Here is a 60,948-nt window from a genome sequence, read left to right on the forward strand (position 1 = left end):
TTAGTAACGTGTCAGTATTGACACGTTACTAAAGTATAAAAAATTATTAAAAAAAAAATTTCTAATTTATCTCTGGAATTTTTTTTCTTCAAATAATATCATGATTCCATGATCATGGAATCTGATTTTCAAAAATCCAAACCCATGCAGTAGCAAATCAAAATTTAATTGAAAAAAAAAAAATTAATTGAACTTAGAATACGGTAAGAGCAAAAAATTATTAAATCCAAACCCAGATGGTGGAGTTCTGCAACTTTCTGCTTCAACCTAGCTTGCCACATCTACTTTAGCAAGAGCAAATAGAACACCCCAATCTGCAATATAAAACAAAGACCCACCATAAATCAACCAAAAATTATTCAATATCTATCAATTTAACCAATGGGTATCCCAAAAGGGGAGTTGTATTCTCATGAAATTTTGTAGGGATTTTGGCTAAATCATTAAGTGGGTATAATCAAAAATCATCCATACATATATACTATGTTACTAACCCATAAATTTTCCTCAACAATCAGTCAATATAACAGAGATTGATCGATTAAATCAACAACATAATCAACAGATTAACGCATATGTATACCTGAGGAGAGAGGAGATCGAAGGAGATGCAGAGGGTATGGCGGCCGGAGTACTGCCGAAGGGAGATAGAGTGACGGCCGGAGGTGATTTTGGTGGAAATAGCACAATTGAGACATTGGGCAATGGAGGAGAGAGTAAGTGAGAGAGAAAACGAAGGAGAGCTCCATGGGAGGAAGAGAAGAAGAAAGAAAAAGAAAAAAGTGCAGTTGGGAGTAAAAAAAAAGAGGGAAGAAGAAAGAAAAAGAGAAAAAGAGGGGTACTAGCCATGGGGCGTACGCGTGTTTCCAATGCCCATTTAATTTTTTTTTTTTTGGGTTTTTGATTTAGTAACGTGTGAACTTTGGCACGTTACTAATTAGTAACATGTCAAAGTTGACACGTTACTAATTAGTAACGTGTCAAAGTTGACACGTTACTAAAGTTTTCGAAATTTTTTTTTAATTTTTTTTTGGTTTCAATTTAGTAACGTGTCAAATTTAACACGTTACTAAATCGAAAACTTAAAAATAAAATTAAAAAAATTCGAAAACATTAGTAACGTGTCAAATTTGACACGTTACTAAAGTTTTCGAAATTTTTTTAATTTTTTAATTTTTTATTTTATTTTATTTTTTTTTAAGTTTTCGATTTAGTAACGTGTCAACTTTGACACGTTACTAAATAGTAACGTGTCAACTTTGACACGTTACTAAATAGTAACGTGTCAACTTTGACACGTTACTAAATAGTAACGTGTCAACTTTGACACGTTACTAAAATATTTAGTAACGTGTCACACATTGACACGTTACTAAATAGTAACGTGGCAAAAAGTAATAAACAGTAGACACGTTACAAATCGTGTAGTTTTTTGTAGTATATCGAACACATGGAAATTATTTTCAAAAAAAGAAAAAGAAAAAAAGATTTAAAAATTATTTACGTATAAAAACTCTCAATAAAATATTTAAAATACGCATGCAACGACCCCAATTTTAAGCTAGATTATTTTCTAGGCCTAGTTCAAAGTAGATGGGCTTCGAGAGTGTAGACCCATTAGTAAGATGTTCTTTACATAAGTGGATCAAAATATAAATAAACACAACCTAAATAATTTAATCTTAAATTTTTTTATTGAATGATATGGTTAGTTTAATGGAATAAGCAACAACATTAATAGTAAATGGGCACAAGATTGGATCTCCACATGCAAGAGCAAAATTTTATTTTAGAATTACTTTGCTTAATTTCCTAAAAGGAAACTTTTTAATGCACAATCAGAGACTTAACCCTAGCTAGCCGCCACACATATGCTACCCTACAAAAAATTTAAGTTAAAAAAAAGTTTGACCTAAAAGGGAAGTAGTAAATATCGGTAGATAATAATTTCATTCCAATGTTTGAACCTATCCCAAAAATTGTCCAGATTCTTAGAAGAGTTAATAAGAGACATTAATATAGACTATAAAACATAAGGGCAAGGTGACATGACAAACATTATATTTTTCAGTTTTCTCAATAAGAAACACTCACGGAGTTATTTTTCTTTAGTTTTCATCAACTCCTCGACTTTTCTTGGATTTATGGATGAGTTATGAGTTATTGTGCTTGTAAATTCAGTTTCTCAATATGTCACGCTGCATTATAGACAAAACGATCTATTCCATAACAGTAACAAACAAAAAGAGCTAAATGATAAAATTAGAAAAGGATGAACAATTTGACAACGACCTATATCATAAAGATTCATACAATGATTAAGTTGACGATTAGGATCATAAGGTGGAATTTCAGTTTTTGTGTGTATTTTACATATAATATGTTGTCTTTTACTCTCATGCATTTGCTTGTGTAATTTCTTCGATTTGTCAACCAATACGCCTTGGCGGTGGAAAACAGAATTAACTGATCAGTGTGTGATCAAATGGTGTAAGATAATTTAGAGGATTCCGTAAGCCAAGAAATCTATTATTCTTGGACGGCAGAATATTTTAATTCTCTGCCCACAAAATGTTATGAAGGTTCGACAAATATATCATTGTACAAATCTCCTGTCTTTGTTTTCTTTCTTTTATCCGACAGCAATACCCTCCTCTTCACCCAAAACCTTAATCCTACTTAAATAGTCTCCTCTCTTTTCTGTTTCAAAATCTTTGCTGAGACATCAATCACTGCCGCAGCAGAAACACCGAAGGTAAAATAATCAACGAGATTTGGTCGCTGCAGGGTTCTTTGTTTTTTTTGACAACATATTTTGATGTTTTTGTTTTTAATTCTCCTTTGTTCATGCAGGAATATTGAAGCCTTCTTCTCTCTCCCTCTCCTCCTTCGGGGCAGTTTGTGGATAAAAGCGACAGAAGAAACAAGCCAGGTTGGTTTCATTCCACCAATTCGACCCCCTCAAATTACTAAAAACTTTCAATTTATTCTCTCCTTAATTTCGTGTTTGCAAAGCATACCGAAAAGCTATCAATAAAGCCGACCATTAAAAGTATGTTTGAGATTATGTTGAGTGTTAAATATATTGGATAATATATTAGAAGCGGAAGAAAGAGAGAAAAGAGAGAGAGAGCGAAAGCACACAATGGACTACATTGTATTGACTCTAATAATAATAATGAATACAGAGGCCTCTATTTATAGAGAGGCAAGTAACCTAATAGATTAAGGAAAGGTAAACCTAGTAGAATAAGGAAAGGTAAACCTAGTAGAATAAGAAAAGGTAAACCTAGTAGACTAATAATACCTAAAGAAGTAAATAACAAGTAATATTCTTAACATCCCCCCTCAAACTCAATGTGTAAACTTGAGTTTGGATAAACGAAAAGGGAAAGAAAAAGGAATTCGCCGAAAAAGCTGCTTGTGCCGAAACAATTGCCGAAGTAACGCCATAAAAGTTGTTAGAGACCCGTGGATTCTGCCTGAATTTGAGCAATGCATTTAAGCTGGAGCTTGGTTCACTTGGTTATAATTTGACTTAAAAACTATATACTAGTAATGAAGTAGCACACCTGGTCGGCTGAGAAAAGTAGGTTCAGTTAAAAGGGGCTTGTTTGGCCCGTAACCCTTGGACTGTCTCGCCTGATCGGCTGAGCTAAAGTCTGACCCAAAAATTCTAGCTAGTAGACCATCTCGCCTGGTCGGCTGAGATAAGTAGGGCCGGTTGAAGAGGCTAATCATGTCTGAAACCCTTGGACCGTCTTGCCTAGTCGGCTGAGATAAGTAGGCCCGATTGAAGAGGCTAATCATGTCTGAAACCCTTGGACTGTCTCGCCTTGTCGGCTGAACTAAAGTCTGACTAGTAGACCGTCTCGCCTGGTCATCTGAGATAAGCAGGGCCGGTTGAAGAGGCTAATCATGCCTGAAACCCTTGGACCGTCTCGCCTTGTCGGCTGAACTAAAGTCTGGCCCATCTAACTAGGAGACCGTCTCTCCTATCCGGCTGAGCTAAGTAAGGAGAAAAATGGCCGGTTGAAGAGGCTATTCAGTGACCGGTGATGGCGGCATTTGACAAGGCATAAGTGGGCCGGTTGAAAGGGGCTTCTTTGGCCCGAAAACCCATGGACGTAAGGAAAGATTGGTCTGACCCGAGAGTGCCATCCTCAAGAAGAATGAACCGGACTGAATTGCGCCAAAGAATAGGCTATAAAACCGAATTGAACAAGCATGAACCAACTTGAACCGCATAGTACAAACGCCTAAATTTGAAGAAGAGGCTTGTTTTCTGCCATATAGAGATGCCAAAAGCAAAAATAGACCACAAATTTGAAATCAGGACGAAAAATTGAGTAGGAAACACCTGGTCAACTTTTTCAGTGGTCAAAGTCAAAGTCAACGGTCAACGATTGAAAAGTCAACGCTGACGTGGCACTAATGACGTGGTAAGGTCTGACTTGATACTGATGACGTGGCACTGATGACATGTCACGTAGGGCTGGCATGGCTATGCTGACGTGGCAATTAGGGCTGATGTGGCAAGGATGGCGTGGCACGTGGGTGCGATGGCGCGTGTGGTACACGCGCGAACAGAGGAGGCGTGTATTGGCGCGTGGATCTGACGCGCGAAACTTCTGGGGGCGCGTGGGGGCGCGTGGAGTGTCGTATGGAGGATATGGGACTTGTTCTGGAATCACCGAGATGAAAGCTATCGATCGGTGGCCTTGGAGAAGTGATCGGACCACCGTGGCGACTGGTGGGGGAAGGGCAGTGGCGGAATTGCCAAAAATTTGGGCGGCGCGTGAGGGCGCGTGGAAGCTCCCATGGGGCTGTGTGCAGCGGCTCTGGGACGGTTGTCTTCCGAGTTTTCAAGCGGTATAGTGATACACTGAAAACCTCGAGGAGAAGATAGAGAACCGTGAGGAGCAGAGAGAATGATTCGCCGGATAACACTGGCGGCACCGGAAAACGTCAAAGACGTTTATTGGAGGCCACAGAAAGGTGGCTCTGATACCATGTTAAATATATTGGATAATATATTAGAAGCGGAAGAAAGAGAGAAAAGAGAGAGAGAGCGAAAGCACACAATGGACTACATTGTATTGACTCTAATAATAATAATGAATACAGAGGCCTCTATTTATAGAGAGGCAAGTAACCTAATAGATTAAGGAAAGGTAAACCTAGTAGAATAAGGAAAGGTAAACCTAGTAGAATAAGAAAAGGTAAACCTAGTAGACTAATAATACCTAAAGAAGTAAATAACAAGTAATATTCTTAACATTGAGAAACAGAGCTCTTCTCTTAAAGTAGAAAGAACTTTGAAGAAAAAAACTTCATTTTTAAGTTTATTTTCTAAAGCGCGTTTTAACTATTTTTACTTTTTTAGAATAAAAAAGTGAAAGAAGTACTTTTAAAATTCTTTACCAAACAGGTCATTTTATTTGGTATAAATTGTTTTAAGCTCTCCAACGGTAGGAGCGGTCTCATCAAATAAGGGACTATGTTGCGATTTTCTTGAACAAAATATCAATCCGCTTTAGAATTGGTATTGGGATGTAGTGAAGAGTAAGCATATTTCTTTTTTATTCTAAGACCAGTGTGGGCGTGTGATTACAATCGACTTTGTGAACTACCCTCTTCATGACTGAAGAATTAGTTATTTTTCCATAGGTGCATGAAACCGCAGGGTTAAAAAGAGTGGTCGGCTCCTTCCTAGTTCCTATTATGAGGTTTGCACTACAACAAATTTACTCATCCGATGCAACCTCATCAGCGTCCACTTTGCAGTGAACGTTAATTATGGTCAGCCATTAGCTCATTATTAGCGTCCACCCTCCTATGGATGCTAATATACTGGCGGGAATTATATTAGAGGCAGAAAGACAATTAGGGGCGATGAAACCAGAATTAGCGTCAACACTACTAGTGCCACGTTTTGCTTCCTGAGTTCTAAAATTTGCTTATCCAATCTCAAGTTGATGGACAAGGCTTGATTGAAAAATGACCATCGTAGTGATAACCTTTGGATAATAATATACACATTTGGATTATTATTAAAGTTTTTGTTCATCTGCTTGTAGCTAGTTTCTATACATTTCCAAACACTAGCTGTGGGTATTAATGTTGTTCTATAGTGTAGTGTGGTGTAGTTTAATGTATTTTCATTAGATTTGGTTCTTTTATGTCCCTATTGTAGGAAGCTGAGCTCGCTAGAGAGAAGACAAATTTGACACAAGCTGGACAGGTCTCATATTTTTGCTGTGAACATGTGCCTTATAGAGTATGGTTTGAAGGGCAGCAGGGGAATTTTTTTGAAGACTAATTAATCTCAATAACTACCAAGTGTTACCAGGATAAGAAGCTTTTCTTCTCTGTTTCTAATGAAATTTTTATTTGTTGACACTTATTTTCTGCATATGTACTTGCATAGCTATTTTTCTTTAGGTATAGTAGGACTTGGAGAAAAATAGAAATTCAAAATACAAATCTTTCTAGACTTGTCACATAGAAACAATTGAGATTATAATGTGATCTCCTGCACAGTTTTTATTTTCAGATTTTAAATTTTCCTTTTCAATAGTTATGTGAGCATAATATATATATGTTTGTATTTATACTTTTAATTTAATGTAAATTATATTTTACTCAAATAGGGTGTGAAAATACTTGTATGATGTAAGGGTTTAATGGTAAGTTTGGCCTATTATAACTACTATATATATAATAAAATCCAAAATTAATTAATTATTATTATTATTATTATTATTATTATTTTTTATTTTTTTATTTTTTTAATTTTCTCATATCATTAGCGGCGACCTTAAAGTCGTTGCTAATGATAGTTGAATAGCGGCGACCCTTGGTCGCCGCTATTGATTATTTATTTATTTTTTGAACTTTTTTTTTTTATCATTAGCGGCGACCTCTAATGGTTTATTTTTTTTTTTTTTTTTTTTTTATATCATTAGCGGCGACTTTAAAGTCGCCGCTAATGATATACCAATAGCGGCGACCCTAGGATTATTTCGAACGTATTTTTGCGGCAACAAAAAAGTCATTAGCGGCGACTCAAAGTCGTTGCTAATGATGGGTTATTAGCGGCGACCCTAAAAGTCGCCGCTATTTGGCATCAGTGTCCAATTACTCGCTGCAACCAAAATAGCGGCTACTTGTCGCCGCTATTGATCAATAGCGGCCATTTTTGGGTCATTAGCGGCGACTTTGAGTCGCTGCTAATGACCAAATTTTTTGTAGTGCACCATCAGGTGGACGCTAATAGTCTTGTAGAAAAAAAAAAAAAAAAAAAAAAACAATAGAAGATCAATAGCATTTACTATGAGTGGACGCTAATAGTCGTGTAAAAAAATTAAAAAATAAAAAAACAATAGAAGATCAATAGTGTCCACTGGAGTGGACGCTAATAGTCTTGTAGAAAATTAAAAAATTAAAAACAATAGAAGATCAATAGCATCTACTACGAGTCGACGCTAATACTCTTGTAGAAAAATTAAAAAAATTAAAAAAAAAAAAAACAATAATCTTATAAAACATGATTATTATAAAAGATAAGTAACGTATGTATAATATCATTTTAATATATTTCTTAGAAAATATATTCTCTAACAATTAGATCATTCATTATGCTATGCAATTCAGGTGGTGGGATGCTTATAAACTAATTACGAGGCTAATAAGCCACACGAAAAACAAAAAAGAAAAGAAAACAAGTGTGTATTCTATAAGAGAAAATATCAAAAATATCAAAAGGTTGGGTTATTCTGCACTCTGCTAATTCCAAAGGGAATAACTTCAATTCAGTCAAGGCAAAAAGGGAGGGTTTTCTGCCCACCACTCATAAGCTGACACCTCATCTTACGACATAAACTCAAAATGAGAACAGAACACCATATTATTCCTCTCACATTGACCTGTTGCCCACCTCTGCCTGACGTCGTCGCCCCGAAAACGCTGCTTCCGCTTCTGCCACTTAGGGGTGGCCCGTAGCCACCCCAGCCACCACGGCGCGGCCACCCCGTGGCCTGGGGGTGGCGACACAGGCCCCCACATATGCGCCGGCCACCCCAGATCTGGCTGGGGTGGCCGGCGCGGCCACCCCATGGCCTGGGGGTGGCCGGTGGGGCTGGTGGTTCCTCGTTTCTGCCCTCATTTTTTTTTCGTTTTGGTGTTTTGTTCTCATTTTAAGTTTTTGCATTTTTCTTAAAATGTTGATGTGTCATGTGGTGATTGGTGGGCAGAAAACCCATATTTTCTGCCACAGCCGTATGGCAGCAGCTCTCAATTCCAAAAGGTTATGCAAATGCCAAGAGACATTGAATTCGTGAATATATATATATATATATATATATATATATATATATATATATATATATACACACACACACGTATCAATCTCTAAGGTGTAACATTGGTCTCCGTGTACGACAATAATTTTTGAATGAGAAATGCTATGGTTCTTCTTTCTATTCTTCGGTGTTCTCTTCATTCTATATAGATATTGTTTTTTTACCACACCGATCTCTCATAATTTTTTTTTTAGAAACCAATATTTACATAGGATAAGAAGAACATCAGATAGCATCATAGCATTTCTCTTTTTAAATTTATGAATTTTGTTTCATATTTTTTTATAAATTATCACTAAATACAAATATTAACATATGTTATCCAAATTTTGAGCAAAGAATTAAAAAAAGTTAGTTAATGGGTTATTTATTTGATAAAAACTAATTTACAAGTTACACTTATATGTTTTAAATACTAATCAAATTTTATTAAGTTGTTTATTTATTTAGTTAATTAAATTAACATTTTCAATAATTTTTTGTTTAAATTGATTTTTTTAATTTTTCCCTTTATCAACCAAAATTCTTACTCTGCCACTAGTTTAACCCTCTTGAGTGCAAATAATTTTTTTTGGGGCCATGGTTGTGCTTGAAAGCCCGAACTTCATCCGACTTGTGTGAAGGGTGAACTTTGCACAGTGCTTCCAATACCCCAACTATAAAGTATCAAAAAAAAAAAAAAAAACTAAATAAAAGGAAAGAAAAAAACTATCGTATTTGCTCAAAAGGTGGCAGAGACAGAGACACGATCGACCCTAGTCTACTACTAAAAGAGAGGCACTACATAATAAGGTAGTGTTAAGCCCTTTCCCCTCTCCCCTCTTTCTTTTATTTCTTCTAAAAAAAAGTCAATTTTTTTTTGGGTTAAATACTAAATTAGTCCCTAGGGTTTCACAACTTTATTTTTTCCCCACTGGGGTTTCATTTTTATCACAGGAGGTCCCTGTGGTTTTGATAAGTGACCAAATTAGTCCATCCGTTAGTTGACCGTTAAACTGACACGTGGACCAATCAGACGTCGACACGTGGCACATATATTAATTTTTTTAAAATTTTTTTTTTTAATTAAAAAAATGTTTTTTTTTATAAAAAAATTAAAAAAATATATATTAAAAAAAAAAAAAAAAAAAGAAAAATCTGGCCACCCCCATGGCCAAAGGGGGTGGCCGAGCCACCCCCAAATTGCCAAGGGGGTGGCTCGGCCACCCCCAGTTTCTTCCGATTTTTCTTTTTTTTTTTTTTTTTTTTTTAGTATATTTTTTTTAATTTTTTTTTTTTAAAAAAAATTAATATATGTGCCACGTGTCGACGTCTGATTGGTCCACGTGTCAGTCCGTACAGTCAACTAACGGTCAACTAACGGATGGACTAATTTGGTCACTTATCAAAACCACAGGGACCTCCTGTGATAAAAATAAAACCCCAGGGGGAAAAAAATAAAGTTATGAAACCCTAGGGACTAATTTAGTATTTAACCCTTTTTTTTTTCTTTTTTCTACATTGCCAAACAGCTTTCTTCGATCTCCTTTAACACACAAAAATAAAAATAAAAATAAAAAAAATAAAAATTTCTAAACTCCTTTTATTTTTATATCACATAAATCCATTCTTATTATTATTATTTTTAAAAAAAATTCTAAACTCCTTTTATTTTTATATCGCATAAATCCTTCTTATTATTATTATTAATATTATTTTTTTAAAAAAAAGTCTTTCCCAAGTACATTGGCGCTTTGGGCTGTAACTCTATTGAGCTTTCCACGAATACTGGCCCCTGAGCAAAGTCCTGGCCTGGTGGGCCTGATCATCTCTTTGGTGTAGTTGGCAGGCCCCATTACACTGCATCTAGGTGTAGAATATAATCAAAACTTTAATTTGATGGGTGAAAAGGGTCAATATTTGACACTATTTGTTGAAAATGATTTGATACGGAAACAGGTATAATAAATTAAGTAATGATAGGAGTCACTTTTATGTTACTCAAACAATGATGTGGCTTTTAAAATCACTATTTGCCTTATGATTAATTATTATTAAATTTTGATCAAATGATGATTTTAAAAGCCACCTCATTCTTAGAGTGACATAAGAGTGACTTCTAGAATTACTCATATCTAATTAGGGCATTTTCAGCAAATTTCTTTATTTGTTTTTTTTTTAAAAAAAAAATTAGGGAATAAAACTTTTTTTTTTCTTTTCTTTTCTATTTAAATACACTCCAAAATAGCTTTTTTTATATTTTCTCACATCAATTAAATATTTTTTTCTTTACAAAATATAAGTTCCTATTTTATTCGACTCTTTACAAAATTCCAATACAATTCCTCATAAAATGTAAGTTGATGAGAGATGAGAGAAATATATAATTTGTATTAAAATACTGCATAGGGAAGTTAGTTTGGTTCGAGAAATGCTATATAGTGTTCTTTTGATCATACGTGAATATTGCTTTCTAAAAAACCATAAAAAAAAAACTTACCCCACTAGTCTCTACGACTTTTTTGAAAAAAATAATATCCACGCAGAATCACGATAACACTAAGAAAAACCGTAGCATTTTTCATTTTGGTTCCATATACATTGGGTAAAACTGTAGCATTCTCAACGCTTATAGAATCAATATTGAAAAATCTAAAACGACTCCAAACGATACCTATTCAAATGTCTAGGTGATTCACAAATATTAAGCGGAATAAGATCTGACCTAACAATCAATAATCAACCAAATACAGATATGTAATGAAAATCAAGAATACAGATATTTGGTTACGAAGAGGAAACCATTTAGAGAACTCTCTAAATGTAAAACCTCTCCGGGGCAACCAAACCCAGGAAATCAATCCACTATAAGAAGAATAAGGAATACAAGAAGAATTACAAAACCTTTGCAATTTTACTCTTCCTTGTACACGACAAGCGACCCACTTGACTTCTACCGCAGTAGCCCTTTCCAGAACATCTGGCACAATTCTTCTATAAGATTTCCTTTCACCGGAACTCCGATTGGCTTCACGTATTTAATCCCTTCTCAAACAAGCTAGAACAATATCTCTCTCTAAGCTCTCTGATTTTGCTCTCCAAAAATACGTACGTATAAATGTAGCAAAATCGTGTTTAAATAGAAAATAAAACAAAATAAAGCAGCCATGTCCGGACAGGGCTAATCTGGGGTCCGGACATGGCTAGGGTTACATATGCGTAACCTAGTGATGTCCGGACCTCCAACACTTGTGTCCGGACATCTCATAAAGATCGAGGCTTTCTGGAAATGGGGTCCGGACCCAGCTTCTGGCGGTCCGGACCTCTTCATCAAAATGCAGTTTCTGAAAATCAGGTCCGGACCCAGCTTCTGGCGGTCCGGACCTGCCCTTCAAAATAGGCTTGCTGGTTTTTGGGTCCAGACCCGGCTTCTGGCGGTCCGGACATGCCCTTCAATAGATATTCTCTGGAAATTGGGTCCGGACTTGGCTTCTGAGGGTCCGGACCTGCCTTCTAGAATTTGTTTTCTGGACATGTTAAGATGCTTCATTTTCACCAACTTTACACGCAAACCGAATGAGCCAAAACATAACCCAACAAATATGATATCTGCTATTAGTGGTTTTCTATATATATATTTTTGACATTTTTCTCTTATATATAGGAAATAGAATGTTCTTAAACCCTTAAGGCCAAAAAAAGATGATATCACTTAAAGAAAGTGCCTTCTATCATGATGTCATGTAAAATTTCTTTTTACAATTTTCAATAGAAATTTGTCTTATCGGGTAAAAATACTAAATTTAATGGAAATGAAAACACCGTATCTTTAATTTAAATTAATCCCATGAACTTTTTCATTAATTCTAATTCAGTGTTCACCGCTCACCACCGAACCCTCACCCACCTTTAATCCTTTAACACTAAAGTCTTCAAAACCAACAAATACGGTAAATTTAATGGTTTTATCAATGAGTATTTTGTTTATGAGAAGTCTACTTCATGCTAAAAAGTTTGCTTCTATTAGAAGGTACAAAAGACCATGTTTACACCTGACCTGATTGAATTATATATAAGCAAAACTAAAAGCAAAGAATTGCGGATAAACAAAGTTTGTATTATTTAATTAACTAATTATTATTGTTTTATATCAAACCCCCACGAAAGCGTCTTCACTAAAATAATGAAGAAAAAAAAAAAAAAAAGACACCTACGTTGTCGTCTATCGGAAGTATGAAAATATCTGGATGAAGCCCTTGTTTTCTTCGAACATTTCTTGTAAATTTTAAATGTCGGCAATACGCCATCAATGCCAGCATGCGTGGCCAAAACCGGGAGAAACTTAAAAGAGTCGTAATGTTATCTTTTCCTTATATTTATATTTCTGGTCATGCCGTCGCAGTCACTCTTATAAGCATCACCGGATATATATATATTATCGGCTGTTCATCTTGTTCTTCAGAGAGGAGAGAAAATCAACGCTTTTATGTTCAATGAATCCGGACGTATAATTGGAGTTTCTCCTGCTTCTCTCTTGTCTCTTTCCAACCTGATCAAATTGTTTATTGAGTTGAATATATACATGAGAGTGACGCTCCAATTATGTGGCGCACGAAATGGTTGCGTGTGAGAATTGCTTATTTCATTATATTATACTTTAATATTCTAATTTGTTCACTATATCTACCCTTGACTCTTTGACTCACTATATAATTTCCCCTTAATTACAAGTTGGTTTTTTTTTCTTTTTTTAAGTTTTAAAAATTCCCAAGATAGAGTATATTATATTCACTTCACGTTCAGATACTTGGAGTTGCTTTTGTTAGGTTCTCGACTGGATGTTCTTGAGTATTTAATCATTTTTCTCAGAAAGGTAAATTCTGTTTCTTAGTAATTGTGTATGTAATTACATGTGGTCTTGTTTTATTTGGCTTCTTTCTCTTCGTTCCTCCCCCTTTCTTTCTTAAGCCTCGTTAATGTCATTTTGTTCGTTACTTTTTCTCTTATGTAAAAGTAAGATTGGAAGGAGTTGCCCACGTAGATTAGTGAGTGGTTTATGGAAAGATATTCATAGGTGTTAAATCCCACATTACTTATTTATTAGGTGAAACTGAGTTTTATAAGTGATTTTATAGAAGCTCTAAATTGACTACTTCTTTTAGAGTGATAGCACAAATGTTGTTAACGCTTTTCCTAGATTATTATAAATAGTATCTGAGCCACTTAGTAATGACATACATGTACTGTCAGCATCGCATGACGTTACCCAGACGAGGACGTCAAGGGTTTTAGAAGGGAGAATTTGTAATGTACACCCCCGTCTCATACTGGAAAGAGAAGTTCTTTACATAGAGTGTACGTGTAATTTAGAGAAAAATATTCACGGATGTTAAGTTCCACATTACTTACTTACTAGGTGAAATTGGGCTTCATAAGTGATTATAGGAAATGTTCAAATTGACTACTCATTTTAGGATGGTAGTAATAGTGCAGACGTAGCTAACTAGCTAGTGCTTTTCCCTATGTCCAGGCTAATTCCTATGGCCCATTCTTCAAACCCGTGACATGGTGCTTGGTTTTGATACTAAATGATGATATTCAAATATAAATCACAATGGGAGGGTGTCCAATAGCTTTTTTTTTTTTTTTTTTTTTTTTTAAAATTAAAATGGTGGGAAGGGGCGACCATTGTAGTTTCCCTCCTTGGGCGTTACTATCGGGGTTCCCACCCACTGTAGAATGAAGCATATAATTAAGATTGCAATGTTCTAATCAAAATTTTCTCTTGAATGAATCATTAATTACGAGTTCTAATCAAAACTCTCTGCTCTTTTTGCCATGTAGGTTTACAGTACTAGTTTCAGGGTGCAATGAGTCAACGTGTGACAGAAGACCATGCAGAGGTTGCTCACCATATTCACAGGGTGGAACCGCCTCCAAAGCAAAATCTTCTGAATGAACTGAAAAATGGTCTCCAGGAAACTTTCTTCTCCGATGAACCCTTACGCCATTTTAAGGACAAATCGGCTCCAACAAAGCTTTTTCTTGTCCTTCAAGGTATTTTTCCCATTCTTGACTGGGGAAGGAGCTACACTCTTGCAAAATTCAAAGGTGACCTTATTGCTGGGCTTACCATTGCCAGCCTGTGTGTTCCTCAGGTAAAACATTTCCTGCAAGGTAATTATGTAAATATTTGTTTTTCTGTTTCCCAATTTTAATTTCTGACGATAATTGAATACGTGTATCAGGATATTGCATATGCAAAGCTTGCAAATCTGGACTTCCAATATGGATTGTGTGAGTTTCGTCATTTCTTATAAATATAGGGAAACTTTACTCACTCCATAACTTCGAATTATCGAAATTCTGATTTTTGGTGTATTTTAGTTTCAGCTTCTTGCAATTTCATCCACGTTTTGCATTAAATCAAAGTGAAATGTCTCTTATACCATTTATGATTAAAAAAATACAGTCGAAACTTGAAAACTTGACATTGCGAATTTTGATAATTAAAAATTGTAATTCCAAAGCCTATGACAGTCTGGAGGCGAGTGAAGTTTCTCCCTAAACGTCTTGGATCTTATTTTATAATAGAGGAATACTGTGTCCTCTTTGTGTTCTTACAAAATTAATCAAGATTGAATTTGTGATAGATATATAACTATTGAATCTTAATCCAATAGTAATTTTAAAAATCACATAAATTTTGAGAGGACCGAAGGAGAACACATATCTTTTAATATTACTCTTTACAGTAATACCTTATTCAATAATGTGGTTGGTCATCCACTTGTGTTCAGATTCGAGCTTTGTTCCACCTCTTGTTTATGCTTTTATGGGTAGCTCGAGACATATTGCCATAGGACCAGTGGCCGTAGTGTCTCTGCTACTTGGGACTCTTCTGCAGAATGAGATAAATCCACTTAATAAAGATGGCTCTTCCAACTTTGCTTATACGCGTCTTGCTTTCACCGCTACCTTCTTTGCTGGCGTCACACAATTTGCACTTGGTTTTTTCAGGTATGTTGCCTGCATATTAATATATATAAATATATATACACAGGAAAAGAAAAAAAAAAAATATATATATATATATATATACACATACATGACTGTCGCTTTTAGGGGAGTTAAGTGAGCAAGCCACTCGTGAGTGAATTTGGGATTGGCTTGTATAAGTTTGGCTTGATTATTAAACGAAGTAAACTCAGCTCAATTCGGTTAGGCTCGTGAGCAAGCTCGTTTAAGCTCTTGTGTGTGTGTGTATATATATATATATATATATATATATATATAACACATAATTAATTATAAATCACATAATTATTAAAATCTTAAAATTGCATTTATATTTAAGCGTTAAAAAAAGAAAAAATTTAGACCTTTCGTAATCAAAGAGAGAGAGAGAGCAATCATTAAAAAGACCCCGATTTAATTAGAGCAGATCCAAATGAAAGGAAGAAGAATCAAGCAGTAACTATTGAGGGAGATTGCAAAAGACAGAAACTATTGAAGAATCAACCAGACCCATCACTACCTGTCTAGTGAGTGAGAGTGAGAGAGTAGGAAATGAGAGTTCAAGTAAAAGATGTGCTATGACTGATAAGGAAGATTGAGAGAGACGTTGAAAAAATATTTTTTTTGTAAGGAGTGTTGTCCCAATGCTGTTTGAATACAACCTGTTAATTTGTTCCACATTGCTAAGAAAACACCAATCTCCAAGTTTACTTATTTATAAAAAGATGCATATCCTCTCTCTTTGAAACCAAGTGCCTTGCTATATTGACTCAAGCTCCATACTCGACTAGTCAGGCTAAGCAAATGCTCATATGAAAGCTGGCTTCTTAAGTCGTTTAAGAGTACTTGAAGTTTAATTTTTTTTTTTAAAAAAAAAAAACATTAAATATAAGAGCCAGCTCGCGAGCTGACTCGGCTCAACTTATTATGAACTTGAGCTCGATTTTTTTGGCTCGCCCTTGAGTTCGAGTAAAATTTAAATGAGCCAAACTTGAACAAGGGAAGCTCGCACAAGCTCGACTCGTTTACACTCCTAGTCGCTTTCTTTTTCTTTCTTTAGCTTTCTTCTTTATTTTCCCTTTCATAATGACTGTTCACTTGGTAGATAGTCATAAAGTGATGACTTCGTGTTTGGTTTCAGATTGGGTTTCTTGATTGACTTTCTGTCTCATGCCGCCATTGTTGGGTTCATGGGTGGAGCTGCGGTTACTATAGCCCTTCAACAGCTCAAAGGTCTTCTTGGTATAAAAATCTTCACCAAGAAGACTGACATTATTTCTGTTATGCAATCAGTTTGGGGCAATGTACATCACGGGGTACATATATACTAATAAAACATTATTTTCATTTTTCTCTTCAAATACAGTGTTGTCACGAGCCAACATCGTGTTAAAGTATTGATTAAATTTAATCTTTCTTATAAGTTTAAGCTTTTGAATGAAATATACAAGTGATGATTTAACACGGTCTTGAGTTCGAACCCCTCTCTTCATCATTCAACATCCATTTCAATGAAAAATTTCACGTGTCATAGTGATTTAACATGTGGATTAAATTTCTATATATGTTTAACAGTGGAACTGGCAAACCATACTCATAGGATTGTCATTCATGGTGTTCATTCTGATTGCCAAATACATAGTTAAGTATCCTATAATTCCTACCTACCCTTTTCTAGATCAAACTTGAAGCTTTTACATTCAATGTATAATATTTGACTCTTATTTGGTACTTTCCAGGGAAAGAAGTGCCAGAGATTATTTTGGGTATCTGTAATTGCTTCTTTGATCTCTGTTATAATAGCCACCTTTTGCGTGGATATCACCCACGCTGATAAGCAAGGTGTTCAAATTGTAAGTGCTCGTTTGTGATTATGATTTTGTCTTTATCTAATTTCTACAAATGAAATGAAAAGCTCATATATATAGTGTTTGTATATATCAGGTGACACATATACATAGGGGCATAAATCCTTCATCTGTTGATGAAATCTATTGGACTGGAGAGTTTGTCCTCAAAGGTTTTAAGATTGGTGTCGTGGCGGGGATGATAGCACTGACGGTAAGCAAATATCAGCCTCAAAATCTTAACTTAGAATGAGAAATTAATAATTACCTAGTTCTCCCATATATATATATATATATATATATATATTAAAAGCCAGATAAAAATTTTAGGAAGGTGTGGCGATTGGAAGAACATTTGCTTCCAAGATGGACTACAATCTGGATGGAAACAAAGAAATGGTGGCAATGGGAAGTATGAACATTGTTGGTTCCATGACATCTTGCTACGTTACGACAGGTATGTGTTAAGCCGCAATTTATCTCAAAAGCTTAAATTGAAAGAAAAAAATTAAATTTAATAATTTAATTAATACTTTAATGCTCCCCTTCATGTATGGACTCAAATTCCCTCTTAATAAGTGAAGTCCAACAATTGGAGTACTATTCAATTGAAATGGGAAATAAACTATAGCGTCAGGGTTTAAACTCAGGACTTCTTACTCTGATGCCATGTTAAACTACCACTTATCTGAGTAGCTTAAGCTAATATAAAAGAGTAAATTTATTCATTTAATCAATATTTTATCGGAGAACAAGAATGTGCTCAAATTCTAACTTGTTTATCTTATCATCTCTCTCATGTCATATGATCATCTTCACTCAGGATCATTTTCTCGCTCAGCAGTAAATTTCATGGCTGGCTGCAATACAACTGTTTCCAACATTGTGATGTCTTGTGTTGTTCTTGTAACTTTGGTACTCATCACACCATTATTTAAGTACACTCCAAATGCTGTACTTGCTTCTATCATCATCACTGCAGTGGTAGGGCTAATTGACATTAAAGCTGCAATACTGCTATGGAAGACTGACAAATTGGATTTTCTTGCCTGCATTGGAGCCTTCTTTGGAGTGATTTTCAAAAGTGTTGAGATAGGCCTTTTAATTGCGGTAAGAAGTCGATCGATCAAGTACTTACCCCTTAGCATGATAGTTGTCACGTTAGCTTCCCACAACATGGTTTTTTAATCTTTCAGTTTGTTACGTTAGGTAGTAGAAAAGTGAGAATTCGTGTAGCATTTCTCTTCATGTTTTGATTGCCCACTACAAATTCTAACTTTCGTTTATGAAGGTCGCCATATCCTTTGCTAAAATCCTCCTGCAAGTCACAAGACCACGGACTGCAAAACTTGGGAAACTCCCCGGGACTAATGTTTATAGAAACGTCATGCAATATCCCGATGCAACACCAGTTTCTGGCATTCTGATAGTTAGAGTTGATTCTGCAATCTACTTTTCAAATTCCAACTATATTAAGGAGAGGTATTTACTTCTCCAATTCCTTTGAATTCCGTCAAAATTTGAAGATGTGTTAAACACTCTACCTCATGTGTGGGCTCCAACTCATTTTTAATAGGTGACGCTCAACACGTGAAATATTTAATTGAAATTAGAGGTAAATGAAGGAGTCAAGGTTCGAACTCAGGACTTTTGATTCTAATACCATGTTAAATCACCACTTATCCCAAAAACTTAAGATTTACGTGTTGGACCTCACATATTAAATTAACTTTGAGCCCATACATGAGGGAAGTGATTAAATTCACATCTTCCTATCAACTTATGAATTTTTTGGACAAGTAGTGATTTAACAAATGAAACATGGCCAGTACTTAAATCAAATTTCTAGCAGGATTTTGAGATGGCTCAGCTATGAAGAAGAAGAAGTGAAGAGTCTCGGTTTACCTAGAATCCAGTATCTTGTCATTGAAATGTCACGTAAGAATATTATAGTATTTCATTTAGTCTTGGTTTTGCTTCTCGAAGTTACTAAAGGAATTATATATTGAAATCATTTACATTCTTGCAGCGGTTATTGATATTGACACAAGTGGAATTCATTCCTTCGAAGAACTGTATAAGACTCTTCAGCATAGAAACGTACATGTAAGTAAAAGCTTTTCAACTTACAAAATATATATGGTGTCATGGTGATCAGTTTTCATGCCATTTTAATCTCACTCCTCTGTTACGATTTTATGATGATGCCAAAATGCCAAAGTACTCATTTTTATTTTTTTATTTTTTTTTTGTGACACACAGTTGGGACTGACCCACTGCCGTGGGTCAGAATTTTTTTTTTTCTTTTTCTTTTTAATTTTTTTAAAAATTAATAGTAAGGGTAAATTTGTAATTTTATAAATGCATAAGACACATTTGACCTGTTTTCTATTTGAGTTAATCCTAGACCCTAATAATAGGAGTGAAATTAAAAGGAGTTGAAATATGGGATACCAGCAAAATTTGACAATTCGAAATCATAATTACAAAGCCAGTAATACTTTGGGACTAAGCGATGTTTTCCGTTTTTTCTTCAAGACATAGCTGAAGAATATTTCACTCCAAGACTCAAATGTTTTGACTATTTCTCAGTAGAATCTTTAATCTTATACAAGTACTGTTCTTAAGTTCTGTGGAGCTTTGTTGATCCATTAACCAAATTAAATCATTAAAAAGGTTTTAGCGATTAAGCTATTTGGATAAAAGTCACAAGCAGATCCTATGATTTATGAGCAGCAATGTTAATGGCATAATAAGCTCTTTAATTACATGACCTTTATTTAATTCCTAAAGTTCGGGTATTGTTTTCCACAGCTTGTTTTAGTGAACCCGGCGCCAATAGTGACTGAAAAGCTGTACTCGTCGGAGTTTACGGTGCTGATCGGGGAGGATAAGATCTTCTCCTCAGTTCCAGACGCTGTCTTAACATTGTCGACATCGCCAATAAGTCAAGAGCCATAATGTAAATTTAAGTCTATTAAATTAATTATAAAACTTGACGGTAATGTTGAGAAAATATTCTCATTAAACTTTTATAAGTATTCTAGACATTCTAAAAGAAATCTTGTATGAACTGCTTTTGGCGGAATACCAAAACCATTGAATGAGAACTATATTTATAAGCTTAAGCAATTATAGAGTAAGAGACCTATTTGAACTAGGCCTATAAAAAAAAAAAAGAGACCTATTTGAACTAGGCCTGGGCAAAGTCACCGAGCGCCGCCTACCGTCTGTGTTCCGACCATGTGCCACCTGTAGCCGACCGTGAGCGCCTAGATGACGAACGGGAGGCAGCATAGTTTTCCCTATTCCGACATTGTCAATGCGGTAGGCGAAAGGGGTTTTGGGGAAGTCGGTTTTCGACTGACACCGACCTGACATTACCGAGTGACAGAGAGGCCGAGATGAGAGTGAGAGTGACAAAGAGAGGCGGAGATGAGAGTGAAAGACAGTGAGATCTAGAGATGAGATGACAGCGGCTAGGGTTAAGGAAATGGGGAAACTATGCATATATATAGGCTATATTACTCAAAACGGTGCCGTTTTGAGCGGTGAATAATATAATGAATAATCTATTCAAAACGGTGTTGTTTTTATATACTCAAAACATTTGAGTATCTATATTTATGCATAGTTTCCCCATTTCCCTGACCATAGTCGTGAGCCTCTCTTTGTCACACTCATCTCTCGATCTCTCTGTCATTCTTGTTCTCATCTTCGCCTCTCTCTGTCACTCTCACTCTCATCTCAACCTATTGTGGCTTTCAAATTTTCTAGAGGGACTGTTTGCTCAAAAACAATGTTTTAGACAGTGATTGACTTCGAGTTTCTCGATCCTTTTTTGCATTTGTTTTCTTGTTATTTGATTGCCAAGAAAGTGGACGAAAACAAGTATTTTCTTGCTAAGTAGGTGCACGGAAGGTGCACATGGAAACGAAGCTTTAAGGAATTGGGAGCCATTCTGGTTGGTCCAATAGTCCAAATACAAAATTGTGGCCCAGCCCAATTTGACATTACCGACCGTCACTGTAACCAACTTGTTGGTGACGGTCGGTGGAGGTACGAATTATGGTCGGCAAAAGTCGGTGAAAAAACTGCCTTTGCCGACCATGTCGGAGCGAAATGTGGCAGGGGCAAATCCCTAACCGCATTAACCGACTCCCACCCCTAATTTGAACTATACAATAGGATTTCTAAGTAATTACAAAGTGTTTAATTACAAACTGAAACCTAGAGATTGAATACATAAGGTTATCTAACATCAATAAGATAAAGGTCTTTCACTTCAATCTTAGAATGAGAAGTTGGTTTGAATCCAACTTCTCTTTCTTTGCAATTTGTCTTGGATAAGTGTTCCACATCTTCTCTTCTTCTCCTCGTCTTGATCAGTAGTAGTGGACTTCTTCTCAGCTTTATCTTCATTAATCACAGTAGCATTAGTCTTGTTATCCACGGCTGCCACTTCACTAAGAGTAGGAACTTTAGCTGCAGTAGGACTTCTAGGAGCTTTAGTTGTGGTAGGAATCCTCCACAAGGCTGCCGCTTCACTAGGAGCTGGAGCTGCTGCACTGGGAGCTGGAGCTGCTGCACTAGGAGCTGCTGCTGCATTAGAAGCAGATGCAATATCTGCCTTAGCTGCTAATGCAGCTGTAGCTTCTGCCCTAGGAGCATCTCCTTCTATAGTATGTTTAGCTGCTACCTTAGGAGCATCTCCTTCAGCAGTATGCTTAACATGCCCCCTCAACATGAAAGGAGACGGAATCACATTCAACTTGGACTTGAGAAATGCAAACCGAGCTGAGGGTATCCCTTTGATGAACACATTTGCAATTCGGTTTGCTGTAGAAATAAATGAGGCTTTGATGTCTGTTGTGCAAATTTATTTAACTCGCAAGTGCACGAATCGTTTGTAATATAATGTTTTGCAAGTGTGAGGTCGAACCCACAGGGAATTGTGTTTTTGAAGAACAAATTATAACTAAACTAATTAAATCCTAAACTAGTTCCAAAAAAAGTTTGAATTTTGAGTTTTGAAAATTAAAGGATAAATATAAACTAAATAAAATAAAACAAAAGATAAAGACTAAGGTTTGGGAATCCACACTCTTCGAATCATAACAACATACCCCATGTTCATCAATATTAATCCAAAGTTCTCACAAATAAAATCATATGTATGTTTTACTATGCTTCTAAAAGTTAATTAAAATCATCCCATGTATCCATTTATTGCACAAATCACAAAATGAATCAAATATCAATTAAATCATCCGATGTATCCGTAAATCACAAAAGATATCCAATTTTAATTGAAACACCAAATGTATCCATAGAACAAATCACAAGGGATATCCAATTTTTAGGCAAATAAAATCAAGCAATCAATTATATGAAATTATCTCAAATCATCAAGTGTATCCTTGAATCACAAAAGATATCCAAGAATCATTCAACACAATTGAAAATAAGTAAAACAATTGAAATATTAAACCCAATAAAATTGGAAAAATAAAGACTTACATAAAAGTGATATTGTTCTTCATCGGTGAGGCTTCATCCCCAACCTTAGTTGGGAATTTAGCTCCACATGAAAATAAAACCTAAACCTAAACCTAAACCTACAGAAAAACTAAACTAAAGAGAAAAGCTATAGAATTTTGCTCTCTAGACTTGTCTATCTTTCTTGAATGCAAAGAGGTATTTATAGGCTTAGGAATGTCCTAGAAGCCCTAATAAACCTAGATAATTTAGAGGTCTCCCAGTCCAAATAGAAGTTTGAAATCGGAATAGGATTCGTCCAAATTTGTATCCTTTTATTGCGCGACGATTTTGGCATAGTAAACGTCCGCATTATGAAAACTTTATTTCCTAATAAAATTTAGCATTTTTAGTTATCTTTTCAATGCCGCTAGAATCGTATTAATCCGATATTTTAGCGGAAAGTTATGGTCAAAATACTAAGACGTGTTTAGAATCTGAATTTGAATCAAATATGATTTTGACTCCAATTAGAGAAATTTCGATTTAATCCTTTCCTTGATTGGGTTAAACTTAACCACATCATTTAGGACTTCTCAAAGTATGCTCTCTTCCAAACTTTCATTTTTTCCTTTAAAGGCGCAGTTTTCCTTCAACAACCTATAAAACACTAAAAAAACAAAACTAAAACAAATCTTTAGATAACGACACAACTAAAGGATTAACTAATATAAATTAAGGGGCCCAAATATGTAATATTTGGCACTCATCAATGTCTCTGTTGAGCATGGTAAACTAGATTAGCAGCCAAGGATAATGCACTCACATTGTCACACCAAACTACTGGAGCAACTGGAAGAGGAATATGAATTTCTTGGAATAGCATTCTCAACCAAAATAACTTAGTGGTAGCAATGGCTAGGGGACAATACTCAGCCTCTGTGCTAGATCTTGAGACTACATGATGTTTTTTGGCACTCCATGATATCAAGCAATCAACAAGGAAAACAACGAAGCCAGATGTAGATCTCCTATCATTTGGACAGCCAGCCTAATTTGAATCACAAAAAGCATTAATCTAAAGGGTTTTTTTAGTGTAAAACAGACCATGATCCATGTTGTTCTTGAGGAACCGAAGGACTCTCTTGATAGCAGACAAGTGAATTGAAGTTGGATGATGCATGTGTTGGCAGAGTTTATTCACAGGGAAGGCTATATGAGGTCGAGCCAGGGTGCAATATTGGAGAGCTCCTACTACACTTCAATATTCATATCGATCAAGGAGAGAGCCACCATCCAATCTGGACAATTGAGAAACAGATGGACATGGGGACTTTGTAGCCTTTGCTTCAGTCATCTTAGTTTTGTTGAGTAGATCAGTAACATATTTGGACTGGTAGAGGTGGAGTCCTACAGGGCTACGAGTAACCTATATGCCAATGAAGAAACTTAGTGATCCTTAGTCTTTGACTAGAAATTCCTTCTGTATAAGTTGAACTAGGTTAGTCATCAAATGAGGGTGTATCCGTGTGATGATTATATCATCCGCATAGATTAGAATGAAGAGTTTAATACTGCCAAAGATAAAAGTGAATAGATAAGTATCAACTAGAGAGGGAGTGAACCCATCCAGTAAGTAGCTGGACAATCTATTAAACCAAGCTCTTAGGGCTTGTTTGAGGCCAACCAAGTGAGGGTTCTCCTTGTCAACAAACCCCTTTGGTTGCTCAATGTATACTTCCTCAATTAAAGATCCATGAAGAAAGGCATTAGAGATGTCCAACTGTATAATCATCCAATCGAAATAGATTGCCAGTGCTAGGATGATTCTAATGGTGGAGGGCTTAATTACTGGACTGAAAGTCTCAATATAGTCCACTCCAGATGTTTGCTCAAATCCCTAGCAACTAGTCTGACCTTGAATCTTTCCACTGCTCCATCAGATTTTGTTTGTATATGGATCTAGGCACTTATAACCTGCATAGTTGTAACCTAGAAATATACAAGGTTTGGACCTATAATCTAGTTTGTGAGCATTATACGGCCGCAATAGAAGATAACACAGGCATCCAAAGACTACAAGTCTTTGGTAATCAGGTGCTTTGGTGTATAGCTTAGAATATGGCGACATGTTTTGTAGAACATGTGTGGGTAATCTGTTGATGACATGCACAACAGTGAGAAAGGAGTCTACCCAATACCTATTAGAGAGATGGGAATGAGCTAACAAAGTTAATCCAATCTCAAGAATGTGTCTTAGCTTTCTTTCTGCAAGACCATTTTGAGGGGATGTATAAGGACATCTCTTCCTATGCACTATGCCATTAGTTTTGAGAAAAGATTGAAAGATAAGTGATGTATACTCACATCCTCCATTAGATTGTAGTTCCTTGATGGTTGTGGAAAATTGGTTTTCTACAAGAAGTTTGAACATGAGGAATACATCATAAGTTTATGATTTAGTGTGTAGAGGATAGATCCATGAGAACCTTGAGAAATCATCCATACAAACAATGTAGTATTTGTATCCACTGACTGACATTACTGGAGAAGTCCAGATATCAGTGTGAATGAGTTGAAGTGGAGACAAGGAGACATGATTAGAAGCAAAAAAACGATTGTTTTTCACTCTTACCCAATTAACAAGAGCCACAAAGGATACTTTTACTGAAATCTGAATTGGAAACAGAATTTGAATGAAAAAGGGGTAAATTGTTATCTCGAACAACTTGAGTAACTACATCATTAGATGAATGACATAGCCTAAAGTGCTATACTAAGGATGATGTTCTTATTCCTAATAAACCTATAAAAGACTTGCTGCCTTTGTGAGACTTCTTGCCCAGCTGGAGAGGATACATGCCATTCTCACTCTTCCTTTCCAGGAGGATTGTTCATGTCTGAAAATCAATGATGTTAAAGTGGGATGATGTTAGTATAAAGAACCATGCATTGTCAAGACAAAAACATTGAATTGACACAAGATTGGCAGCTGATCGAGGGTAGTGTAAGACATTATTAAGATGAAAAGTAGAGTTAGAGGAATGAAGAGTTGTGGAACCAAAGTTTGCTATAGGCAGTGTTGTTCCATTCCCAACAGCCACAATGTCATTGTGTTGGAAGGGTTGCTAAATATTGAGGTTCTCCAAGTCTTGAGTGATGTGTGCATTGGCTGCACTGTAAGCAAACCATTGAGGATCTTCTTAGACATTGTTAGATTGAACCACCATTGTAGCCAGCTGAGGAGGAGGATGTCTTCCTTGGAAGGAATAGTCCATTCTGTGATAGTAGTCTAGTGCTTGGTGGTTTATCTGAGCACAAATTTGACATTGTATGCGTTGACTATTGTTGAAGGGAGATGGCTGACTTGAGCTTGGCTGTGAGGCTATTGTATCTTGGTGCAGCACTGGAGTCAGCAAGAGAGAATCTGGGAGTAGGTGGCCTAGGGCTGAAGTTTTTGGAGGGAAACTTGGCAGGGTATGGACCACGATTCTTAGAAAACTTCTGGCCCTACTTCCGTGTATACAGAGCAAAGGTGGAATTATCAGTGGCTGGAGCGTGCTGTTAATTGAGCAATGTCTCATGGTTGATTAGCTTCTCTTGAAAATCATCAAGGGTGAGTTGTCTCTCTCGAGTTAGCAGGGAGATGGTAGTGAAAAAATTATTGAAAGAAGGGTTAAGACCATTGAGGAGGAATGAGATCAAATCCTCATCAGAAATAGGTTTAGCCATTGTTGCGAGTTGATCAAACCATACTTTGGCTGATTGTATATAATCGTAACAGGTCAAGGAGCCTTGATGGAGACTTAGCAATTGCCTTTTGAGATTGGCAATTTGAGACATAGAACCATTGGCAAATTTAGTTGCCAGGGCTGACCAAACTTTCTGGAGGTATCAAGTCCATTGTGGACAAGACCTTCTCAGACAATGTCACATTCATCCAGCTGAGGATACATTGATCATTTCTATTCTAGATTGTGAACTTTGGATTGAGTGTTTCCTTACCACTGTCATCACTGAGAAATTTAGGAGAGGATCGTTTAGATCCATCAACTATGCCTACTAGTTCATGAGTGTGCAAGATTGGAAGAAATTGACTTGTCCAACCAAGATAGTTTGGACCTTCAAGCCTTCCATTAAATTGGTAAAGCGTTGGTGGAGAAAAGGTTGGTGCTGCAAGAAGGGTAGGAATTTCCATTGCAGAAGTAGATAAAAGAAAAGAAATAAATATGGGGCGTGTACCTATAAAGTCTCTTATACCATAAAAGATATCTTCAATGAACTGATTTTGGCGGAATACCAGAACCATTGAATGAGAACTATATTTATAAGCTTAAGCAATTATAGAGTAAGAGACCTATTGAACTATACAAAAGAAGTTCTAAGTAATTATAAAGTGTTTAATTACAAACTGAAACATAAAGATTGAATACATAAGGTTATTTAACATCAATGAGATAAAGGTCTTTCACTTCAACTTAGAATGAGAAGTTGGTTTGAATCCAACTTCTCTTTCTTTGCACTTTGTTTTGAATAAGTGTTCCACATCTTCTCTTCTTCTCCTCTTGTCTTGATCAGTAGCATTGGACTTCTTCTTAGCTTTATCTTCATTAATTGCAATAGCATTAGTCTTGTTATCCATGGCTGCCACTTCACTAGGAGTAGGAACATTAGCTGCAGTAGGACTTCTAGGAGCTTTAGTTGCAGCAGGAATCCTCCACACGGCTGCTGCTTCACTAGGAGCTGCAAATGCTTCATTGCTTCACTAGAGCTACTGCACTAGGAGTTGCTGCTGCATTAAGAGCAGATGCAGCTTTTGCCCTAGGAGCATCTTCTTCTGCAGTATGCTTAACACATACGACATAAATTTGGAAATTTTTTGATGAAGTTTTTAAGTGATAAAATGACTTTTGACCTTAAAACTTTGATTGGACGAAAACTGAGTCAAACGAAAGTCCCTAGCTCTCAAATCCGGCTTACATGCGGTATTAAAAACTATTGCACAACTGCTGTTAAAAAATCAAGGGCCCATATTTAATCTAACATTTTTTAGTTAAACGTTGTCATTGCAGAAAGCTGCTTTCCTTCTCCTCAATCACCTGCTTTCTCATCCTCTCAGACCTCTCCATCCCTCAAGAATCCTCATGCCTCACCATTCATCTCCTGATTTTAGGACCCTTCTTTGCAACCCGAACTAGGCAACTACTGCAAATGTCCTATAAAAATTGTTGACCAACCTTCTGTGAAAAAAGTATATCTAAGAACCTATCAACACAACAATAGCACTAGAGCTTATCTTCATGACAAACTCTATCAGATAGGATTATATTTGATATATGATTTAAACTGTATAGCTTTAAAAGGTCCAGATTTAAAAGTTAATCTCTGTCCTAAATTATGCAATGGTAAGTTTATATTTGACAATGACTTTAGTTGAAAGTAAAATAATTATGTGTAGAAATTAACTAAGTAAAGACCAAATTAAAAGTGATGGACAAAATAAATATAAAGAGCTGAAATCCCAAAACAACAAAAGTCTCAGAAAGAAACTAACATATATCAGATTAGGTGACTTGAATTTGTTCATCAACCTTACCGTGGGCAGCAAACCATTATGGTTACTTTTACATCCCATTACTCTTTTTTTGACTTACTTTCTTCATGCACGTCCATTTGTCTCTCCATTCAATAAGCTTCTTCTAGAAGCTTTGACAAAATGGCTTTGTTGTTAAAAGTTGAAGCCATTCAGTCTTAAGCAGAGAAGCAGCAACCTTAGTTGAAATATAGAGAAAGAAGAAAAGCTGAAGTTGCCTTGAGAGAGAGAGAGAGAAAGATTTGTGTTGCAGAGAGAAGAAGAGATACACCATTTTTCTTCAGTTTGATCTCACGTTTGGAGTGCTGAAAAGCTTAGAGAATTTTAGAGAATATTTTCTCTTTTGTATTTAATTCTCTTTTGAGTGAGATTGAGGTGTATTGGGACATTTGGGTTTGAGTGGTTTTGTTTGTACTACTTTTTGTACTCCACTCTTTTGTTAGTGAATTTCTCTTGGATCGTCTCTGTAACATCCCCAGCCTGTTAAGGCTGAGTTTGCCACTTTTCTTCTTTTACAACAAAAGTCTTTGCAAAGATCTATAAGGTCTATCAGAGTACTTGATTTTAAAGAATACGATAAATGTATAAAACATTATTCAAGAGATTTTATTACAAGCGAAATTATAAATTATTAAACTTTAGTTGCGGAATATCATATTATTACAATAACTGATATGAAAAGACTTTGAAAGTTAATAATTATTCCCGCCCCCATTCCAGCCTCCTATTCCAGCATCCTTTCTACCTGAAAACAAGAAATAAAATTGAATGAGCCCAAAGGGACCCAGCAAGTAAAATCCACAGCCATAAATAGTTTTACTCTTTGTTCTCAGTTTTGAAAATTGTTTTCACCAATAAATATATAACCAGCCATTATAGTACATGTATGTACGGTTGCATCTCCCGTAACATATACATACTATTACATCTAGTAATAAATCATCATTATAAATCATCATCATCGTATTGCATCATTATAAATCATCATTGTAAATCATCATAGTATATCATCGTTGAAATTATATTATCATTTTCTCATATTAGGGCCCATGTACACAGTTACCCCTGTGTACGAGGGTTGTGGGTCCTTGTGACCATGGCACTGAACTGTGGCCTCAGCCATGCCTGACCGTCAATTAACTCATTCTTGATGCACTCAACGATCATGTTGATGGAATACCACCTTTTTGAATAGCCTCCTTCAGTGGTTTTGCCTCCATCCGAGTATCGGTACCGAACTCCTCTCATCTTTACTTATATTGGGGCCAAAAATACTCTTCTCCATACATGTGCCTTCATTTCATAAACATTTAACTCAATTCTTGTACTTCTCTTTGTACTTCTTTTGATGCATTTTAGGGCAACATGTAGGAGGGTTTATCATCATTCTTCTTTCTTATAATCATCATCATTTCTCAACTTTCTTTTATCAAAAATAGTAACTTTTCCAAATATAAACTTGTTGTGCTTAGAAAGCGTTTAAAGAAATAGAATCTTTCTAAATAAATTCCTTTAGAAATTCTTCATGCATGCAACATATATCCATGGCAGGTAAATAAAAAAATTATCTACAGTTTGATACAAGAATATATAAGTAGCATGACAAGAAGTAATTTTAGAAGGGGTAGTGAATTTACTTACCTCTAGACTGAAGCTAAAAGTGGTCTGAAGGATCTAGTTGCTCTAATCTGACTAACACCACTAGTATATCTTTTGAAACTAATTTCTCAAGTCTGTTTTCTCTCGTGTTCTTTCTTTCTTGCAGCGCTTTGTCTCGCCCTTTCTCTCTCTACTCTGAGTAAACACTCTCAAAAAGAAGAAAGACCGAATAGAAAGCGGAAGAAGGAAGAATATGTGGAAGAGAAGGGAGATGAGTGGTGAAATTTGTGAAGGGGAAGTACTCTATTTATAGGGAAAAAACAAATACTATTCTACCTTCCATTTACAATTCTACCCTCATTTTTTCTATTCCACCTACCATTACTATTATACCTACCATTAACTATTCTACATTTCATTTATAATTCTACCCTCCTTTTACTATACTAATACTATTATACCTACCATTAACTATTCTACCTTTCCTTACTATTCTACCTACCAATACTATTCTTTCTACCATTTACTATCATATTATTTCACCAATTACCATTCTCTAATTATCACTCTCTGTAACACCATAAATTTTTCAAGAATTAAAATAATTGGCTAAAATGAATATTAAAATAACATCATCATCAAAATAATCTATTTAAATAACTTTGAAAATTCTGGAGCGCTACAGTCTCCGCCAGTGGATGTAGGTTTCTTAAGCCGAACCACTTAAATATTGGTGTCTTGTGTGGTTGTGTTATTTGGTAATCTTGGAATTTGCATTTGTCACAACAAACTGGTATCAGAGCACCGATATTTATTTTGCGGGATGGCTACTACAAAATTTGAAGTAGAGAAGTTTGATGGTCAGAATAGTTTCAGCCTTTGGCGCATCAAGATGTGAGCATTTTTACGATAACAAGGCTTGGCGAAGATTTTGGATGGCGAGGTGCCATCAACATCATCAACGGAGGAAAGGAAGGAACTTGAAGAAAAAGATCACGGTGCAATTTTGTTGTCTCTTTCAGATGGAGTTTTAAGAGAAGATGTCGATAAAGAAACAGCCGCTAGACTTTGGAAGAAGCTAGAGAGCTTGTACATGATGAAATCCCTCACTAACCGATTGTATTTGAAGCAACGGTTATATACCCTCAGGATGAAAGAAGGTATGCCTTTTTGTGATTATCTTGATGACTTTAATAGAATTATTTTGGATCTGAAAAATATTGATATTAAAATAGATGATGAGGATGTTGTGCCAAATACTACCTAAATTAATAGATAATAATTAGTACGTTTTAACTCGCAAGTGCACAAGATCAAAACAATAGTATAGTGCAACAAGTACGAGATCGATCCCACGAGGATTGTGATTTTGTTTAGAATTAATTACAATATCAAAATTGTCATGAGATTGATATTAATACTAAGGAAAAGAAATAAAGAGATATAAAAATAAAGTAAAGGTAAAGGTAAGGCTTTGATATCCACCACTAATCATACTTAGATAATATAACATTATGCCAATGATCCAATCATATTATGAATACTTAATGTTTGCCAACCTAAGGGTATGGGTGTCTACTCCTTAAGCTATTGATTTCCCTAAGCAATGAATTAGGCATGGGTGTTTACTAAGTTGTTCTTTAAGAAAGCATAAATTTAGGGAAATCGACAAACACATGAGGCCTAAGGCATGGGTGTCTACTCCCAGTTCCCCATGTTGATTAACCCAAGAATCCAGCATAGATATCTTTTGTTACTTATGTTAAACCCAGGACTCGGTCATCTATACCACATGCATATAATGGCCAGTCACATACATATGAGGAATTCAAGAAAACAAAAATTAATCAAGTTAAGCAACACAATATGATTATCACAAATATGCCAATATTGAAATATTAAATAAATATAATTAGGGCATCAATCTAGCCCTCCTTAAGAGTTAGTTACACATAATTAAAACTAAAAAGAAAAGGTAAAGAAAGAATCGAAAACCGCTCCTAGAAGTAGCCTCCAATTCCTCTCCCCAAAGTTGTCTCCTTGAAATTGTCTGTTGAATTGTGAGGCTTAGAGGTCTATTTATAGGCTTTAGAAGTCCTTGACAAACTAGTAAACCTAGGAATTTCATAGGGTTTCAAAACCTATTACAATTGGGAGTTGGAAAACACTAATATGGAAAGAATGACAATCTGGCCACCACTTGATATGTCTCTTGCGCACAGGTGCGATCGATCTCAACCCGTGTGCGCTCGATTGCAGGTCTGCGATCGAGTCTCTTTTGTTCTGCGCTCGATTGCAGTGTCAGAGGCTCCCATTTTTCCCATCTTCTCTCTTTGAGCCCAAATCTTCCAGATTTACTTCATTTTCTTCCAAAAGCCTACAAAAGTATGGAAAACACAAAAATGAATTAAAATGAACTAATTAACTAAAACCAAATGATTAAAACATGCAAGTTAAGGGTTGAAAATATGAATATTTTAATACTTAACAGAGGATCATGCCCTAATTTTGTTGAGTTCACTATGGGATGCCTTTTGATAATTTTGTTAATTCAATGTTGTACGATAGAGATACTATCTCCTTAGCCGATGTTAAATCTGCTTTGAATTCTATGGAGTTGAGGACAAGATTGAATAGTAAAGGTAGTGATAATCAGGCAGAAGGTTTATTTGTTAAGGGTCGTTCAGAAAATTCTTCTAATTTTAGAGGTTGATCCAGTGAGAGGGATTCGAGTAAAGGTAAATCAAGAGGCCGATCGTAGTCCAGGTCAAAGAAGAAAGTAAAGTGTTACTACTGGAAAAAGTATGGGCATTATAAATCTGAGTGTCTGAAGTTGAAAAATAAAGAGGAAGGTGACAAGCAAAGTTCCACTTTTGTGGTTAGAGTTGTCGAACGAAATTCTAAGTGTTTAGACCTTGTCCTTGCAGTTACCATTTTTTATGATCATTCTAACGACAAGTGGGTCCTTGACACTGGTTGTACATTTCATATGTCCCCTAAAAGGGATTGGTTTACTACCTCAGATTTAGTCAATGGCGGCTCAGTCTTGATGAGAAATAATGTCGCCTGCAAGATTATTGGTATTGATACGATTAGAATTAGGATGCATGATGGGATTGTGAGGATTTTGACGAATGTTCGACATATACCAGATTTGAAGAAAAATCTTCTTTCATTGGGCACTTTGGGCTCCCTTGGATGCAAGTATTCCGGTGAATGTGGAGTCATTCGGGTTAGCAAAGGCTCATTGGTTATAATGAAAGGTAACAAGGTTGATGGCCTCTACTTTCTTCAGGGTAGTTTGGCAACAGGTTCAGCTACTATGTCTTCTTCAGATGGTCCAGATTCAGACACTACCCGGTTATGGCATATGCGGTTGGGTCATATGAGTGAGAGGGGTATGACAATCCTGAGCAAACGAGGTTTGATTTGTGACCAGAAAACAGGATCTCTTGACTTTTGTATGCATTATGTATTCGGGAAACAGTGCAGAGTCAAGTTCAGTACAGGCATCCACAAAACAAGTGGTACATTGGATTATATCCATTCAGATCTACGATGCTCGGTACTTTGTTACATTTATTGATAATTATTCGAGAAAAGTCTAGGTGTATTTTTTGAAGAAGAAAAGTGATGTGTTTGTCACTTTCAAGCAATTGAAGACATTAATTGAGAATCAGACTAGGAAGAAAATCAAGCGACTCAGAACAGACAACGAAATGAAATTTTGTGGTGGTGAATTTAATAAATTCTACAAGGATGAAGGCATCACTAGACATCGCACAGTTAGTCATACCCCACAGCAAAATGGGGTCACTGAGTGGATGAACAAGACTCTCTTGGAGAGAGCGCGTTGCTTACTTTCAAATGCCGGGTTGTCTAAAGATTTTTGGGCTGAGGCGGTCAATACTCCTTGCTATTTTTTCAACCGTTCTCCATCAACATCCATTGATTGCAAAACTCCTTATGAGGTATGGTCTGGTACTCCTGCTGATTATTCATTTTTAAAAACTTTTGGTTGTCTTACTTATTGTCATTTGAATGACGGTAAGCTTGAGCCTAGGTCAAAGAAATGTATATTTCTATGCTATGCAGATGTGGTGAAAGGATATAGATTGTGGTATTCTGATCCTAAATCACCTAAGTTTATAGTCAGTAGAGATGTTGTATTTGATGAATCTACCATGCTTCACCCGAGAAAGGAGTCTATTGTTTTTGCAGGAAAGGAGCAGGGTTCTAGCAAGGAGGTGGAGCTTCAGGTGGAGGCTTCACAGAGGGTGTGAGATAACACTTAGGATTAGCCTGTTATAGATGATCATGATTCTAGTTCTAATGATGATGATCCACAAGAAGAGCAAGAGACTACTATTGTGGCTGGTAGACAGAGAAGGCAGATTAGGCCACCTTAGAGATATGGCTATGCAGATTTGGTAGCATATGCACTTACTGTGGCAGAGGATACTGTAGTCCAGGAGCCTTCCACTTACTCAAAAGCTGTCACAAGTAGTGAGTCTGCTCAATGGGTTGTTGCTATGAATGAGGAGATTGAGTCTCTTCATAAGAACCAAACATGGGAATTGGTGAAATTGCCTAAAGGCGATAAAACTGTTGGTTGCAAAATGGATCTTCAAGAAAAAGGAAGGAATCCCAGGTGTTGAAGATGCAAAGTTCAAGGCACATTTGTTGGCAAAAGGCTATAGTCAGAGAGAAGGTATGGACTTCAATGAATTTTTCTCTCCTGTTGTGAGACATAGTTCTATTCATGTGTTGCTTGCCATGGTTACTCTATATGATTTGTTGCTTGAGCAACTTGATGTGAAAACTGCAATTTTTGCATGGTGAGCTTGAGGAAACCATTTACATGCATCAGCCAAAGGGGTTCATGATTAGACATGGTTACACAAGAAGTAGCTATGACAGTTGTGTGTATTACTGGCAATTGTCTGATGGTTCTTTTGTTTATTTGTTACTCTATGTGGATGACATGCTTATTGTTGCTAAAATCATGTAGGAAATTAAGAGATTGAAATCTATGTTGAGTGATGAGTTTGAAATGAAGGATTTGGATGCTGCGAAGAAAATCCTTGGTATGGAGATTCATAGGGATAGAAAAGTGGGAAAGTTGTACTTGTCACAGAAAAAGTATATTAAGAAAGTATAATTTTAAACCAGTGAGTACTCCACTTGTAGTTCATTTCAGACTTTCAGCAGCGTTAGCGCCACAAAGTGAGGAGGAGGAGCAGTTCATGTCGCTTGTTCCTTACTCCAGTGCAGTTGGGAGCATCATGTATGCTATGGTGTGCACTCGTCCAGATATTTCACAGGCAGTTAGTGTTGTTAGTCGCTACATGGCGAATCCAGGCAAGGTTCACTGGCAAGCAATGAAATGGATACTCCGTTATTTACGGGGCACTACAGATGTTGGTTTACTTTATGATAGAGGCAGCAGTATCAGTATCAATGTCACTAGTAATGTTGATTCAGATTATGCTGGTGATTTGGATAAAAGAAGATCTCTGATAGGTTTTGTTTTCTCTCTCTCGAGATGTGCCATTAGTTGGAAAGTGACTTTACAATTGACGGTTGCTTTGTCCACTACGGAGGCAGAGTATATGGTAGCAGCAGAGGCAGTAAAAGAAACAATTTGGCTTAGAGGTTTGGTTAGTGATCTGGGTTTGCAGCAAGATGAGACTGTTGTATTTTGTGATAGCCAGAGCGCAATATATTTGACCAAAAATCAAATGTATCGTGAGAGGACCAAACACATTGATGTCAGTTATCATTTTCTTCGGGAGGTCGTGACACAAGGTGATATCATAGTGAAGAAAATTGCTACTGCGGAAAATCCAGCGTACATGATGACTAAGCCACTTCCGATCATCAAGTTCAAGCATTGCTTGGGCTTGATTGGTGTTCGTAGTTTGTAATTACCCTTAGGGGTGTTGGAGGAGATGTCTTGAGGAGATTTGTGTTGAAGGCTTGATGAAATTCAAGTCAAGATGGAGATTTGTCAGATTAGGTGACTTGAATTTGTTCATCAACCTTACCGTGGGCCCCAAACCATTATGGTTACTTTTACATCCCATACTCTTTTTTGACTTACTTTCTTCATGCATGTCCAGTTGTCTCTCCATTCATTAAGCTTCTTCTAGAAGCTTTAAAAAATGGCTTTGTTGTTAAAAGTTGAAGCCATTCGGTCTTAAGGAGAGAAGCAACAACTTTAGTTGAAATATAGAGAAAGAAGAATAGCTGAAGTTGCTGTGAGAGAGAGACTTGTGTTGCAGAGAGAAGAAGAGATACACCATTTTTCTTCAGTTTGATCTCACATTTGGAGTGCTAAAAAGCTTAGAGAATTTTAGATAATATTTTCTCTTTTATATTTAATTCTCTTTTGAGTGAGATTGGGGTGTATTGGGGCTTTTGGGTTTGAGTGGTTTTGTTTGTACTACTCTTTGTACTCCACTCTTTTGTTAGTGAATTTCTTCTGGATCGTCTCCGCCAGTGAATGTAGGCTTGTTAAATTGAATCACTTAAATCTTGGTGTCTTGTGTGGTTGTGTTATTTTTCTATTCTGTACTTTTCTACTTCTTTGGTCATCTTGAAATTTGCATTTGTCACAACAACATATATGCTATTTTGTATATATATGATTTATATGCAGAAAGAAGTCAAGGGATCCAATAAGAAGATAGTAAGTATGGAAATACTTACTAGGAAATGACATTGATTTTCATTAATATAATAATACTTGTTTTATTTATTATCTGCTTCAAAATAATGTTTATAAATGAAATGAATACATATTGTGTCTAAAATAAATAAAGAGTTGAAAAGATAGCCACCGAATGGACAGGGTAGTATCGGCTAACAGTTCGAAGACTATTAATAAATAACAAGTTGGGAGAAGCGGGGGTACCGGGCAACAAGTAGAAAACCAATAAACATTATATGTTGGGAGTTCCAGCTCCATAATATGCTAACCGAGTGTTGGCTCTGAACGAGAGGTATGAAAGAAAATAAATAAGATTTTACTTGAATCAAATAGCCACTACTTTGCATATGCATACATCCATGATTATTTGCATAAATTATGCTCCAATAAAACAATAATCTTTTATACTATGAAAACAGAAGACTCACTTGTTTGTCTTTGTAAATATGATTTTTTGATCATTTGATGCGTGCTTAATGCTAGGCTAAGAGGAGCTAGCCTTGTCATTCTATGTTTATTGCTTTATGTTTATTCCATTTTTGTGTAACTTAACAGTAACTTATATATTTTGGTATGTATAATTATAAATGTTTATGTGTCACCTGTGGTACTTATTTGATGCACCTAGAGTGTATTTATTATGTAACCTAAAACTAAGTTATATCTGTTATATACATCGAGGTATTTCAGTTAGCTCTTATGTGTTATGTGAGAAATTCCCGAGTGTGAAAAAAACATTCCTTGAAGTCTTGGTAAAAGGTATTTCAGTTAGCCCTTGCGATCCAGCCTTTCTGGAACTTGAAAATTAATGCATTGAAGTCTTGGTACGAACGTCCTGCAATCGTGACTGCGATCATACTCTATTGATCCTCAATTTGAACCTCCTCGTAAGACCGACTTAAACCCTAAACCCTAGACTTACACCACGACAAATTTTGACACTGAATTGGCCAAGAACATAAAATTTAACATCTCTTTTCTTTTTTAATGTATCCAATGATATGGCCTTGCTTTCTTTGGCTTCTTCCTTTTCACCTCCTTTTTCTTTCTTAAGCATGCTGAGAGTCAGTTTGCTCATTAAAATATACTGGCTACGTGCATACAACCGTCGTGCTGCAAATCTTAAAACATAAAGACAGACACTATAAGTTAGCTATTTTTTTTTTTCCACGAATTATCATATGTTATCTTGTCCCAAATGAGCTCTTCCACTTGTTCTTCAGAGAGGAGAGAAAATCAACGCTTTTAGATTCATTGAATCCGGACGTGTAATTTGAGTCTCTCTTATCTCTTTGGGGCCGGATCAAATTGTTTATTGAGTTGAAGTCATTAGAATAAAGCTCCAATTATGGTGGCGCACGAAATGGTTGCGTACTAGAATGCTTTTTTCGTTATATTAAACATTAATGATCTATTTACTCAGTATATTTATTTCTGATTCTTTTTTAATTAATTTTTTATACTTTCCCCTTACAAGTTGGTTTTGGAATTGATGAATTGCCTCACTATCCCAGTTGCAGAGCTGTTAGACTTTGAGAGGCTAAACTAGATGTTTACTTTTACCCAAAATAGATAATTTAAAAAACAAACGAAAGGCCAATTAAGCTAGAAAAAGAGAGAAATTCTGTTTGGATATAGATTACCGATAGTATATTCACTTGATGCAAGGTGGGAAAAAAAATATTCGATAGTTTATTCGACCGTTCAGATACTCGAAGAGGCATTTGATGTAAGAGTATCTAATCATTTTCTTCATAAATGTAACTTTTTGCTTCTTACTAGAGTTAAGGTTTGATTCCATTACTTTAATTTGGCTCTAATTCCATGTTAAATTACCAGTTATCTTATAAGTTTAAGCTGATAGGAAGATGTAAATTTAATCAGTTAATCAATACTTTAACAATATATATACACGATAAACATTATACTTAAATTAAGTGGGACACTTAACATACCCCCGTCATATTATTTCGTAGCGCGCCCACTTTTTGAACTCGTGACATGGCGTTGGTTTTGAAACGAAATGATAGAAACTTTAATACAACTCACACTTAAAAACCAGCTTGTAATGACAGGGTACCAACTTCTAATAGACTTCATCTACCCAAGCACGCCATAGGTTTAGGGCAGGTGAACTCTATCAACTACTATTGGGGCCAACAATCTTACATTTTTGATAGAGTTCATGCATCCAAACGAGTCTTGAACTGCTTAAACACCTAATCAGACCAACAATTGCAATTGGATTACAGCCAATCCTGCTTTGCTTTGTCTTCTATGTTCAACACCATTATTGCTTTAGCATCTGAGGAGACCAAACAAGAAAAAAGCTTTTTGGGTTTTGTAGTTTTGTAAAATATTTACATAAAATATAACACGTACGTCACTCGAATCGAAGGGACCATCAGAATCATAAAGGTCAAACCAAAAATTTATCCTATTTAGTAGACGGTTTATAAACTAATTTAACAGTTGACATGCATTATAGAATCCTGCAAATTCATCATCATCCTGTGCTCATCATTTATTTGAGAAAGTCCTCTCCGGACAGCTAGATATTCGTGTCAATATCCCAAGAAATATAAATAACCAGGGTTGCCTATATAAGCAAGAGTTTCCCTGTTGCTTTTCCATCTCAATCGGCTTAAGTCATTGCCTACTTTCTCAGTTACTACCTCTACTTTTGTTTCTTTTATAACCATCTTTTGTTTCTCTTGAAAGCAATCATTTACGTGTTCTAATCACCAACAGTTTTCTGCTTTTTTTCCCATTCAGGTTTCCAGTACTAGCTAGTTTCTGGCTGCAATGAGTCGCCGTGTTATAGACGATTCCGGGAAAAACGGGAGGGAGATCAGAAGCGGCCCTTCCTCACGTCACAGTGCAGAAGATATCGGAGCAAGCGGCGCTGGAGAGGTTTCTCACCTTGTTCATAGGGTGGAGCCGCCTCTAAAGCAAAATCTTTTGAATGAATTTAAAACTGGTTTGAAGGAAACTTTCTTCCATGATGAACCCTTACGCCATTTTAAGGACACATCGGGTGCGACAAAGTTTCTTCTTGTCCTCCAAGGTATTTTTCCCATTCTTGACTGGGGAAGGCGCTACACTCTTAAAGAATTCAAAGGTGACCTTATTGCTGGACTTACCATTGCCAGCCTGTGTATTCCTCAGGTAAACTATTTTCCTTCAATCTAAAGTAAATAATTGTTTTCCATTTTGCAGTTTCAATTTCTGATGTTACTTGAATACGTCTTTCAGGATATTGCATATGCAAAGCTTGCAAATCTCCAACCCCAATACGGATTGTGTGAGTTTTTTGGTTTCTCGTAAAATTACTTCACTTACCCTCGATTACCTGTAATTATAACTTTGAATTATTGAAATTTGTAATGTTGGTATCTCATATTTCAGCTCATTTTAATATAAACCACACCACTAGGGCTTCAATTAAATCAATAAAAGTGCAAGTTTGCTATTAAGAAATTTAAAAAGAACAAAAAAAACCTAAATTGCCTCGTCGGGAGTCATTAGATGTTTGGAATTTAATTTTTTATTTTTCAATTTAAAAATTGGGGTATTTTGGATATTTGGCATCCCGCTAAATCCTAAGAAATTGATGAAATTAAACGGGTAGAAGTTTGGGAACTGGACACTGAAAATTTTGATAATTCTAGATTATGATTGCTAAACCTTTGACAGTTTAGGGTAAGTGAACTTATGATTCCTTATTCAATAATGTGGTTTGTCGTCCACTTTTTTTCAGACTCGAGCTTTGTTCCACCTCTGGTGTATGCTTTTATGGGTAGCTCGAGGCATATTGCCATAGGACCAGTGGCCGTGGTGTCTTTGCTACTTGGGACTCTTCTGCAGAATGAGATAAATCCATCTAACACAGTTGCTTATAGGCGTCTTGCATTCACCGCTACCTTCTTTGCTGGTGTCACGCAATTTGCTCTTGGTTTTTTAAGGTATGTTCAAAAGCTTAAGCTAATAAGCTAATAGGAATAAATAAGTTTAATCAATTAATTTAACGTGTGGGCTCAAACTCTTTCAGATTGGGTTTCTTGATTGACTTTCTGTCTCATGCCGCCATTGTTGGATTCATGGGTGGAGCTGCGGTTACAATAGCCCTTCAACAGCTCAAAGGTCTTCTTGGTATAATAAACTTCACGAAGAAGACCGACATTATTTCTGTCATGCGCTCAGTTTGGGGCACAGTACATCACGGGGTACAAATATAATCCAAAACGTTATTTTTATTTCAATTATTTCATGTGTTATAGCGATTTAACATGTGGATTTAATTTTTATACGTGTTTAACAGTGGAACTGGCAAACCATACTCATTGGACTGTCATTCTTGGTCTTCCTTCTGGTTACCAAGTACATAGTTAAGTATCCTATTCCTTACCAACCCTTTTCTTTGGAGCTGTTACCTTCAATGTATAATTGACTCTTCTTTGATACTTTCCAGGGAAAAAAGTACAAAAAATTATTTTGGGTATCTGCTATTGCTCCTTTGACCTCTGTTATAGTAGCCACCTTTTGTGTGTATATCACCCATGCTGAGAAGAAAGGTGTTCAAATTGTAAGTGCTCGTTTGTGATTATGATTTTGTCATTATGTTTCTACATATGAAATGAGAAGCTCATATACATAGTGTTTGTATATATCAGGTGACACATATACATAAGGGCATAAATCCTTCATCTGCTCATGAAATCTATTGGACTGGAGAGTTAGTCCTCAAAGGTTTTAAGATTGGAGTAGTGGCGGGTATGGTAGCACTGACGGTAAGCAAATATTTCTCTTTTTTTTATCTCTTTACAGATTTGACACTATACAAATGTCAACTCTCTTATACTGGTTTTATAATTTCATAGCAGCATCTTCTATGTTTTGCTGTGATAAACTCACAACAAGCAAAACAAAATTACCCCAAAATCCCATTATCAATTACAAAATGTCCCCTCATTTTTCTCTGTATACTAGCTCTAACTTCCCATTTTATTATCTATACAAGTTGCTCCTCCTTCTTTGGTTGGCCTCATTGTCTAATCTCATTTCTGTTACTCCAGACGAGCCTGCATATATATTTTCCTGTAAACTTTTCTTTCTACATTTATATTGCACATATATATTAAAAGCCAAATAAAAATTTCAGGAAGCTGTGGCCATTGGAAGAACATTTGCTGCCATGAAGGACTACACTCTTGATGGAAACAAAGAAATGGTGGCATTGGGAAGTATGAACATTGTTGGTTCCATGACATCTTGCTACGTTGCGACTGGTATGTGTTAAACCATCACTTATCCAAATTCTCCCTTAATAATTGAGGTAAAGTATATAAGGGGAACAAGCTAGAATGTGTTCAAATAATTTTTATGCTCTCTCTCATGTCATATGATCTTCTTTCAGGATCCTTCTCTCGCTCAGCAGTAAATTACATGGCTGGCTGCAATACAGCCGTTTCAAATATTGTGATGTCTTGTGTTGTTCTTCTAACTTTGGAACTCATCACACCATTATTTAAGTACACCCCGAATGCTGTTCTTGCTTCTATCATCATAGCTGCAGTGCTAGGCCTAATTGACTTCGAAGCTGCAATACTACTATGGAAGATTGACAAATTTGATTTTATTGCTTGCATGGGAGCCTTCTTTGGAGTGATTTTTAAGAGTGTTGAGATAGGCCTTTTAATTGCGGTAAGAAGTCAAGCGGTGTTCTGTACTCCCAATTTTACGTACACTTCCAAGCACTTACTCCCTAGCCTGACGATTGTCAGGTTAGCTTTCGACTGCTTACTCTCTTTCTAAAACTGTCACGTTAGGGAGTAAGCACATGAAAGTGTAAAAGTTGGAGTTCGTGTAGCATTTATGTTCATGTTTTGATTGCTTTTTGTTAATGAAGGTTGCACTATCCTTTGCCAAAATCCTCCTGCAAGTCACAAGACCACGGACTGCAGTACTTGGGAAACTCCCAGGGACTAATGTTTATAGGAACATTGAGCAATATCCCAAGGCAACAACAATTTCTGGAATCCTGATTGTTAGAGTTGATTCTGCAATCTACTTTTCGAATTCCAACTATATTAAGGAGAGGTATTTACTTTTCCAATTCCTTTGAGTTCCTGAAAATTGTAACCGAAAACTATCCAGTACAGTCAAAATTTGATTATGGAAACATATGGCCAGTAATTAAATCAAATTTCTTGCAGGATTTTGAGATGGCTCAGCTATGAAGAAGAAGAAGTGAAGAATCTCAGTTTACCCAGAATCCAGTATCTTGTCATTGAAATGTCACGTAAGAATATTCTAGTATTTCATTTAGTCCTTGTTTTTCTTCTTCTCAAAGTTACTAAATTAGGAATATATTCAATAATTTACATTTCTGCAGCCGTTACTGATATTGACACAAGTGGAATTCATTCCTTCCAAGAACTGTATAAGACTCTTCAGCATAGAAATGTACATGTAAGTTAAAAAAAATAAAAATAAAAATAAAAAACCATTTTTTTAATGGAAGAATAAGTTCTTTAATTACATGGCTTTTATTTAATTACTAAAGTTGGGGTATTGTTTTCTACAGCTTGTTCTAGCGAACCCGGCGCCAATAGTGATTGAGAAGCTCTACTCATCGGATTTTGTCAAGTTGATCGGGGAGGATAAGATCTTTTCCTCAGTTGCAGACGCTATCTTAACACTGTCGCAAAAAACTCAAGAACCATAACGTACGAGCGAGGATATGGTTACTTGAAAACAAACATTACTCAAATGTCAACAACTAACATCTATCTTTTATTCACTCGGCATCTTCATCCTAGTGAATTTCTCACTACAGCTTGGCAACCTACTAATCTGCAATGAGCCTGAAGTTGCAGTTTGTAGCCTTTGTTGATCATGAATGGGTTTTTCACCAAAAATAATGTGTTATCTATGTTATTATGCCACGGAAAATATGTTTTTTATTAAGTGGTGACATAATAAATCACTCGTATTTTAATTCAAATAAATCATGCATTACACATACAAATAATGCATTTTCTCTGTTTGGTCTATTCAAGCACTTAACCCCTTATTGGTAGTATTGGTGTTGTCCTGAAATACTTACAGAAAAATACCGGCATCTCAGATATTGCTGCATACCGTCATATATTGGCAGCCTAACCGAGTTCAACCTCAGGTGGCCTATGCTACTAGCAAAGTCGTAATGGTGACCCTTTCTTTTCATGGTTCACTAGTCACAAAGAACCATTGGATCCATGGTCAAGCATAAAAGTAAATATCTTTGAGCATAGGGTCATGTCCATATATAAAAACTTATCTCTTAAGTTTTAGTGTTGAAGGATGAGATATGTGTAAAAGATGGATGAAGAATACCTGATAAATGAAGAATACACCTCCTAACTTCCTGGCTTGTATTTCGAAAAAAAAAAAAAAAAAAAAATCGAGGTTTTCTCCCTATTCAGTAGCTGACCCGATCCCTTCTCATATTTTCCAACAAATCAATCAAAATCTCTCAATCCTCTGGGCAAGCTCTACAAAACAGCAGACTATCATTTGCAAAAAACAAGTGATTTATCCGAGAACCCCCTCGAGATGTAGGTACTCCAGTTAATACACCAGTAACTAACGCATGCTGAAATTGAGAACTAAGGGCCTATGCACAAAGGAGAAATAAGTAAGGGGAAAGATGATCCCCCTAACGTATCCCCTGAGATGGATCTTACAATTGTTGATAGAAAACAATTGCAGGATGTCTCTGATATCAAATTGACGCAGGACGGAAGGGGAATAATAGAAAATATATCAAAATTAACAGAAAATAAGATAAACTACGTTGATCGGAGTCTCACCGGTCAACAATGAGGTTTTGGTAGGGTCTCCCCACCAAGATGAAGAGAGCAATCATGCCTGATGCCTCCAAAAAAACATATTTTTTCATTAATCATAATCTGATCTCCATAGGAGTACAAGGAGCATTTAAATAGACATTGTAAAATAAACCCTAACCCAAATCTGACTAAATTTGGGCAGTATCTAATTATAAAATATCATTAACCCTAGATTAGATAACTTTGGCCAAACCCATTATAATTCTCTTAAAATATAGATAAAACACATGTCTAAATATAAATAACCTAATTAACTAATAAGACCTAGGGGTGTCAAAAATTATCGAGAAACCGGAACCGAAACCAAAAAACCAGGAAACCGGGGTCCCGGTTCCAGTACCCGGTTTTACCGGGAATACCGGAAATGGATTTCCATTATATATATATATATATATATATATATATATATACACTTAGGTTTATGTTTAGGGTATTTTAAAAAATTAAATTTTTATTTCTAAGGCCCAAATAGGCAAAAACATTGACTTTTTAGGATTTTTGGACTTTTTAAGGTTTATTTTTTAATTATTTGGAACAATCACAACAAAGCCCATTTAATTTAGACAAAGAAACTAATAAATTTTAAAAAAAATATGCCAACTTATTAAAAAAAAAAAAAAAAAGGCTTATTTTAGGCCCAATAACTAAAATAAGCCCAAAAACCAATTTTTTTTAAGAACCGGACGGGGTAAAACCGGAACCGGCCGGTAACCGGGACCCCGGTCAACCGGGGTCCCGGTTGAGGCTCCGGTTTTTCATAACTGAGAACCGGAGTGCCCCGGTTTCGGTTCCCGGTTTTGGCCAAAAACTGGGAAACCGGACCAAGTTGACACCCCTAATAAGACCCAAATAAAATTAAAATAACAACTTAATTATTTTTCTTCTTCATCAACACCACTACAAAAAGAATACATTACTTCAATTGAAAATTCGGAAGATCATTACAAATTGTGTGATAGTACTTTTTCTTTTCTTTTACTATTAAAAAGTGTGATAAAAATGCGGTTTGCATGGTTAGTTTCTCTAGTTTAAAATTGCTAAGTGGTCCACGTTGACCAGTCTGTTGGCGATGCTTACGAGGATAACATTTACCTTCGATGTTTACCACGTCCGCAGAAAACGCGTTCAGCTTCGTACCGTACAAGCCTTTTGGCCTTCACAGCCCACACCATCTTCAACACCATTATATAAAGACTTGTCATCCCCACCATTCTCTTTCACTCCACACCCTCTCACCTTACGTACGCCTGAAAGAAAAGCCAAGCCATGGATGTTCTACTCACTTCAAGGCAAAGCTTCCTTTCTATTCCACTTTCCTCCAAACGGCAACGGCAACGGCCTCCGGTGGCGCTTGTATCTATTTCATGCAGAGCTGCCAAAGCGGGTGGCGGTGAAAACGACAGCACCACTAGTTTCTATGACGTTCTTTCTCTGAGCCCGAACAACGCGAACATGAAGGAGATAAAGAAAGCATATAGAAGCATGGGTCTTCGATACCACCCTGATGTTTGTCCTTCTCCCATGAAGGAAGAGTCCACCAGAATTTTTGTCCAGCTGAATGCCGCATACGCGACGCTCTCAGATCCTATGCTGCGCAGAGAGTATGACTGCGAATTGGGTTTGGGAAATTACGGGAAAACATTGAAGAAGATGGACAGTAAAGATGATGTTTGGAGAAGCAGATGGCAGGATCAAATTCTTGAGTTAAAGAGGAGGACGAATTGCAAAGGAGGGGTCATGGGATCATGGGGGAGTAGAATAAGGGCACAGAGTATGAGGAAAAAGGATTAATATTATACATTTTCCTCTTAAAAAGATACATTATATATATATTATTTTTTATTTTATTACCAATATTGTTTATCAATATTTCGAGTTGTAAATATTCATTAAGGCTCAGGAAAAGTAAGAAAATCTATAAAGGTAAAAATAGTATTTTCCAACATTTACGATGAGCGATTTCCAAGTGACTACGTACAATTTAATCTCTAGGCAATCAAGTAATTAGCTTTTCCCTTAATATTAAATAAGTACGCCGTGAACCTTTGTCCATTTAATAAATGATATACTTCATCAAATGACTCAAACTAATTAATTAAGAGAAATGATATAGTGTAATAAAAAGATCATTTTTAACCCATAAAAGTTTTAGATGACAAGAGGCCACTTGCCTCATTCGTAGTTGCTATAGTGCAATTATTTAATGCCTATTTAGCGCAAGTTACCTTACATTAATTAATGAGGAATGATTCACGTTAATATTTTTCTCATCTCATCTTATAAATTCAGTATATCAACTATTAGATTTTTGGACTCATATAGACCCCACACAAATTTAATGATGAATTCATCCATTAACTTTGGAAATGGTAAAAAATATAATAAATTCTATTATTTCTCTTAATTAATTGATCTAACAATATGGCATATTCATTGTTAATTAAATATTGGATGATAGGTTGACAAAAAGGCTTATTTGAAATAGAGAAGAACTTGATCCTAATTGTTGAAAGAGTAATGCTATATGCAAGACTCTTATCCCTCTCTTATTCCCTAAAAGTTATGTTGCCTTTAAAATCATTATTGGATCAAAAACCAATGATAATTTTAAAGGGAGATAAAGAATCTTGCATATAGCATTACTCTTATTGAAATTAAAACCTAATAACTAAATTTGATTTTCTCTTTTCTATATTTACTGTCGTTTTCTTGAAAACAACAGTAAAGGTGACGCTTTTAAAGTCACTTTTCTGAAAACACTTATTGAAAGTTGACTTTATTGGTGTTTCCCAATGACTAACAACTAACCTGCCAGAGTTTTCCAGAAAATGTTGGTGGATTTGTTGCTAGTTAGTTGTGCTTTGCGTATGTTAGAATATTTTATATTTTATGTTATTATGTTTTCTGATTAGGTTTATTACCCTTTTAGGGTTATTTGGTCACAACTCGTAAGTTTTCTATTTATAGAGATTATTGTAATATTATTCAATACAATTCAATATTCAAGATATGGTTCATTACCTCTATGTGCTTCGGCTCTCTTCTCTCTCCTTTCTCTCCTCTTCAACATATTTATCAGCGTAAAACACCGTTAGAAAGGTAACTTTACCAGCATTCTTCAAATTAACCTACTTATTCGGTTTGCTCGAACAAAATCACCAGATAACAAAAAATAATTAAAAAAAAAAAAAAAAAGAATCATGTTTTATCCTCAAAACGGATTTTCAAAGGTTTGGTCATAACTTTTTAATACCCCCACAGAGTAAAATTGAGTTGTGAACATATAAACTGCGTACTTAATTTGTAATTGTTAGAAGTTATATATATGTAGAACAGAAGATGGTAATTATGTTTTATCTCATCATAAATATATAGTATGTTGATATGTACTGTTCAAGCATGCCCCTGCCTGGTCGGCTAGGGTATAGGGAGCTGATTTTCATTTTTTTTCAATTGTGTTTTGAATATAAAATAATGCCAAAATATTTTCAAAATAAATTAAAAAAATGCAATTATATGCTCAATTATGCATGACTAAATGTCACCTGGCAAAAATTATTTGGATTTGACCTTGGGTTCTATAGTAAAAACTTTTCAATGCTCCATGCAAATTTAATTTCACCCTCTATCTTTCACATGAAGAACTTAGAATTAAATTTGGACAATTGAAAAAAAGTACGATACCTATTCTGTAGCTTCTTTTACAGCACCTAACCCCAAACCCAAATCCAAATTATTTTTATGCTAACGTCTTTAGAAAAATCTATTGATCCTCTTAACTTCTTATGATCAATTTAATTAGGTTAGGTTAAGCTAGATCTCGACATAGCAATCCCTGAGTCGAGTTCGAATGGAAGTTTAAGGCTTGGCTTGTGCTCGAGTTTGACTTGAACAAATGATATATGATATAGCCGAGCCGAATTCGAAAATACTAAACTCAATTCGATCGGCTCAACTCTTTTGAAGCTAGCCTTCAAAGGACGATCAGAATCTTGAGCATTCTCCTCAAAAACAAAAGGAACTGAACAAATAGCGCCAACCCCAGAAGCTTCTTTGACTGATACGACCAATGTGAGCCGTGTCTGCATGTTTCCCTGCCGACCGGTATAGAAAAGTCAAATGAATCTTTCTTAAGTATCCCGCTACGTACGGCACGACCTGTCCGTTTAAAATATGAAAACACAGTGGCTGACCCATTTCTACGAAGGAGCTTTCATAGATCGAAACGAAAGCCAGCATGATCAAATCATTTTTACTAAAAAGGAAAACAAAAATCTTGTTCGCAAATCCAACGTTGATTTCCATACCTAATTACAGATTTTAAACCGCTATTATGTAACAGTAATGATAGATATGGAGGTTTTATGAATATTAATTTGTAAAAGAAATTTTATGAAAATAATTACTCAACTAACAAGGTAACAATTAAGGCTATCTCTGTTTCGATATTTTTAGAAAAATTATTTTTTACGAAAGTGTTTTATGCTAAAAATATTTTTTGGTGTTTGGTGTGTACGAAGTTCCAGTGGTGTTGCGCCGTGACCCCTTTGATGGAGACCCGTCATAAACACACACAAACACATGTCTCGGTGTGGTCTCCATGAAGGCCTAGTGGGGCCCGACGGTGTCTTGGCATATTTCGGTAGAGTCCCGGTGCAACTCAGTACGATCCTTGCGGTGTCTCGGTGTGGTCTCAGAGGGGCGTCGTCGAAGTCTCAATAGTGCTCAGCGGTGGCTTTGCGGATCTCGACGAAGTCCTGTAGTTGCCCAATGAGGTCCTAGCGGTGTCCCGGCAAACTAGGGTTCGGAGCGGTCCTGGCGAACACCTAATGGGTTCATGGCGATGGATGGGGGTCCGGTGGTGGTCTAATGGGATTCGTTGGTGTTCTGGCAGTGATCCAGCAATTTGAGAATAAGAAGCTCAAATTTGAAAAATTGTTTACAATTTTAAAATAAATAGAAATTAATTTACGAGAATTAAATAAATTTTCTAGTCAAACCAAAAATGTTTTTCATTAATTATTATTTTCTATCACACCAAACACTAAAAATACGAAAAAAAAAAAAAAAAAAAAAAAAAAAAAACAATAATAATAATTAAACATAATTTTATGCTAAAACAAGCATTGCCTAATAATTTTCACAATATATTACTCAAATGGACAAATCTAATTTTTAGGATTGCGGAAACGAATAACTCCCCATGGAATAGTCGTACGCTTTTAATTTTCGATTATTGTTTCGTAGTTAATTTTGGCTAATAATTAAGCTACCTAGCTAGAGTCTGGCAGTCTGACTACATTGATTGCATCCTCACGAATGCCCCTCATGAATTCTCAACCACGTTTTGTCTCCATCAATATCAGGCTCATTGAATCTTTTAACTAAAAACAAACCTTTTTTTTTTTTTAATATCTTATAAAAACAATAAAAAAAATTTAGAGGGATTTTTTTTTTTTTTAACATGTTTATATAAGAGGGAAAGAGAGATTCAAACTAGTAACATCCGTTTTATTAAGCGTGATCACAGCCAATTAAATTATTTCTTGAGAACAACTTAGAGGGAATTGAATTTTTGTCACTTTCTCGAAGATAATTTTTGAATATTATACATCTCCAAGTATTTCACATGAGAAGTTCAACTTATTCTAAAGTTTAAGTTGAAAAAAAATAAATTTAATTATTTAATTAATATTTTTCGTATATGTGGAAAGTGAGACCCAACACATTAAATATTTAATTAAAATATAAATAAATTGTAAAGTTAAAGTTTGAACTCAAGACCTTTGAATCTGATATTATCTAAAATTATCAATTATCCTAAAAGTTTAAGATTATAAAAAAATTATGAATTTAATCATTTAATTAATATTATAACACTAAACTGACATAAAAAAAATTGGCTTGACACTAATCCAAATCAAATCAAACCTTCCTAGCAGAGCTAACTAGTAGCGTATCATATATTCAAAGAATAATATTATTTAGTTTACTGCTATACAATTGTAATACAATTTGATGATGCAATAGTAAAAACTAAAAACTAGCATTTTGATCAGTTTTTGAAAAAAATAAATAAAAAATCCACCACCAAATCATCCCAATTATATAATAATTATATAACAGTCTACTAAATAGTATTACGCTTATTCAAAACAATCGAAGAAGAAACATTTGTATCTTAATTAACACCATACACACACATACTAATTAACAAGATTTTTAATGAAGTTGTGCCTCATTGCTATGAAACTTACGACCTAGTAGATTTTTTTATTTCCAGCATAATGCATTTTGTAGGATTTTACTTGCTGTTTGTTGCTATCAAACTATTTGACGAAATGCCAGAAAGAAGCATTCTGAAAATAATTTTGAGGGAAATTGGAAAGAAACAAGAGACTATATATAAATGGGCATCATAGTCCCAGGCCAGCACGGAGAAAAACAACATTAGGGAAAAGGAAAAAGGAAGGATGGGGTTTTTCTCCGTTCTGGCCTGGGACTATGATGACCATTTAGTCTTCATGTGTATTGCATATCTTCAATGGAGCTTCAGCGGTCAGCCGTCGGCGGTGGAGTTGTGTGGGGCGGTGGAACAAAGGCCGTGGAGTGGTGACTTGTTGAGCTTGCGTCTCTTTTTTATTTTGATCATGGTTCATCTGATCCTGTGTTTTTCTTTTATTGTAAGTTGCTTTGGTGTTCCAAGCTAATATTGCCAATTAGTATTGGATGGCACACAAAATTTGATTAGCCTGTTGACACATACTTAAGGAACCTCCTTTTGTATTGGGCCCTCTTATGTTCTTGAAGAAAGTGTGGGCCTTCTTCTTAGGTTAAAAAAATAAAAATAAAAGTAGCACTCAACAAAAAGTAAAAACATTTTGAGAAAATTAATCAAATATAGCCTGGCACCAAGGCTCAGAAGATCCAGTGCAACCACTTCGTGTGGCCCATCTCCTTAATGTTTTTATTTTGAGTGTGCCCAGAGTGAATCAAATAGACCCATCCTTATAGGACTCCTCTTGCAACCATAGGTTGAATCATGATCCCTTGTGATCCCACAACCCTCACATATGGGGCATAATAAGTGAAAAGACTATAAGTTCAATAGGGGTATTTCTCAAACGTCTTTACAAATGTTTTTAGAAAGTTTTGTTTCTTTTAAATTTAGATTTATTCATTTAGTGAGTTTTCCCGAACTCACTCTTTTCTTTTTCATTTCTTTTACATATAGAAGGCCGAGGAAACCAGGGTGGGTGTTATGAACAAATGCACTATAAACAAACATTCGGTCCAAGTCTAGTTTAAAGCTAAAGATTGAAGATAGAGCTAAACAGAATTAGAAGCCCAATTATACAAGGAAATCTAGTGGTCAAGAACAAAGAGAAAGTTGTTGAAGGATGAAAACCACTAGGTGGATAATACCACTAGGGCGAGCAAAATCCGCCCATAACCGCACATGCCGGGCAATTTGCTTTTTAGATGACCCTATATATATATATATATATACAAGTAACCTATAAAATCCTAAAGTCGAGTGTATCTAATTCAACAGAAATTTTCTACAAACCAGTTTCAAAAAAATTTTCTTCAACGTATTCTAATAAGTACAAGTGTCATTTCTCACATGTTTTTTTTTATATATATATTTAGGTAAAGTCCACATACTTCCTTCAAATTACCATCAAATTGACAATGTCCCCCTCTCCCAAACTTTCAATTGTGACAATGTTTCTCTCAAACTTTTGACAATGTTCCCACCAAACTATTAAAACATTGTCAATGTCCCCCCAAGATTAGCAATAAGACAAAAATATACCTATAAATTCAAAATTAAAAAAATAAATAAATAAAAAGAGTTTTTTAAAAAAACGAAAAAATTTTAATTTAAAATTAATATTTTAAAAAAAAAAACAAAATTTTTTTAATGGAAATTTTTATTTTTTAAAAAAAAAACAAATTTTTTTTATTTAGTTTTAAAAAACGAATTTTTTTTTAAACGTAAATTTTTATTTTAAAAAAATTATAAAACAAAATTTTTTTTTAAAAAAAAAACGAAAATTTTCAATTTTAATTAAAAAAAAAAATCGAATTTTTTTAAATTTTTTTCTTATAAAAGAATTTAAAAAAAAAAAAAAATTGCCCACGGTTTGGAATTTTTTTTTGGTCAGTTTTAGGTTTTTTTTAGAAGTTTTAGTATTTTTATTTTTATTTTACTAAGGGTAATTCAGGGAAAAACATTAACAATTTTTAATAGTTTAGGGAAGATATCGTCACAATTGAAAGGGGATTATATATAGACATTTATTGCCATTACACTAATCTATGAACTCAAAACATTAATTTTTAAAAAACTCAAAGATATTGATTAACACTTGTAACTTTTTTTGTTTTTTTTTGTTTTAATAGATGATTAAGGTTTTTTTTTATTATTATTATTTATACTTGTCAAAGGAAATTTTGTATTTTATCTAGTATTAAGTGATGAGTTTGGAAACAGAAATAGTATAGAAGAAATCGATATTTGTTTGGCATTCCGGCAATAACCTTCTCCTCATAACTCGAATTGCGTAGATTAATGTTTTCCTCATAATTAGGCATTGTTTAAAGAAGAAGAAGAAGATAAAAATAGATAGACAATAATATTATATAAAAACAATCCAAACCTTCAAGTAGGTTTTTCAAACTAATGTACGTGCATACAGAGTCTCAATTGATATATAAACAAGACAGCTCTCCCTCATCGTATCATTTCCTGTGCTCTCAAAATTGACTCGGCCATTGGCTCAGAAACTAGGAAATGAAGCAACCAGTGAGGCAACAAGTAGGAATCCAACTGAAGTGGTGAGCACTGAAGAACTTGAGATCCCTGGGGGTTGAGATGGGGCTACCTCACCCCCTGCTACAGCTGTCTGTGGAGGTGCAGCAACAGAATTTGGAGAACCATTCGGTGAGAGATCTGAACCTACAAACCACAATCATATTGAGTTCAAACAAGTACAAGCACATTCCAACAACATAGTCGATTGAAACCGCAACATCAGTATTATGGATAGGTGTGCTAGATTACATTGCTCTTGTGTTGGATGACACAAATGTTATAAAACTATTATGAAATAAAATTATAATTTCTCGCGTTATTCAAGTAAATACTTACCTTTTCAAAACAAAACAAAACAACTTTATCAGTATTATCAAAACAAAACAAAAGAACTTTATGCATTTTCATATTTATTTATAAAAGAATGCGTTGCTATCAAGATTTTTTTTTAAAATAATAATAATAATAATAGCCAAGTTTTGTGACTTTAAAAATGACAAGCATAGGGAGCGTTGGAAGTCCTTCGTCTTTATCCCTTGGACAATTTTTTCCACCGCCAAGTGATCCAGAATTTGGTGGGGAGCACATAATAATTGTATGGCCATTATGAGTCCTTCAAATCTCATCTTTTTCTTTTCCACGAATATAAATAATATGAACCCTTTTTTTTTCTACATACAATAATCAAGCTAAATAATACGAAACCCACACAGATTATCCTTATAAGAAATCAAGATCAGGATCAAAACATACCAGGAGCAGCAGCAGGAGTCAAAGACACTGCAAAACAACAAAAACCCACAAAATTAGTTCACTAATCTCAACCCCACAAACTTCAGAAAATGCCAATAACAGTAATGATTAGTTGGATCTCAGAAAATTTTCTCAGGAAAATGTCATTTTCCCTTGAAAACAAACAGCAATAAAGGGAAAAAAATTTTAAAAATGACTGACATGCGCAGTTAGCGGCGGCGGGAGCGGAGACTTTGCAGGCGGTGGGGAGGGAGGTGGCCTTGGTGACATTCAAGACAACACCGAGAGAAGCGCTGCTCTTGAAGGCCTCACAGAGGCATCCGGCGTCAGCCTTGAGCACAGTCTTGAGGCCAACGCAGCAACCCCCTTCCGGCTTGGTGATGGTGCTGCCGTTGGTGACAAAGGAGAGGCAGTCGGCCATGGTCAGGATCAGGCTGGAGCAGTCCACTGACGGTGCTGGCGCGTGCGGTGAGGACGCACCTTGGGCATAAACGACGGCCCAGATGGCCAACAAGCAAAGAATAAGAGAAAGGTTGGAGGACTTTGCTGCCATTTTCTCTTTTTTCACACAGAGAGAGAAACAGAGAGAAAGATGGCAGAGAGGGTTTGAAGAAACGTGGGAATGTGGGATTATGGGGAGGGTGGGTGCGTTAAATAGGGTAAGTGAGAATATGAATGATGATGGGAGTCTTTGAAAATGGGAAGTCTGAACTGAAACAGGTTTTCTGACACTCTCTATGAGAGAGAGAGAGTGAGAAAGTGTGCTGGCTTTATCAAAAGGTGAGGGGTTAGAGAGTTAGAGAGAGAGAGAGAGAGAGATCCTTGGCTTTATCAAAAGGTTAAGGGGTTTGCCATGTGGGCAGGGTGCAATGAAGATGGCCCTACACGTGTCATGCCCGTATGCAGCAAGATCGAGGATGGCATGCTAGGCCAGACATGGAGTACTCAAGTCGAGAGAAAGTGTCTGGTTATCCCAATCTATGGGTTTTCACCGATTTTGAAATTGCGGGAGGGAGTTGTGTGCGATTTATCTATTGGAATTGGAGTAAATGATTAGATAATTTCAAATTCATTTAAATAGATATTTTTTTTAGTGTTCTTTTAGTTTTATATATGGAGTCATATATTTATTTGAACAAAACCCAAAAGTTAAAAATTAAAGTAAACACATTATGCGGGTAGGGTGAAAATGAGTCAAGTCAACCCAACATAACATGTTTATAAAATTTGTCAAACGGGTCATGCGGTGTTATTTGCTTATTTTCCTATAATCTCGATATAATCCTTTTGTTTTGAAAAAATAAAAAAATAAATTCCTTAGATTGATTTTTTATTTATTTTTAAATATACTTTCTGCTACTGATTAGTACGACTAAAGTTTGAAAATATTTCCCAACCTTTGGTAAGGTTATCATCTATCTTTATTTGAATTAAGGATTTGTGAGTTGAATTATTGTTTGTAATTGTGTTGGTGGCAGGGTGGGGTGCTTTAGAACTTTTAGCGGAGCGGAAAGGTGTTGACTGGTGGCAACCCAATGATTCCAACGTCACCCTGAGAAGTGGCAAATAGGACCACACATGTGATCGACACTACTACTCCCTCCCATTCGGTGCAGGCGTGGCCTCAATCAACCATGTTCCGGAGCCCTCTCTTTCCCTACATTTTTCTATTGAAGCTGATATGATTTCTAAGCAAAAGATAAATGTTAGATATACTAACTTTTTTATAAACAAAGGCTTATTAAACTGATGTATATATAATTCATTTATTGAAGAAAAATAAAATAATTAATTAAGAAAAATGTAACGAGTACTAATGAATAAGCTACACATTATGTTAGTAAGCATCTATCAGTAAAGAAGTTAGTACCCAAAGTATTTCTCTAAGCAAAAAGTTCATTCTTTTAAGGAAAAAAAAAAAAATTGGAAACTAAAAGTTTTTTCTTCTTAAATAGATATCTTTAGGCATCACAAAAATTAGGACTAACAATTTTTTATAGGACTCATGAATCGAATACAAAATTAGTGGGTTATGATTTTGTATAATCTAGTTCGGGTTAAATTTGGGCTGACCCTAATGAACATGTTTAATAAATGGGTCAATTTTTGAGTCAACTCACTTAACCTATAGGTGACTTGCATATTGTCTATAAATTAAAATTTTGTTTTTTTTACAATTAAAAAATAATTTAAAAGGCTATATGCAAGTTAAAACAGGTTAAACGGGTCGTGTTTTGATCAACTCAGCAATGCTTGTTTATTAAATGGATTATGCCAGTAGGGTCAGCTCAACATGATATGTTTAATAAACGAATTATGCGGGTCATGTTGTGTCAATATTACGTATTCGTGTTGACATGTAAGTCGACACAACACAAACTCAACCGGGGAACACAAATTAGTAGCTTTAACACAATAAATAAGTAAAACAAGGAAAAAAAAAATGTAGTGAATGAGTAAGGCCGGCGAAAACAAATAACATCTCGGGGTTTTTGAATTTATTTTCATGGGAGGAAAGCTAAAACCCATATACAAATTAATGAAATCATGGGAATGGGATGGCCGAAAGGGCGTGATGAAGAAGGCGGTTTATGTGTCGGTTCCATCACTACACAGTAGACTCAACGACTGTAAGGGAAAAAAACAAAGTAAATAAGGCCCCCAACAAAGCATTTGAACATTGAAATAATTAAGGATGCTTATCATATTTTGATGGTAATCAAATCATTATTTATTTGGCCGTTACGGCTGCCTAGGGCCTCGCTAAGAGATTGTATGATTAGATTCTTCTTCTACTAGTGTTGACTGCTACCTCTTTTTTCTTTTTCTTTTCTTTTTTTAAATTCTAAAAAAGTCAAAACTCTAACGAATAACATTTCTGACAAAACTCAAAACTCTTATCTGTTTATTTTTGTTTATTTTCTAAAAAAGTCAAAACACTAACGAATAACATTTCTCACAAAACTCAGAACTCTTATCTGTTTACTTTTTTTTTTTTTTTTTTAACAAATTATAAGAACCAATTAAAAATTAATGCTTAATACATATATTGATCTATCTGTTTTTTTTATTATTATTATTTTTAACAAATTATAATAACCGATTAAAAATTAATACTTAATACATATATTAATCTATCTTCCCCAGCCCAAGTAACTATAGGATCCTTTTATTTATTTATTTATTTATTTTATGACAAAATTGATACATTTATGTATAAAATATCCACCTAAATGGGACAAGAAGCTTTTATCGTTGGATATTTCATACGAGGTATATAAGGTATATATAAGGATAAGGAGTATATATATATTGATAATTAAAAAGCTCTTATCGCTTTTATATTACATTAAAACACACAAAAGTAGGGATGAAAAGGCAATTAGTAAAATTCGTTAACCACATTGGTAATCACTTAGGCCGTTAACCGGGAGTTAGCCATTTATAACTCTATTAACTACTGACGGCTTTTTAAAGAAAGAAATTTAAATTTTTTTTAAAAAAAAGTTAAAAACTCACAAAAACAAAGAACAAAACAAAACGACGTCTCATATATATATATAGATCGACGGTTTTTTCAAAACCTAAAATCGTAGCCGCGTAAGTGATTAGCGATAATTCTTAACCGCAGTCAAAACGATTAATTAGTATTCAATATGGTTAGCTGTTGGCGGACGGTTTTTTCACCCCTTTTTAAAAAAAAAAAAAAAAAAAAAAAAAAAAAAAAACATATTAAGAAAGGTTAACAAACACCATTGTTGTTCTTCTCGATCTATCACTTTCTTGTTTCTATTTCTTTTTTCTAGCTTTTTCCTCCGGTTTTACAAGTAGTTTACCATAAAAAGAACAAAACAACACACGACAGGAAAAGAAAAAAAAAAAAAACAAACAAACAAAGTGAGCTGCGCTGTTCTGATGCCTTGAGAGGTTATTAAAACTACCCTTTTGAAAGCTAGAAAGTCGTGTTTTTTTTTTTTAATCGATGAGTAAGAAAAAAAATATAGATAAACAATACGTGTACAAAAAACATAGAAAATTAAAATCCAAAATATAAAAGACCAAAAAAAAAAATCAATCTTGATAGCATTCCACCCATAGCTCCAGTGGGGACCCTCGATGGCGGTGAAAGCAACCGGAAAAGCGGCCAATAAAACTAGTTATAGCAACCCATGGTGGTCGGAGTGGGTGTTACAGGCTTGTGTTTGTGAACGTGTGATGGGTTTGGAAAAAGGCAAAGTTGTAGGATTTAGTTTCCTAAGTTTAAAACTAAGTTGTAGCAACCCATGGTGGACGGTGCGGGTGTTACAAGCTTGTGCTTTTGAATGTATGATGGGTTTGAAATGGACATAAATTTTCTTCAATTTACTCTAATAAGTAACAAATGTCATTCAATATCTTTGGGGTTCTCAAAAATTAATATTTGGATTTTTAAGTTAGTAGATTGACAATAAATGACTGTTAAGAATATTAAAAAAAAATATATGTAAGAAATCGCACTTGACACTTATTGAAGTTAGTTGGAAGAAATTTCCTTCAAACTAATTTGAAAGAAATTTCTGTCCATTTGAAAATAGACAAAGTTGCAGAATCTAGTTTCCTAAGTTTACCTGTGGCGACAAAAAAGTAAGATATTCGAGGTATCCCAACCTCCTAAATCAACTCAAGAGCTGAATAATAATAATAATTTCTTGTTAGCTATATTGCTCACCTGTAGGTATTAATATAAACTATATGGGGGGTGGGGGGGGCATTCAACAGTAAAACGACCCCTTTGAGTGGATCTTTCACTGTTCAATGACCCCTCTCAGAAGGAGGGGTCATTTGAATAGTGCTTTATTGATTAAACGACCCCTCCGTCTGAGAGGGGTCATTTTATTATTGAAATGACTCCTGATGAGGTTGTTTTAACGTCCCTAACTCTAAGATTTTTTGTAATTTATTAAATGGAAGAATTATACTTGAATTGGAATACCTAATTCCTAAACCTACAGGAAGACGAGTCCTTATTAATCCTATTAGGAGTCTTGCTTTATGAACAAAGAGTATTGGGATAGATCCCTAATCCCTTATTTTTCTACTGGACTACATGTCGTTATCTAAGAAGAATAGTATGCTTTAGGAGAACGTTCTCTCTCTAGGTATGTCATCCAAGTTCTCTCCTTGAGTTAGAAGACTCTCGATCCCATTGGATTGGAAGTCTTTCTCCTACTTGTTGGCATTCTTGTAACAATGGGTTTCAACAAAGAAAATCATATTTAAGTTAAACCATGTCTAGCTTATAAGGGAGATGGAGAGACTAGAGGTAGATATTGTATTGTAATATACCGCCATAAATGATTATCCGTTTTGAGCTAAATCTGCATGGTTTTATTATTGAGTTTACCCCAAAATTCTTCATACCATTTAGAGAGGGCATGCTCTATATAAGTACATTCTCATAACAATGGGACACCACAATCACCCCATCTTAAGACCCAGCATCCCTGTTGTCGACCCTCATGGGCTTGTGCATGTTCCCCCCATCTCAGGCTAGATTTCAGCTTTAATACCATATGTAACACTCCGCCCTAAATAATATAATATTGTCCACTTAGGGTCAAGCCTGCAGGGTTTTATTATTGGGTTTACCTCAAAACACCTCATACCATTTAGAGAGAGCATATTCTATATAAATACATCCCCTTACCTCAAGAATGAGAAAGGTCCTCCACTATAACTCTTTTTCCCTATTCAATTAAAAAAAAAAAAAAAAAAACTGCCATGCAGTTAATTCAATTCTACTTACATTTGAAAACACACGCACAAATTGAATATCCACGTCATCTCATCTATTATCTAGCTATTTAATTTTTTAAATTTAAATCCCTAGAAACTATCTGTTGAGCCTAAGTGAATTAAACCACTTATGCTCAAAACACACGTTCTCTCATTCACTCAAAATACCTGTTCTCTCTCATTTATCAAAACACACGCACGAGTTCTCTCACTCACCAAAGCACACGTTCTCCTTCATTCATCAAAACACCCATCAACTCATTGCATTCTCTTCCAAACTTCTCTCAAAAGAATAAAATCATTGAGAACCTTCTCTCTCAAGTTTCTTGATCCAAAGTAAGTATTCATGGAATTGAATTGTACAAGAAACCTTCTTAAAGGCCGAAGCATATAGTGTAGAGGTTTTAGTTCAAATCATATTAATTTTTATGATATGTAATTTCATACAAATAGATTTTATATGCTTAGGGTATACCAGATTTTAAATAAAGAATGCAACATTAGGTTTTGAAAATAAAAATATAAGATTAATATGACAATCATCATGAAGTTTTCGTTGAGAACCGAGTGTATGCATTTAATGATGTTCTTATTTTAAATACTCATTAGAAATTATATGGATTAGCTAGTTCATGAAATAATTTGATGTGTATGTATGGTTATTAGACATTAGCATGTTTTATAAAGAAAAACTATACGTAAATGCTAATGATGTGGGTAATGAAAAACTTTGTAAAAGGTATTTTCAAAGTTTATAATCAAATAATACAATGAGGTAGTATTTATATACTACGACTTAACCTAAATCATACAAGACAAGAATTCAAATTACTACACAAAGAATCAAATATTACAAAATATACTAAGTGAATCTTCTAATATCTTTTCTTGCTGTCCAAGTCTTCCAGGGCTTATATATCTTTCCTTCTACGCAGGATTTGGTTCCAGTCTGTAGGATTGAGCAAATCTTCTCTGTATGCTATCATAGTTGGTCGTGGGATCCTTTGCACCTTTCCATATTGATTATCCGATTTCCTACCACTGCTGTTCTTGCTTGTGTGCATGGCTAAGCTTGAGCGTACTGGACTTGCGCTCGAGCCCTTAAGGGCTTGGTATACT

At 35.3% G+C, this 60,948-nt stretch overlaps 4 protein-coding genes across 5 annotated transcripts; 3 read left to right on the top strand and 1 right to left on the bottom strand.

Annotated features, from left to right (window-relative positions):
* Positions 1–15,162: 15,162 nt before the first annotated feature.
* Positions 15,163–20,167, top strand: LOC132178054 (high affinity sulfate transporter 2-like). The gene is made up of 11 exons (XM_088515068.1): positions 15,163–15,362; positions 16,501–16,675; positions 16,935–17,000; positions 17,099–17,212; positions 17,304–17,420; positions 17,537–17,663; positions 18,030–18,316; positions 18,498–18,688; positions 19,059–19,144; positions 19,236–19,312; positions 20,021–20,167. Exons 1-11 carry the CDS (start codon positions 15,178–15,180, stop codon positions 20,165–20,167), a joined length of 1,572 nt encoding a protein of 523 aa, XP_088371194.1. The 5' UTR covers positions 15,163–15,177.
* Positions 20,168–39,393: 19,226 nt separating this feature from the next.
* LOC132177419 (sulfate transporter 1.3-like) lies at positions 39,394–43,536 on the top strand. The gene is made up of 13 exons (XM_059589726.2): positions 39,394–39,756; positions 39,844–39,892; positions 40,349–40,553; positions 40,640–40,814; positions 40,910–40,975; positions 41,060–41,173; positions 41,262–41,378; positions 41,750–41,876; positions 42,005–42,291; positions 42,497–42,687; positions 42,804–42,889; positions 42,983–43,059; positions 43,175–43,536. The coding sequence occupies exons 1-13, from the start codon at positions 39,394–39,396 to the stop codon at positions 43,313–43,315; spliced, it is 1,998 nt and encodes a 665-aa protein (XP_059445709.2). The 3' UTR covers positions 43,316–43,536.
* A 2,187-nt stretch (positions 43,537–45,723) lies between these two features.
* LOC132178055 (chaperone protein dnaJ 20, chloroplastic-like) lies at positions 45,724–46,271 on the top strand. Its single transcript, XM_059590517.2, has one exon. The coding sequence runs from the start codon at positions 45,747–45,749 to the stop codon at positions 46,269–46,271; it is 525 nt and encodes a 174-aa protein (XP_059446500.2). The 5' UTR covers positions 45,724–45,746.
* A 6,832-nt stretch (positions 46,272–53,103) lies between these two features.
* On the bottom strand, positions 53,104–54,837 carry XYP1 (Bifunctional inhibitor/lipid-transfer protein/seed storage 2S albumin superfamily protein). Of its 2 annotated transcripts, none has more exons than XM_059590948.2 (3): positions 54,256–54,837; positions 54,055–54,081; positions 53,104–53,439 (listed from the first exon to the last, which is right to left on the bottom strand). In XM_059590948.2, the coding sequence occupies exons 1-3, from the start codon at positions 54,605–54,607 to the stop codon at positions 53,267–53,269; spliced, it is 552 nt and encodes a 183-aa protein (XP_059446931.2). In that variant the 5' UTR covers positions 54,608–54,837; the 3' UTR covers positions 53,104–53,266. The 2 variants fall into 2 exon arrangements, with proteins under 2 accessions (XP_059446931.2, XP_059446930.2); XM_059590947.2 differs by having other exon boundaries at positions 53,104–53,445; positions 54,256–54,834.
* Positions 54,838–60,948: the final 6,111 nt, after the last annotated feature.

Source organism: Corylus avellana, chromosome 4 (genome assembly GCF_965113065.1).
Source record: "Corylus avellana chromosome 4, dhCorAvel1.hap1.2, whole genome shotgun sequence".
Classification (NCBI taxonomy): domain Eukaryota; kingdom Viridiplantae; phylum Streptophyta; class Magnoliopsida; order Fagales; family Betulaceae; genus Corylus; species Corylus avellana.

Coding starts and splice junctions, on each gene's coding strand:
- LOC132178054 (XM_088515068.1), top strand. CDS start 15,178: ATGGGTAGCTCGAGACATATTGCCATAGGACCAGTGGCCGTAGTGTCT. Junction 16,676..16,934: donor GGGGCAATGTACATCACGGG/GTACATATATAC, acceptor TATGTTTAACAG/TGGAACTGGCAAACCATACT. Junction 17,001..17,098: donor TTCTGATTGCCAAATACATA/GTTAAGTATCCT, acceptor GGTACTTTCCAG/GGAAAGAAGTGCCAGAGATT.
- LOC132177419 (XM_059589726.2), top strand. CDS start 39,394: ATGAGTCGCCGTGTTATAGACGATTCCGGGAAAAACGGGAGGGAGATC. Junction 40,554..40,639: donor TTTGCTCTTGGTTTTTTAAG/GTATGTTCAAAA, acceptor AAACTCTTTCAG/ATTGGGTTTCTTGATTGACT. Junction 43,060..43,174: donor TTCAGCATAGAAATGTACAT/GTAAGTTAAAAA, acceptor TGTTTTCTACAG/CTTGTTCTAGCGAACCCGGC.
- LOC132178055 (XM_059590517.2), top strand. CDS start 45,747: ATGGATGTTCTACTCACTTCAAGGCAAAGCTTCCTTTCTATTCCACTT.
- XYP1 (XM_059590947.2), bottom strand. CDS start 54,607: ATGGCAGCAAAGTCCTCCAACCTTTCTCTTATTCTTTGCTTGTTGGCC. Junction 54,082..54,255: donor CGCCGCCGCTAACTGCGCAT/GTCAGTCATTTT, acceptor GTTGTTTTGCAG/TGTCTTTGACTCCTGCTGCT. Junction 53,446..54,054: donor GACTCCTGCTGCTGCTCCTG/GTATGTTTTGAT, acceptor TGTGGTTTGTAG/GTTCAGATCTCTCACCGAAT.